Source organism: Ruditapes philippinarum, unplaced genomic scaffold, assembly GCF_026571515.1.
Source record: "Ruditapes philippinarum isolate M1 unplaced genomic scaffold, ASM2657151v2 ctg710_1_1_1_1, whole genome shotgun sequence".
NCBI classification, from domain to species: Eukaryota; Metazoa; Mollusca; class Bivalvia; order Venerida; family Veneridae; genus Ruditapes; species Ruditapes philippinarum.
The window spans coordinates 1-70,149 of NW_026860968.1; the positions used below are offsets into that span (position 1 = coordinate 1).

Genomic DNA, 70,149 nt, shown 5'->3' on the forward strand with positions numbered 1-70,149 from the left:
TTAAAAAAAGCTATTCTGGAATGTTCCTAGTTTATATATATTACGGCATATTTTTCTTTTCTTTTAAACCTTTTTAGTCATCAGTGATCTTTTAAGTCATCAATATATTTGGAGTCAGTATTATTCAACTTGGAATTAAGTGATTTATTGGAGCTTGGATTATTAATTATTCTTGTGGATTTTATTGTGGAATTTTTCTAAAGTGTTCTTGGATTTAACTTGGATTTAACTGTTGCTATTAAAAGGATCATTTCAGGATCAGACTAGACATTTGTAATTTTTCATTTTCATTTGGACTTCAGGTATTTGTTAACATAATTTGTTATTTTATTTTTCTTTAATAATTTTTCTGTAATAAATTTGTTATTGTTACAAGTTTGTTGCTGGCTTTTCTTTCTCGTTACGCCTGGCTCGTAACAAGCGGTAACGAGGCTCTGCCGAGTTTCCGCTTAACAGTTACCCGAGAGCTACATATTCCCGTCTGTACCAATAGCCGGTGTTTGATTCTTTTTCTTGTATATTACGTGTCAATTATTTTTGGAACAGATATTATGCAAACTGATATTCTCATTACGCACTTTTTTCTTATAGTAGCGTATGAACAAACAACTTCATTCATAACGGAAAAATGACGTCATCCTAAGTACGCGATTCATTCATAAAAGGCGCGCGTCAATGACGTCATTTAATGCATGCTACTTGTCTTACATGGGGGTGTAAGACAGAGTTTTCTAGCACCGGTGTAAACGGTAGATAACCCTGTCTGAGATGCAAGAATTGGCTTTCTGCAGCATATCCCATGCATGCTCAATTGGATTTAAATCCGGCGACCTCGCTGGCCAATCCTTTCGGACTAAAGTTACCTCCTCAAGATATCGGTTTGTGATGTGGGCTTTGTGTATATACGGGCGTTGTCATCAATAAAAATGAAATCAGGGCCGACTACGCCAGCGTACGTGCGAACATGGACGTCTAAGACGTACCTTACTGTCGTCAGTGTACCGTTTTCAATGATGTGTAGGTCCGTTTTCCCCTGATCGCTTATTCCCGCCCACACCATGACTGAACCCCTACCAAAACGGTCGTGTTCTGCAACGCATGCTGGAGCTAAGCGTTCATTTTCACTTCTTCAAACCCTAACCCGTCTGTCCATGAAGTCCAAACAAAACATTGACTCATCAGTGAAGAGGACCGGGGTCCAATCATTAACTGTCCATGTGACATGACTCTGCGCCCATTGCAAACGCTCTTGAATATGGCGTTGATTCAAAGGAATGCAAATTGCTGGCCTCCGTGACCTCAACCCAGCATCATTCAACCTGTTTCTAACAGTTTGTGTGCTTATCACGACACCAGTTACATTCTGGAAGTCGTTACGTAGGGTCGTAGCGTTCAGAGAACGGTTTGGCGCCTGGTCTGAAGGACAATAAATCGGTCCTGGGCTTTGAGTCGTTGAACGTTTCCCGACTTCAGCAAGGCCCTGCAAGACATTTTCAGTCCTTTTGGAATCCGTTCCACATCCTGGGATATCTACGCTTTTGGATACCCCAAGGACATGGGCAACGGGCCTTTGGAACGGGCCAGCCTCCAACATTCCAATACCCCTGTCCATCTCATCTTCACGAAGACGACGTTTTAAACCTGTCGATTTGTTAATTTAATTAGTTAGTTTAATTTCGAACACAGTTTTTTACAATAAAACGAGAGAAGTCTTGCAGCTTGTCACAAGGGGTTTAAGTGAAAGCCACATGGTCATAAATTACTAAATGTCCATTGGTATGCTTTTCCACGTGCTTATTCATGCAAGGTGTACATGACAATTCGGTAACTTAAGTACACGATTATAAGGTCCCCGTACAGGTGTATCGTTAGCGGAAATATGATTATAATATGATGATAACAAGACTGAAATATGCAATGTCAAAAAGGTGATCCTTAGCAAATTTTGAGTTGTATATAATTAAACAAATTATATATACGCCGTAAATTGGCATAGTTTGTAACAGAAATTAGAGCCTTTAGGAAGTTTTTTCTCTCTTTCTTTGTTTCTTGTTTACATTCCAGTTGAATAATTGAATGGCTATTTATGTTAATGATAAGAATCGGGCGGGTGATTTAGATTTGCGTCCGCGTTAAAATAGAAGCACTTATAAATATCAAAAGGAAAAATCTCTTTTTTTTTATAATCTTTTTGTTTTTGAATCAAAAATATTGTAACGGGCTACACGCTAATTGACATAAAACAATAGATATTTTGATGTTTTACCGAGAAATATTTACACATCAGTGTAACTGACATGAAGGTTAACAAAATTAGGTAGGGATATTCCTACGACATCAGTTAAAATGGCGGCGGGAATTACCAAATACCTTACGGAAAAAATCAACTTTTTAAATCATGTTGGTTTTTTAACAAAGGACATCTTAAAACACCTTTTTATTGTATTTTTATAATCTACATATGGAAATATATTCAAAACAGGAAAAACATGCCTATTTCTGGCCACAGACCTTTAAAGAAACCGAGATGGCAGTGTGAAGTTATTTATTGGCGAATGTCCAGATATGGGGATACCCGTTTTTCATGACATAATAAATATTGCCCATTTTCATAATAATATTAAAAATGTAGTAACTTTTATTTTCCGGATGCACCACTATGAAGAACCTTTTTCAGATCCAATTGTCAAAACAAAAGGTGGAACGATTCTTTTGATTTTAATTAAATATACTTGCATGAGATTAGCTGATGATTGTTTAGGTAAAGATTTTAACTTGGTGTTTTTTACTTCACAGGCCCGACCCGAAAAAAATTGGCTTGTTTGGGTTATTTTGAAAGACCCAAAATACTTTTTTTAAAATGGGTCAGGAAAATGAAAACTATATGTTAAAAAGTGGCTTTTTGATGCCTTTTTTTGCCATTTTTTAAATTGGGGAAGGGGTCTAAAATATTTTTTTTAAAAAAATTGCAGAATTATGAATTTGGGTTGACATTTTAAAAGGTTTTTTTTTTTTCAAAAGTGGGAGAAAATAGAAATTAATGTTAAAATGATTTGGGAGGGAAAAAAAATCCCCTTTTTTAAAAAAATTTTTTGAGGGGAGGATGCCTTTTTAAAAGGTCCCTTTTTTATTTAAAAGGAAAAAAAGATAATTTTTAAAATAAATCCCAAAAAAGCTTTCCCTTTAGAAATCCCCTTAAATTTTGGGCATTTAAAATTTTTAAAAAAATCACCTTTAAACCATTATTTTTTAAAAATAAAATTAAAAAATTAAAACTAAATTGAAAAAATATAAAAATATCATCATCCAATTTTAAGGGGGCTTTTTTCTAATTGACCACTTAAAAAGTAACAATTTTTGTTCTACTAAGAAATTTTCTTAGGTTAAATTTAACTAAAATGTTAAGTTAAAGTGGCCCTTTTTACACTGACCAAAAAGAAAACTACAAAAAAAAGTTTTGTTGACCCGGAAATATTAGTCTTTTGAAATTAGGTTGACAATTGCCCAAGGGATGCGTTTTTGAACTGGGAAGAATGTTTTTGAAGGAAACCCCTCATTGTTTTTTTTTTTCCTTTTTTTTAAATTTTTTTAGGCCCGGGTTTTTCGGGAGGGGGGTCAGCCCCTTAAGCCCCTCCCAGTGGATCCGGGCCTGTTTAATAAAGCCGCCAGTCAAGCAGTTCAATTGATTATCTATAAATGAAAAAATGTGATTTTGAGAATATATGTGCTTTTGAAATCAATCAATTTATGGGAACAACCCTTTTAAAACAAAAACATTTAAAAATTGGGTGTTTCAAAATTTTAAATGGTGTCATGTTTTATAAAGAATAAAAATTTTGGAAGCAGTTCTTTTTGGAAGGAAAGGACTAATTTAAAAGATATTTTTTTAAAATTTTTCTTTTTGAGGCATTTTTAAAATTTTTTTTAAAGGTTTTTTAAACATTTTTTTAAGGGTGTAGCCCGAACCCCTTTTTTAAACGAAAAGTGGACATGGGTTGGGTTTCTTGATTGTTTTGTGTTGACCAATTTAACGTAAATAAAAGCTTACAAATTTCAAAAAGGGGAAGCCTGGGTTTTTTTTAAAAATGTACTATAATTCTCTTTCATGGTACCAAACGACCTTTTCGTGAAGAAATTTTTTCTATAAAAGTTTTTAGTTTGATAATCGGAAACTTTGATAAGTTGAGTTTCTACTTGCATCATGAAAACATTTATGTCCATTTTTTATGACAGCCACACTTTATCCTTGCATATCGTGCCTTCTTCTTAATTAAGGTAGACCATGGGTAATTTGCACCATAAGGAACTGTAAATGTGACATTTTATGACAGTTATGTGTCTTAAAGGTGATCTGTATACAAAATTTAAATAAAATCTACCATGTGGTTTATGAGTTATATTTCTGAACTAAAACTTTGCTGTTAGAAGGCTTTTTATTTCAGAAATAAGGAATCTCCAAATAATCTATAATATCATTATTATGAAAAATGTTTTCCTATTGCCCATTGTTTAGAAACAATAATAACATTCAGGTTACAAATTACACGAGCAAATGAGGGCTGTTTTCAAAGTTTGCCTAAATTTTCTTAACAGTATATTGGTTGAAAATGCGAAATATAAAATACTTTTACCGTATAATTTTTATCTTATTAAACTTTGAAAATATCTGGTAGCATATTTGCTATTAAATTTGGCATTATTTAGCAAATAATTACCTACAATAATTATATTATTAAAATCAAATACCTTTTTCTTCCATAAGGGATCTGAGAGATACCCGAATAATGTTAAAGAGAGCAAAGGAAAGAAAAAAGTGACCCTTCTGCGCCTTGAACCCACGCCCCTCAATTTCAATGTGAAAACTAAACTCTTCAAAGAGGAGGTAATGCATAACCCATGGTCTACCTTAAGAAAGAATGTTAAAATCGCTAAAAAAGTTGCCTAGACTGGGATTTGAACCCCTGACCTCTCACACCCTAAACGAGCCTGTTACCCCTGGACAATGGTGAAATTATACATAAAGGCCTGAATTAAACCAAATTATTTTAAATTTAGAATTTTCATTTAGGTTGGTAATCCTTATTAATTTCGAGGTATGTTGTTCACAGTAAACTTATTGTTTAACATTGATGTAAATAATTTAGTGAAAATCTTCTCGATTATCGATCGTCGACTGCCCTAAATTCGTCCCTGTCCTAGAGTCAATGAATAACAACTGTTCAGTTAGGGGGCGTTTAATTCCGATCACAATAATCCGAAGCCTTGCGGAAATAGCCGAGCAATTTTCATTGATTAAAAAGCCATTCATCCGCGTAATTTAATTAAGCAGATAAAATTAGATGAATGTTTTTGTTTCATTTAAACGAATTTACTGACAAAAATTCAAACACTAAGGGGTTTTAAAAGTGTACAAAAAAAATAAATATTTTTTTTTAAAAATAGAGTTGGGGCCCTTGTTAATTATAATAAAGGGTTTTGGTAATTTGGGTTGAGAAAATTTTTAAAATAAAAAACTTAATATTTTGATTGAACAGCCAATGGAAACAATCAAATGGGATAACTTTAAAGGGCAATAATGTTTAAATAGAAAAATTAATAATTAAATTTTTTTTTTCCTTGCAAGGAAAAAAAGGGATAAAATTTTAAAAAACCCTGTTAAATGGGAAAATGGTTATTTTGGGAAAAGGATATGCGTGACGGTGTTTTTTCAGCTAATATTTTTCATACCCTTCAACTTGGACGTTAATAAATGCAATTTTAATCCGAAAAGAAAAACAAAACAAAACCAAAATGTGTGTTTTTTCACTACCAAAACAATAATGTTAAATATATAAAATCTCTTACTTTTTTAAAAAGAACATTTCAAACAATAAATTTAAACCTCTTTTCTTAATAAATTTTTTCTACTTTTTAAAACTACATTTTTATAAATTTCTACTTCTTTTCTATGTAATGTGATGCCCTTTTGCTCTACACAGATCGCGCGTGCGCGAAAGAATTCTACATCCGGTCGATTTCTCATAGCAAAAGAAAGCGTCGTAAAAGGTCAATAATATATAATAATCAATAATGTATATTGGTTTAATGTGTGAATGTCCAATAACATCACCGTAATGTATGTGTGTATATACGAGTAGATAGTATAAATCATTGTAAAAGAGGTGTAAAAACGGAGCGTTTCCAGTTAAAGGAATAATAGATGAAGTTTTGAATTATCCTGAACTTCATAATTATGTTTCCCAAAATTTTTGGAAGACATATTGTTTTTGCCTTTGCCGTCTGCTACCCGTCTGTCTGTCCGTCCGGTCGTCCGTCCGCATTAAGCTTGTCCGCTCTTCACAGATCAAACTACTGGTGGGATTTCAACCAAACTTTACAGGATTGATCAGTACTATCTCTAGTTGTACGTTCCACTTCGCTGCACAAAATGGCCACCAGAGCTAAAAATAGAAATATCTTGTCCGGCCTTCACAAGTCAAACTACTGATGGGATTTCAACAAAACTTTACATGATTGATCAGTACCATCCTTAGTTGTGCACATCACCGGCACGGCACGTCCGTTTCGCTGCACAAAATGGCCGCCAAAGCTAAAATAGAAAAATCTTGTCCGGTCTTCACATGTCAAACTACTGGTAGAATTTAAACCAAACTTAACAGGAATGATTAGTACCAACCCTAGTTGTGCACATTACCGGCACATTCCGCTTCGCTGCACAAAATGGCCCCAGAGTTAAAGATAGAAATATCTTGTCCGGCCTTCACATGTCAAGCTACTGTTGGGATTTCAATGAAACTTCTCATGAGTGACCATACACAGTTTTGGGAGACATATGTTATTGTGACAAAAACCCATCTAGATTAAATTTGTTTCTATTTAAACAACAAAGAGCCATTGGTGTTTTAAAACAAAAATTTCAGATATGATTAATAATAACGTTTTGAACACTCTGTATAGAAATAACAAGCAAAATTGTCTTTTGAATGTTATTTGGATAAAATGTAGTGTAGGAAATCAAGAAAAAAATAACCCGTCTAAAAATATCTGAGCATAACTCTAGAATATAATCTGGTAGATATGGTGTAGAAACAGATTTAAACGACATGAGTGCATGCACATGTCAGCTTTGTAATATGCAAGATTTTGAAGACGAACTTCATTTTATATATTATTTTTGTCTGATCGAAATTCGTACAAAATTCATGAAAGAATAGTATTATATAAGATCTAGTACAAGTATACATGAATTGATAGAATTACTTAAGTCATGCGAAAAGTCTGTGTTATTAAATTTATGCATCTTTTTATTTTGCAAATAATAAAAAAGATATGTTAATAGGCATATATTTGAATAAACATGTAATGTTTAAAATGTGATTTAAAGATAGTGTAAAACGTTCAGTCATTAAACAAATAATGGGCTGCTGTTCTGGTTGATGTCCTATAATGTGTTAGCTTTTTGAGGCTACGTTTGGGGGTTGCGTTCATTGAACGCTGCCTTGTTTATCACACAGGTGCTAGTCCAGTCTTGGTGCTGGCTTTCGGACAAGCGATAGCAAGATAATTTCAATATTTTAAGAAATTTTATACAATTGTTAGAAGAAGCAAATTGAAAATCGAATTGAGTGTGAATAGGAGAGGGACAACTAAACAGGTGCTTCAGGTACTTGTAGCAGTGACTTTGGCGCTTGTGACGATGCATATGTTTACTGTTTTGGCCCGAACGAAACATTCAAAACAAAATGATGACCACACAGTCTGCTTAATGAATATTTATTACACAATACAAATGTTCTTTTAAAAATAAATATTTCAGAAAGACAAAAGTCTGGTTTGGCAAACTAGACAATTAGGAAATTACTTTCAGGTTGAAAGGTTTTCTACCACTGAAAACCTCGTTTATGCAATATTATGTCAAGGATAAGATCTGATACTTTTCACGTATGTTCGAATTGAATACATTTAAATAAGTGTTTCATTAACAACTATAAAAGATACATTTTATACATATTTGATTGTAATTAACTCCAACTGAATAAGAATATTAACTTTTGATGAAAGAGTAGCAGGTTTAGAATTTTTGAACAAGAATTTGGTTTAAAAGTCTGAAAGATTCAAGTTAATAATTTGAAATGCAAAGATACACAACATGTATCATTAAAACTATATTTGTTTTCTGTCACCATGTTGGTCTGTAAATATCATGCATACCTACTCCTCGTACCATAACTATTCCAAATCAAAGAAGTACAAGGATCTCGATATTTTATTACCATATGATTCGTTTTGATTATTTTGTCAATAAGGATATCATTGATTCTAATAATTCTGATATTTGAAAAAAAAATGGTTTAATATAAGTGCAAATATATGTTGAGAGCGAATATTAAGATCACTGTCCATGTGCATCCTTTATGTCAGGAAATAAATCCCAGCATGTGATCAACAATCAGATCAGAATTATGCATTTTACACAATTTAAATCTGCATTGAATTTTATCAGAGATATATTGACTGTAACACAGATATGCAAATATATTGTTATACATTTAAGTAAGCTTAACATATATTTAATATAAAACATCAAGATTTCTACATATAAATTAGTACTTACATAATTTAATATTATTTTAAATCAATTATGTATTCCACATATACTTAACCAACACCGTTTATATTTTTTAAAACATATTTCTTGTTGCCCAATATTCCTGTTTCATTAAGCTTAAATCTGATTAAAGTTTCCCGAAACTTAAGTAAAATAACACTATACCAACACAAGTAAAACAAATATCGTTAAGGTATTGCCATCCTTATGTCATACCTCCGCTTTGAAGAGTATTCAAATAGGCTAGAACTACAGTTAACTACATTGAAACTGAGGGCCATGGGTTCAAACCTCAGATGGGTCAACTTTTTGTTTTCTTTCTCTTTTTTCATTTAACATTATTTATGTATCTCTCCATCCATTTTGGGTAGTAAAAAGTGTTTATTTTTATATTATTTAATTTATATGAGTATTTATTGGCAAAATATTGCTAAATCTAGTAATAAATATGGTACCTGATATTTTCAAAGTGTAATAAAATCAAAACTAGACGGTAAAAGTATTTAATATTTTACACGATCAACCAATATACTTCTTTAAAAATGTAGGGAAACTTTGAAAACAGGCACTTATTTGGGTAAATTTTAAGGATCTTTTAAATTAGGCTCCCTAAGTAGGAAAATGGTCAAACACGTGTTAAAAATGGGTGGGGTAGGCTAACATTTTTATACATATTTTTAAATTTTGAGTAGAAACCATAATTTTGTTTATGTTGATTGTTAGCTGAATAATACTTTTTGTTTCTAACCAAAAAATAATGGGAAAACGTTTTTCATTAGAATGTTATTGCAGATTATTTAAAGGTTATTAATTTCTGAAAAAGGGTCCTCATAAACCCTAGCTTCAGTTCATAAAAGTGGCCATAATTCGATTTCCGTACGGTAAAGTTTGTTTAAATGTTGCATACAGGTGTACTTTAAGGTATATATCTGACCTATGATATAAATTCTTCAGTTCCTTATAGTGCCCGTCAGGGTGGTAATACCTTTAATATTATTTGAGTTAATAACATCATCCTCAAAAATTAACAAATATTTTACCTTTACTTCCATTTCTTTAGCATGATTGTCATCTAACAAAAGTTTCGAATTCAAACCAGTGAGAATGAGTGATTGAGTAGAAAATTTCTTTTCTAGAAGTTGAGTTTTATTCCCAAAAGGCATACTTAGTTTTCCTATCTCACCACGGAAACTGGCAATGGCATCTTTTGCATGTCTCTCATTTTCTTGTTTTGACATAACGGTGAGAGCATCGTCTATACATGGAACTGTACCATTTTTTATCGCTTTCACAAAGGCGTTCAATAATTCTAGTAACACTGCAAGAATGAGACAATTACATTCAAGCATTTATTACAATAATAAAACATTATATCATTTATTTTCATGTTAAAACGTGTAAGACTACTTTAAATTTCAATGTTATTCAAAGCTTGTATCATCACACGTTTTAAATAAATGACAATGAATGTACCGTTGTTATAATATGAAACAAGTACAAGTCTTACACGAAATAAATTTGTTTATCTTGTCTAAAATAAAGCTGATATGTCGTGCACAAACGTACTTATATTTAAGAACGATTTAGCGTTAAGGCAAATAAAACTGATTCTATATTTTATTTTTTTCTACTGTTATAAAAAAAACCATGAGGTCCTTGCACATGTATTTCAGAATAAATTTGCTGAAATTGATTCTCTTTTTGCTGTTTACTTTCTTTTCGTGTTACCATAAAATACAGGAACATCATAGTCATCATCGTCATTTATTGATAATCTGCAATAACACATTTTACAATAAACATTTCAAATAATGATGCCGTATCATAATAAATTTTTCATTACTTACTGCGGCCAGTTACAAGTTTTTTATTTTGCAGCATTTTTGCCGGACGTTCATAGACATATGCTATAAACTTTTTCGTCTCATTAACAAAGTCGTCGGAAAGGTTTTCTTCTTTAGCTTGTTCGAGGTTCTTCATTGCCTTTCTTGAGGCTGGTCTATCAAATGTGAACGCTTTCCTTTTTGTAAAATATTTTTTAATGCACAGCCTTGGTCTGTTGTATGCTTCGTCTAATTTGCTATTTTCTGTTTTCTTTCCTTTCAGGCAGTGTTCAAAATAATCGTCTTCACTACACTCTTTTCCGTCTATTTCAAGGTCAAGAGTAAAATCACGGATACACAAGACGAAATCAGGCATTAGTAAATCAAAGTTATTGTCCGTTGTGTCGGTGGCTGAAACTTTCAAGTTTTCTGACATTTTTGTGATAAAACTACACAAGCTAAGGAAGTACGTGTAACATTTCATTTCACGCACACACAAAAGCATGATTTATAATTACTTTTCATATAGACTTTTATAAATTCATTTTAAATTAACATTTTTATGTAAATGTAACAAAAATGCAGCTGTAGAGCACTTGGTTAAGTCATCAGATCAGGGATCTACCAAGATGAGCGACATTCAAGTCCCGATAGAAGTATGTCAACGGGACAATCGTAAATAGGCCCAGAAGGAAAACGAACGAACAAAGAGTAGTAAAGCTTAAGTTTCAAATTCATATTTATCGATTTGACAAAATTATTGCAGATATAAACCGGACAAGTTTAGATTTGTAGCTTAGACATATTCCGATAGTGGTCGATTGCCGTGTCATTTATTATACATGAATGCAAGTTATCTATATCGCTTGAGGCACCTTTGGCGATGGCTGATCGAGAAAATAACCGTATAGAATTTAAGTAATTAAATAAGAATGTTCAGCAAATATAGGTTTAAAAGTTATATCCCAAAATTAACTAAACTTCTCAAAATTAGGGCTATCAATGCAGCTACTTGTCACTTTAAACTTGAAAAGGTACTATTAGAATATTTGGAATGCCCACCTATAAAAGAAGAATAGGGGATAGGGGTCACTTTGGCTACATTTACTTGGCATGCACGTCGGCCATTTTGGATTATAATTTGAATGTCAATTGGTTTGGTTTCATATAATTTACGTGGATACGTAATCAAGTAGTGTGTATTCTATAACTAATCTTATCAGACGCGTTTTATAACAAAGATAATATGAATACGACAAAGATGTATTGTTTGTCAGATTATTTATATTAAACGTGTATAATAATAATAATGAAAAGGAGATTATTAAAAATAAAGATAATCATTGCCCTTGGAGAAAATAAAAAAGAATTGTTGTACTGGAAATTTATATATAAATGTGTAATAATGGTGTCAAATTTGAGTGAAAAATAAGAGTTATAATTCTAGGTCTAATAAAAGAATAAATTTGGATGAAAGTTTGCTCAGATTTGTTTATAAATTCAATATGTGTTAAAATATCAGTTTCTTACGTGAAGGTTTAGATTTTGAAAAATACTTGCTTTCATCCGATTTGAAATTGTAAAAGAAGGGATAATATAGTAGAAAACATCGCTATCATGTAATATATCTGATAAAGCTTATGTAATTGAATGAAAATTTTATACGTATTATCTATTCAAGTTAAGATATGATGTTCAAATTTACTAATGTTAGATTATATGAGTGTAGTGTATAAATGTAACCATCATAAAACAGGCGCGAATAAAGTGAGGTAATAGAATAATTATATCAGTGACATAAACAATGTGTGTGTATCAATTAAAATAAATTAATAAACTTTTCTAGAAATAATGAATGAGTAAAATATAGAAAAGCCCCTAAATGCCGATATGTACATGAAAAAGATATTGATGCGTTTGTAATAAGATGTAACTATATAAATTTGAAAAAAGAAAATTTAAAAAGGAAAACATACACGAATAAACTATAAGACAAAGAAATACATCTGGAAGTATTTCAGTTCGATTAATCATAACAGAAATAGCAAATAAAGTACTATATATGAATCAAGGGCTCATTAAATTATATTTTTTACAAATGTTAATTATAATATATAGAGGATATTTGTTTAGTTCAGTGTAAGATTGGAATATATTTCACCGAGTGAGCACCAAAAGGTATATTTCACGAGTGGCGCGGCCACGAGTGAAATATGAACTTTTGGTGTTCACAAGGTGAAATATATTCTGATCTTACACTGAACTAAATAAATTTTCTTTTTATTATATGCAAAGTAACGTTTTAAAAAGACATTAAACCTAATACTGAATGAAAAGCGCCCCAAATGATAAACAATGTGACGTCATTTTACCCGTCACTCATTTTAAGGGGATCCAAACTTTGCACGCGGTATTTTATGAAACAACGAAGGGGCTTTAAAATTTAAAAAATTTTGAAATTATCAAAGTGGTAATTTCACTGTTTCAAACAGTGAAATTACCAGTTTTATTTCACTGATATATTTCTATAAACCACCGAAAATCATGTAATAAAAGGATATATATTAGGAAAGTACCGATAGAAAACATAATTATGTAAAAAATCAGAAAAAGAGAAAAAAAAGAAAAAAGATAACAGAGAAAAGAAAATATTTCCAGATGTCACTAACAGTATGGATTCATATAAGAAGAATATCGTTCTTACCAAAATCTCTTGCTTTTGCTGATATAATCTTGAACAGCAAGAACACTATTACAGTTAGTATTATCATTCATGTTAAAGTCGCCATATAGTAGTGTTTGCAGCGTTATACTACAATAGTTTGATAAGATGTTCATGAAACTTTCTCTTATTCCATTATTAAGTGGGCAAATGAAAAAGAAATGATGTGTAGTTTCAGTAAGGATTTATATGTATATGCCACGATCCGTCGTTTGAAAAAGTAACACCAAGGTGTTTATGATAGGCTACTGACGATATCGGAGTGTCATTCATAAATAGTTGTGGATGTAACGGTTTGCGAGACTTTCGAGAAATGACCAAATTATGTTCAGATACAACACGCTCAAAAGCCTTTTAATAGGTGGGATATGGGACGATAGTTATTTGGCATAGAAGGGTCGCCTTTATTGTATATAGCATAAACATGGGCTTCCTTCCAAGACAAGAGAACCGTGCTACATTGAAGTGAAAAATTGAAAAGAGAAGTTTTTAGTTCCGATGCTGTTTTCAGAAAATACGGTTACTAATTTAATCGAGACCTGTGGCTTTGTTGATTTTCAAATTCTAAGGCATCTTCTATATCTTGTGGAGTTAGTTTTATAATTTTGGGTTTGTTTTGTGGTGTAAACAGTGTATCAAACACAACAGTCACACACATGTACCTGCTATTCGTATTTTGTTTTCCGAATAATGCATGTATTCACAACAATACATTCTTCTGTTAAACTAATATAGCACCGCAAATATTGAAACGACGCTGATTTTCTGTAAACTTGAAATATGTCCTTATGATACATGTGCCCCCACATTCCACTGTTTTGTCAATATACTGGCTCTGGGTCAAATGTTTTTGGGGCTACATGTGACACAAGTTGAAGACTGAAAAACTTTTACTAAGTCAATGACAAAAACTCTATAAAAAGATTATACATCTACTTGCAAACCCTAAAGTGCATAACTACACATGCTTACCAACATTCTTGTATACTTTTAGGACTACAGGTCAAATACTTTTTGAGCTATGCATGAACAAGCCTATAATTTATACTAAGTCCCCAGCAAACATGCATATATGCGTCCCATATGGGCTATATCTAGGCAAGCCCAATGGACCTATATGGGACCAATATGGGCAAGTCCATTTGGGTACGCCCATATTGGACCCATATGGGTCCCATATATTACAGCACTTTAGGGAAAAACGATTTTTCATTTATTTATTTCTTTAGAATTCGTTTACTTTGAGTTATAGTGTGACCACCTTGGCATAAATTGCTATTATCTTATATAAAAATCGTAGCATTAACATATATACAAGCCATGAGGGACCCATATGGGTCCCATTTGGGCAACCCGATAAATATTAGCATGCCTGAGCAGGTGCGAGAAATTAATTTGTTTAGTTTTTATATTGGTTTTAATTTTTATAATCTAATTATAAAAAAAGTGTTTTTAGACTATAAATTCAGAAATAATTTATAAAAATCAGCATTTGATGAAAAATTTATTTCGAGCATGCGCAACCGTGATTTCCGCTGCCGCTTAAAATCAAATTGTGTATTGTTACGTTAAATTGTAAAATTGTACACCAAAACAATATTTCAATTCGGAACATTTAACCACGATTTCGTATAACGACCTTTCATATTATTATCCTTACACATATATTGTGTGTGTAGGTAAGCTGTAAACCTCATTTATTTTTTGTTTTTGCCTTTGTCATGTAATTTCGCGATAGTGACATAGTCGTTTGTCAGTTTAATTTGCGACATTTTCTTGAATTTACGCCCACTTTATAATAACTTATTAATGTATTTTCATTTTATTGTAAATAGGCCATCAAAAAGGCTGTTTGAATCGGATAGTGGCACTGATGAAAATGAGACAGACACAGAGAGGCCACCACAAGTTTATATTAACCAATCAACAACGCCCAAACAGGCACGAAGCCTACTTTCACCTCCGCCTTGCTTATCTGCACAGGCATTGCGAGAGGTCAGCAGTGATGTGCAAAGTGCTTCTCCAATACAAGGTGCTTCTGATACGCGCTCCCGTGTGCAAATTATTGGGCCCAGTAAGTATAAACTTCAGAGCTGTAAATATATACATAATTACAGTACATACTTGTTAAATGTTCTATCCTCAAAACAAGTCAATAAATGTTATAAGTTAACAAGCTGGTTTGAGTAACACAGCCAAAAATGAAAAGTTTTACCTTGTGACGCCCCTAGTTTAAAAAATAATCAAAAGAAATTGATGATTACTTGTGTTAGTCTTTATCATGATGTGAATTTGTGCGCCTATTCTTGCCTGACCCCACTACTGTTATTTAAAGTTACGGTCCCTGGAAGAGTCAAGAATGTTTATTTTCACCAAATGACATGCCTAGCTCAAAAATATGTTAAGTTTAATTCATGATTTCTTATCATTTTCACATTTTGTGACCTTGCACACTCAACAATCCTTTTGAGATTTTAGCGTTAATTACTGTTAAAGCCAAGGAAAAATTTAAAATACTGGATTTTTTTCATTTGTAATTCACATAGCTCTAAAAGTATATGGCCTACAATTATGAATCCTTTTTATTCAGCTGCTGTTACACAGATTCTCCGAGTCTTGGAGACAATGCGAGGAGAGAAGAATCGTGAAATTAAGAGGATGATGCAGCGATTGTTGTCAAGGTCAGCAGCAGATGACCAACCGCTGCAGCTTCCGAAAGATATCTCATTCCCTATTCGTTCTCCTGAGCAGATGGAAGCATTCGATGAGCTTCTGGGAGATCAAACAATGCTGTCATCTGTGGTAAGCATAGTGTTAGTCATGTATGTTGCTCCATTAGTAACTGAAAAAAGTATACCCCATATCCACTGGCTTAAAAGCGAAATAACATAATGGTCTGTGGTGAGCACTTGATGATAATGTATTATCATTCTGCTATATTTATGTTGGAAAATATTGCACAGTGGACAAACACTTTGCTGCATTAATTTCGGAATTAAAAACTGGCATGTTTCAATTTTTTGATTTATATTGACACAGTTATCTTATTATTTAGATATGCTATAATAGCTATGAGCACAAGACATGGGCAGTTGGCCTCGTTTTCAACATTGATTATTTATTAGGACAAGACAGTCAATTCATTAATCAAAATGCTGGCAGCTTTCAAAATACCAGGAAAGTGACTAGTACCCACAAAATCCAGGAATTGAACTGTTATTATAATATCAAAAATTATTCTGTTGATTTTGTATAAACTCTTGTGTTAAAAAAAACAATGTGTTAAAAAAAACAATGTGTTAAAAAAAACAATGATAATGTGCCCCATAACACTCGGTGGAGGGGACAAACATAAAGGTACAAGTCACTAAGGTGTTGTCCTAGGCTGTAAATATATGAGGAAAGATCTTTTAACTTGTCAATCCAAACAGTTTTCTTGGCAGATCATGTTTTTGAGGTCCAGTTGAAAATTATTTGTCATTTGGTGACTTGCAGCCCATCACTTAGTAGTGTTAAAATTAACATTAAAAAAGTTTATGTTCTACTTTATTTAAGGTGCGGTTCCTCTCAATGTTTGGTGGGGCAGATGTGCGGGAAACTGTTGACCGCTTGATGAAAGAAACCATGTCAAATGAACTGGCAAAAATGTACAATATGAAGTGGCTGAAGGGGAAGAAAAAATGTCGGGGCCTCTAGATACTGAATGTATTGTATAGTAAGTGATATTTTACGAATTTGCAAAGTGGTGTCTTCAAAATAGATATATTATCCAAGATCTTGTTATTGTGTCTTCGGGTATTGCTTTAATGAAGGAAAATGCTTGACTAGCTTTTATGGAAATTAATAAGAGAGAATATTTTACATGCTGTGTGGTTTTGATCCCATGCAATGTGTTGTGATGCATAATATAAGCAGAAATCACCTTCCTGTAAAGCAAAGTATTTGCTTACCTTAGCATTCTTTACTGATACACCGATAAGATGATCTCAGCTTACAACTGACTGCAGAGATATCACAGAAATATTGTTAAAAGCTATTTAAAATCGGGACACAAACATCTATATTTGTTAAAAGTTTATATTCCAATTTATACTGCTCAAAATGCTACAAGGTGACTTATGACCTTTGAATGGTTTCAATACCTACATTTCACTGCATTTCATTTCATTCTTTAAGGATAAGGATGCTTGTTTTGTGGAATGTGTTCAAAGGAACTTGCCGACAAAGACTGCAACGAGGAAGGATGTAGAAATAAAGGTTTCAAAGTGGCTGGCTGGGGTGCGGGACCGCGATGGGGGAAGGAAAGCAAGAAACAAAGTGTCCGGGACCTTACCTGAAGCAAATGAAGGAAGTGACTACTAGACATTATGATGTTTTTATTTTAAAAAATGCAAATCTATAGAGGACATTTGTTTGTTTGCTATGCCACTTGTGAGAATACTGTTTTTTAAAAGTCCCTCAATGATATAAAATTACATCTTACACAACAAACAATAAAGTGTCTTTTTATTTTATGCTAATGAAATTTCCTCAATATTAACTTTAAAGGGACTCCACTGAGGTTTTTTGACATGATGGGACTGAAAATATTTTTTTCCAGATAAATGTATCATTTGATGCAGGTGTAGACCACGAATCTTTGTGCAAACTTTCAGATCATTCGCGCACTTCGTTTTTCCATAATAATTATTCAAATTGTAAAAAAATGACCCAAAATGAAAAGCGTTTAAACGCTTTTCACTCAAATTAGGCTAAGAAAAGCATAAAACTACGATTTTCAATTTATTTTAAAAGTATAGTTCTTAACTATCTTTGCATATATTTCTGTTTAAAGCGCCCAGTTCATTTATGTAAAAAATTCTAATGCTATGTTTTTAGGCTTTATACCTCCGTGGAGTCCCTTTAATATTAAATCTGTTTTCCCCACTGTTAACATCAATTTTAGTTGAATTTAAGTCCAATTTCTCTGAAATACAGGAAGTCTTGGGCTGAAAAAAAAGTTTGACAATCAACGTTGCAATGATTTTATTAATTTTATTCAAAAAATATGAATGATCGCTTGTTTTAATAATAAAAACAACCAATTCTAGAAGAAAAAGTCACACCATCCCACCTTATTTCTGTTACTCAGGCAAATTTATGTAGGACCTGGCTTTGTGAAATGTAAGCGGCGGCCATTTTTAAAAGTTGTGTATTACACAGGAGGAAAATTAATTTTGTTTTATTCAGAGGAATATTATTTGGATACGTCCTAGTCTCGAAACAGTCCTGAGAATAGTCAGGAAAAATGATATTAAGGTACCACATGGGGAAAATCTTTAAAAAGTAGTCTCGTCATTGGAAAATTTGAAATTTGGATCATTTTCACTGTGAAATTTATCAAATATAATTTTCACGGATACATCAGTAATACACTCAAAAGCATAAAATGAATTACTTCTATTTTACATTTTCAAACCTTTTCTTCATCGGCATATAAGTTATTCCAATGATTGAAAGTCAATAGATATCAAAGTATTTTAAATGTGATAAGGGTCAGAACTACAGTAAGCGGCTCATTTGTATATCTTGTTATACTTTTTGTTGCTAATTTTAATGTTTGAGGTCATCAGCATAGCATGTCTTTCTTGTAAATGCACAATTGTTTGCCTTCTAGTCAGTTTATTCTGCTGCTATGTTATGTTTGTTGTTGACATTATATGCTGTTTTTCTGTTGTCTATATGCTGTTGTTGTTTTTTTCATTAAACATTGTTACTATTTAAATCAAGACATTAAATGCTTGGGGATTGTTTTTGATACTGATCAATACAATTATAACATCTTATCCAAACTTAACACTAACAGGGAACACATATATAGATATGGTATTAACCTTTAAAATCAAGTTGAAATACTTTACAATGATGCTTCTTGTAATCTTTATCTTTGTTGAAACTTTGATAATATCAGATAAATTACTGAAACAACTATTTTTACTGACAATTTGTTAAATGCACTTCTTCACAACAAATTTGTTCTTTGAAAATTATTTCGTTAAATCAGTATTATTTCACATTTTTTAAAGGAATATATCCATAATTAATTACTGTTCTGTGATATATAGGATAATTGTTTTTTTAGGAAACTTTTTATCAGGAAGCATCGCAAAGATGAAGTCATTTTAATGACTTGTCGTCATATTTCTTTCCGGCTTTCAGTATACTTCGTCAACTTTTTTATATTTATCCAGTTATCAAATTCGATGATTTTTTTCACAGACTGGCTAGTGAGTCAGGATATAATTCAACGTGTACTTCGATAAACCATTGAAAATTAGATAAAAGATTAACGAAATTCTTACTGAGAATGATATTAGCACACAGAAAACTGATTCCAACAGTAACGTTTCACAAAAGGTTACTATAACAGTATAACTATTGATATTAACAATTGAAATGCATTATATTGTAAATACTATTGTTATTTCTTGCCTTAATTGTTATTGTTGATGAAGATATGTGAAATGAAGCTGGTTATTTTTACAAACTGGTACAAACTATTTGTTACTTTTCATCAGCTGCACATTTTGTTTACACGTCTATAAACAGTATTTCTATGTGCCAAGGTTTTGTGTATAATTTTTGTTACTTTTCATCAGCTGAATATTTTATTTACACGTCTATAAACAGTATTTCTATGTGTCAATGTTTTGTTTTATTATATTTGTACATTTCACGAGCTGCATAATATTTCTTTCTTCAGCACTACCATACCAAAATGTAATATATGGTTGTAATGAACAACTGTTTATATTTATTCATGTAGATCTATTTAATTTGTCCAATACAAAGAAAACTGAAAATTTAAATATCATATAAAGCATAGATACTATTTCATTTGAAAATGAAAGTAATTGGTAGATAGAAATTTGTAATGAATTACAATAAATGTATAATACTTTTCTATGAATTATGTAGAAATTTAAAAAGACATATTGGGGTCATACTGTTGATTCACTGAAATTTAAACATTATACACATATATTTCTTGGAGTTCCAAAGACCTTCTGTAAAGTTTTACCAGTGTCTAGCATAAGTTTCATTTTTCCTTATAGTGATCTGTAAGGTATCTAATGTTATAAAACTGCATGTTTAATTATTTTGTTCACACATTATAAACAGTTTTCCATTACATTTTGCTTATTTAGTGTACCAAAGTAATATTTACTACATAGGACTTTTTGATAATAATTAATATTTCTGTATTTTCGAATTAAAAACTATGTACATGTAGTCAAAATGAAATTCTGTGGATTTACAAATATGTACAGTTTACTCGGATTTTTATATTGTACACTTTTCTAAGTTTATTTACATAAGTAAAGGTTTCTTTGTTGACATCTAAATTCCCACAGAATGTTATTGAGCTACAGGAGTAGGTTTGTAGTTGTGTCTTTGAGAATCTGTATATATATGAGCCATATATCTTACCATAAGTGAGATTACTAAATAAAGTTACATTGTTAAAGCATATACATTGTGTATTGTTTTCTTGCATGATCATATAGGCTTTGTGCCATAATATGTCTGTTCCAGGAAACAGAATGAGTTAAAACATCACTTGAATATTTAATGCAAGTTCAAGAATCATGCCCTGTAGCAAGTGGTTGCTATCTTAACGTCCAGCAAACTTATAATTGAAGTAATTGAAAATAGATCTACCCCGGACTTCAAAATCTACCCATAATGGAAGTATCTGGGATGCCCATTTGAAACCCATATTTAGTACAAGGGCTGCCCATATGGGGCCCATGTTGGGCCCATATTGAGTACATTGGCTGCCCAGATGGGGCCCATGTGAATCACATATTGAGTATAAGGGCTGCCCATATGGGACCCATTTGGAACCCGGTTGCACTTCCCATGTGGTGCCTATATGGGCAGCCCAAATGGGACCCATTTAGGTGCCCATATGGGTCTCATATGGGTCCCATATAGAATGCTATCTGGGTCAATGATGGCAATAATTCTTACAAAACTGAAAAAAAATCCATATGCAAAACACCAGGTGCACAGCTTCACGGTGAAGTTGAATATCATTCCTTTTAAGTTGATTGATTCTGACTCAATCACTCAAGGTACACACAACACAATATTGGAATTGTTTTTACTAAGTCAAGGGCAATTACTCTACAAATACTGAATAAATCCACAATCAAACCCCAGGTGAACAACTACATATGCAAACCAACGTTTCTATAATGTTTCATGACTCTAGGTCAAATACTTTTTGCGATATACACGATACAAATTGAAATTGCAAATTTTTACCAATTTAAAGGCATTAACTCTAGAAATACTGAAAAAATCCACAACTGAAAGCACTGGTGCACAAACGCTGACCAACATTCATATAAAGTCTCATGACTCTATACAAGTTGAAAATGTTAAATTTTCACTTAGTCAAGGGTATTAAGTCTACAAATACTGAATAAATTCACGAACAAACCTTCAGTTGCACAACTACACATTCTGACCAACATTTCTGTTATGTTTTTTGACTCCAGGTCAAATACATTTTGAGATTCGCATGACAAAACTTTACAATTTCAATTTTTTTACTTAGTCAAGGGCATTAGCTCTGACAAAACAAAAACCATTAACAAGCGAAACATCAGATGCACAACTTAACTTCCCGAGCAACATTTATTTTCCTGTAAAGTTTCATGACCCTAGGTCCTATACTTTTTGCGCTACGTGCTACACAAATTGAAAATGGTACACTTTTACTAAGTCAATGGCAAAAACTCTACAAATAGATATACACGCAAACACCAAGGTGCACAACTACAAATGCTGATCAACATTCCTGTAAAGGTTCATGACTATATGCCAAATATTTTTGAGCTACATGCCACACAACGTAAAAATTGCAATCTTTACTAAGTCAAGGGCAATAACTCCACAAATACTGAATAAATTCACACGCAAACACCCAGGTGCACGACTATTCATGCTGACCAATATTCTTATAAAGTTTCATGACCCTAGGTTAAATACTGTTCGAGCTACATGCGACACAAAAGAGAACGGACGGATGGACGGATGGACAGACGGAAAACAATGGTAAATATAAAATGCCTTTATAGTGAGGGGCACAATCAAAGTGCACGGCGTATCGTATATACTCGTATAATTTATATAAATGACGTTAAAAAAAAAAGTACGAAAATAAAACGTTCAAGTTTTATATATAAAAAGTAGTTGTTAATACCGTAACTTAATTTCAAAAATAGTTTCAGTGTTTTAAAGTTCAATGTTTCAAATCTTTTGCAAGACGGACGAAAATTTCAAACTCTGATCAACATCTTAAGCAAGAAATTTAAAAGAAAAGCACTAGTACTTTTTTTAAAAACATTAAATGTTTCTCGCTGTAGTATGGCTTATCAATTACAAATATTGTCGCTATACACAAATAGTTTATCGAGGCTGAGAAGAACGTACAGGTGCGGTTTATCGTGAGGGCCATGGTAGGTCTAACCAATACTGGTATTGTCTGTTTTACAGTTCAGTAGGACGGTCGTCTTGACGCTCCTGGTTATAAATGACGTGAATCCTCATGTGACCATGCCTTTTTCACGGGGTCCGTGTCTTTTATTTGCACAGCGGACAGCACTTATAGGTTGACCTTAGTGAGGTCATCGTTTATATAGATTGAATGATGGTGCAGTTGTTTTGCATGTCGAAAAGATTTAACAATTATTGGCCTTTGTTTGCCTTGTCCGTATTCTCCTAGATTTTGACCGTCAACTTGACAATAACTTTTGTGTGTGTTTTCCAAATTCTAGATAGAAATTGGTCAGTATGTCAAGTAGCGGGCCACTTACGTTGCACATGAGGCCGAATTCCGTGCGTTTTATAAAAGAAATGCTTTATAATAAAGGAATAATTTACGAACTTGTGAATACGACAATCCATCCGGAATTAGACCCACACCCTATAATATTTTGTTACATAATTTGTTATAATAAATTTGTGTTTATTTTAAACATCTACGTACATGTATAAAACACATTTATTTTTTGTATATCTATCCTGTGAAAAACATATATACGAGTATTGTCCATTTTATGATACAATGCTCATAAACTTAATACACGCCGTATTTCATTATTTAAGCATCGCACCATTTAGTACAATGGCGATGTGACTTTGTGTACAAAATATCATGCAATTTTAAGTTTTTGAGTTATCTGCTTTTGAATATGACTTGCACTTTCCAGTACCGTACGTCTATGAACAGGCTCAATCAAACCAAGCCTGCATCAATGTGAATTTTGCCGTTTCGGGATTTTCTAGGGATTCTGTTTTTCTCTTTGTGTTTGCTTAATTCAAGGACAGGCAAACAATTGAAAGTAAACAATATCTTATTTGCTATTAATTTTCATTAGGTTTACTTTATTTTGAGTTATGATGCTAAATATCAAGTGAACGAATCTTCTTACTTTTTACCTGCGCCATTTTTGTCTTTTTTAAAAAGGCATATTTTTAAAAGAACATTAAGTCTCTTTATTCATACTGGAAAATTGTTACAAATGTATAAGGTCTCTGCCACTGAAATGAACTTAGGTAAGTATATAATTCAAATTAAACTACACACAACTGTTAAATCGGTTGACGCCATATTTATTTTTGCTTTAAATATTTCTATTAACATATATAAGTTTATATATCACGGGATTTAAAATAACTTGATACAAATTTTGACAATAATATGACGATGGTTCATTCACAACACCTGGATCCTTATCTCTAAGGTTAAGACCACACTTAAAAGGTAAAAGCTTAAAATGGTCTTTTATAGGGTATTTTTGAAAATACTAGGAACAAATGTTTACAATAACGCGACTATTTGTTATATGCGACAGCCAGACACCTACCTTCAATGTTGAAGTCACATTTGGGTGCCAAAGCTTAACATGGTCTGTTAAAGTACTTATTTTGCATTTTGTATTTATTTTGTACGCAGTCTATAACGTTTTCATCAATCAAAGGATTTGATTTTGAAATAACTTTTCACGAATGTTAACAATAATAAGACAACATATCATGCGCAACAATGAGACCGTACTTCAAAGGTCAAGCTCACACTCGGAGGTCAAAGGCTAAAATAATGATGCAAAGTGTTCAAAAAGAGCAGCAACAGTAATTTAGATATTCACATTGAATTTATATATTTGTATCTGTTTAAGCCCACATAATGCCGAACTAACTAACAACATGAAAATTGATTTGGAATATAAAATATAATACATATAATAATAATGTCCTAATGACAGAATAAAATAGGTTAAATAGGATGGGATCGGATGGGGCTGGGTGTGGCTGGGGATTGGATGGGATAGGGGGGGAGGTTGGGATGGATAGTGGTATAAGGGTATTTAGTGATTTAACGCGATACCAACTGAAACAGTTAGGTGATAAAGGCATTGTTGGCAATTTTAAGAATGGCATTCTGTATTAACGCAAAATGAATCCTTTACGTTCATCACGCAGATACACAATAGGACGGCGACAAAGGCAATCGACCTATGGAGGGCGTACAAACGTCAACTGGAGACGTCTCTTCCGTTGACAATTGGCCTTCTGGCGAGGATGTTGGCTTACCAATAAACATAGGCCCGGTAGACTAGGGATCCGGTCAAGGACCTAAATCTAACTGTAACATCTTGTTCCTGACATAGAACATTGGTGGAAAAAATAACATTATTTAACGTAAAGATATTAAGAGGATATTTTTTCGTTTGAGTAAAATATGGAATATATTATCACGAAACATGATAAAATGCCACATATTTTCACGAGCGAAAATATATACCATATTTCACAAAAAACGAAAAAATAACCTTTTTATTTAATTTCATTATCAAAGAAAAATGGTTATGAACCCCATTGCTTGCTATGCAACTGCAATTTTATAGCGAGCAGTAATATAGTAATACGTCTTGTTTTGCACGCGATATTTTGCGCTACATTGTGACGTCACGTAAACAACTCTTTAAATGTCTGTACAGCGTTAATTACTGAATTAAAGATATTGGTGTTCGGATTTATTTTCTTAGTTAGACAATTTTCTATCATTCTAGATGTTTTCAAAGCAAAATTGAACAAAAAAATAAAATGTCTTGTAATTTCAGATTGTTCAAACAAAATAGCAAAAGAAGTCCCTTAAAATAAATATGAGTTTTGACTCCGCCCACTTTCATATTTATATTTCATATTTATTTTTAAAAAATACGAAATATATTTGACTGATATAGCACCATATTTCACGGGTAAAATTAAATAATATTGAATATTTATCAAATTCTGACATTATACTACGGTTAGAAACTTTGCTATGTGATACGTTGCATATTCCAGATTTATCTCCCTTGTATGTAACACATGATTGTTTTGCTAGAAAATTGTCAAGTCATGGTAGAAACATTGGCGGAGTCACAATTTTCATTACAAATAATTTTTTTAAGGTTTTTCACAGAATAAAAGAAAATTTTAATCATGGAGTTATTTTTAAGTTAAGTCGATCGAAATCCTTTTCAAACTTCCAAGGAGATTCTTTTTTAGCCGTATACATTCCGCCGGAAGGATCACCGGCGCATAATAATGAGCATAATAACGAAATAGATATAATTAAAATATATTGAATGTCTACTAAAGTAATTCAGTTGACCTACTTATAGTCGGTTATCTAAATGCCTGAACTGCATGTTAATAGGAAATATTTAGTGCAAATAAAAATATTCCACTCTTTAGAGAATATGAAAAAAGAATTTAAGACGTTCACTAACCTAAGAAAAAATGTGACACATTAATTGATCGTTTTGGAAACGACTCATTGAGCTATGTAAATGTTTTTCATGGAGGTATATGTGTTGATAGTGATGAGGGTCATTTCACACTTATTAGTCACTAAGGAAACAAGCAATTATCATAGTATTGCAAGCAATCCATAAGTCCCCTACCGGTAAGAGCCCAAGCAACATTCTGAAGGGCCATTCACTTATGTTCCTATTTTAAGTTAATTTGTTGAAAAAGTTCTTTAAAAGTGATCACAGGAAACAGTTTTTATGTACAGACAGACGGACTGAAGGACACTCTAAAGTTATTTTTTAAACATCCCTGTTATCAAAATATATCATTTTTAAAATCCTATCATGATTGAAGAAGTTGGGGTAAAAATTACCAATTTCTCAAAAAAAAGTCTAAGTTCAAAAAGGGGCATAATTCTGGAAATAGTCTTGCTAGAGTATTGAACACTCACAAATGTTGAGTGACAATAAGAAACATTTATATGAAGTTGAAGTAGATACATTTAGAAAAAGAAGTTATTAAAAAAAACAATGTTTTTTTCATGAAAATTTTAAGTTCAAGGGAGGTAATTCTGATAAATTTTGTACTAGAGTTGTAAACCTTGCCACATATGATATGGTTGATGACAAGCAACTTATATTTAAAGTTTGAAGAAAATACCTTAAGAAATAAAGAACTTATAGTGAAAAAACTTAAAAACTAGAATAAGAAATCTTGAAATTCAGTCTATTTGTTGCCATAGCAACCAGAATTTTCAACATAGGAAGATAAGAAAAGGATGTGCATAATTTCCATACTGCCATTTACCCATATGTCAAGTTTCATAAACATATTTTCAGTACTTTTTGTGTTATCACTGGATCCAGGTTATGTGTAAAATTTGCCATATTTTCAGTCTATTTGTTGCCATAGCAACCAGAATTTTCAACATAGGAAGAAAAGAAAAAGACGTGCATAATCTCCATACTGCCATCTATCCATATATCAAGTTTCATAAAAATATTTTCAGTACTTTTTGCGTTATCGCGGGATCCAGTTTATGTGTAAAATTTGTCATATTTTCAGTCTATTTGTTGCCATAGCAACCAGAATTTTCAACATAGGAAGAAAAGAAAAAGACGTGCATAACCTCCATACTGCCATCTATCCATATATCAAGTTTCATTAAAATATTTTCAGTACTTTTTGCGTTATCGCGGGATCCAGTTTTGTGGACGGACGGACTGACGGACGGACAGACGGACTGACGGACGGACGGACGGACAGACGGACAGACGGACGGAGGGTAAACCTAAAGTCCCCTCCGGTAAACCGGTAGGGGACTAAAAAGTGTTATTGATTATGCTATATGCAATTTTTTAGATTTTATTGTTGATGATTTAGCAGAATGTGAACACTTTCCATTCATAGTTAAATTTCAAGGCATAAATAATAACATTACAAGAATAAGTACTGAGAAAAATATATCAGTTAAGCAAGTCTATTGCTTTAATGATGATAAAATTTCACACAACCAGAATATGATTTCATATAAAAAAGAAGAAGGCCATTTTAAAAGTATTGACACAATGACTGGAAATGTTATTAGATCTTCGTATAATAGGAAATAGAAAAGCAATAACGTTTGTTTGATATTGAATGCAAAAAGTTTTAGGCAAGAGTTGGATTTTCTTTAGATTGAGTATATCTTTAAGCGATTTGAACAAAAATACATGGCAATTAAGAAAATATATAAAAATACATGTATATTTAAAGAGATAAATCTATTCGCAAATTGGCGGATATGTCATGTGATTCACGGTTATTCTGGAAGACGCTTAAAAGCATGTCACAGTCAAATGTTGCTTATAATACATAACACATGTCTACTGATCAATTGTTATGTAAAATTTAATGATAATTGTATCAATGTGTCAGATTATACTGATGACATTTGTACAAACAGTGATTCTATCCTTTATATGGTAATAACAGATGATGATATTTTAGATGCATTTAAATCTTTGAATATACATAAGACAAATGCAAGGAATCTAACTGCGAATCACTTGAAACATGGTGCAAAGTATATATTATTTTTTATCCGAAAGCTTTTTAATAGATTTTTTCATCTGGAGAATTTCCAAAGCAGTGGACTACTACCTATTCATAAAAATGGACCTTAAGAATATCCTGATAATTTTAGAAGTATATCTTTAATTAATGTTCTTAGTAAGCTTCATACCTATATTGTTCATAAACGCCTTACATTTTAACAAAATCACAAGTAAATGATTAAATAGTCCAAAACTGATTTCTTACTCTGAGTATAAAACATCTTTTGAGTCTGAATCGTATGTTAATTAAATCATCTACTTATCTGGAAATATAGGAATCTATATAGTTATTTTAGATGTTCTGCTCATAGTTTAGAAATTGAGAGTAGGCGATATCAAAATGTTAATAGAGATTCTTGTATGTTGTCATATTGTAAAGCAACTGTAGAGTCAGAATTTCACTTTTTGTAAATATGTCCTTTATATGATAATTTAATAACTTTGTATATTGATAAAAAGCACTTTAAAATGCCAGATATGAATAAGTTTAATGTGCTTATGTCAAGTAGTAATGAAAATATTGGTAAAAATACAGCAATAATGCTATTCCAAGCTATTAAGAGATATAATTAGAGATACATTTGTAACAAATGAAAATCTTTAATACCACGTAGAACAGATTATTTAAAATCTAATTTATGGAAATACATTAACTGAAATTGCTTGATAATTGTAATTGTTTTTGCTTATATGTTTATTTTAACTAATCTACGCATAGTGAATAAGTTTTATTATCATTTGTTTAATATACCGCTCACATGAAATGTTTATATTGTGAAAAGTACATGTTGGCATGGGCTGGTGGCCTTGAAATCAACAAAATGTTAATGTTTGTTTGTTTCTTTGTTTGTGTGTTTGTTTGGGTGGCTGGATGGATGAGAGAGAGAGAGAGACAGACAGTAAGACAGACAGACAGACAGACAGTATGAGTTGAAATTATATGAAAGGAAAACTATTTACATACGAGTATTTCAATAAATAAGTTGCTCAGAAAGGATACGTCAACTTTTCGATTGCATCCTGATTAAATGCTGTCATCATATTGTAAACAAGCGTACTGCTTAATAATGTAGCTATGATGAAGATCCTGTTGTCATGATCTTGACTGCCCTGTAATATAAATTGTTCATTCATGTGAAATTTTAGTGGGATATTAAATCAATGTTATTACAAAAAAGTATCGACTTAATAATAGTATTTCAATGTTAGTTCATACAAATTTTCTTAAGTTCGATTGTGTTTGAAACTATTAGCTTATTGAAACACTCTCGAATCCGTTCCTGGAGCCAATTAGTACTTAGCAATGAATGTAAAGTTTCTTGCTCAAGGTAACAACGGCTTGCTCCTTAGATTACTAGTCCGACGCGTTAATCGCTCGGCCATGCCACCACACTGTTTCAATTTTGAAGATATTGATTCGATGCAAGATCAATTCATGTCGGTTGATAAATACTCAGTGCAGGAAATTGAGTTTTTTATATGCTAACGTTGATAATTGTGCTCGTATTTTATCATGATGTTAACAGATGTTATCTAAATATTGTCGGTATAGCTGACAGACAGAAAATGAAACAAACAATGGACAATGAAGCTTAAGTAAAACGTCATTTTTGACATTCTTTGCTTTAAATGTTCTTAGTAAAAACTTTAAAAGCGCGGAACAGTGGATGGGTTGGCATTTCGTAAGCAATCAAACTTGATTTTATATCATCATATCATAATTGAATATAACTAAAGTTACACAAACATTAATCCTTTTCTAAGCATCTGTTTAACATAACAATATTATCATAAAATATGGAATCATGTCAATTTTAATCAAATTGACAGATAGTGAAACATTGTTAAACCCAATGTTTCTATTTAGTCTTTAAAGCTAGGAGAAATTATCGGCACAGATTTAGAAAATTCAAATAATTTTGAATTTCTGTCCATGCTCTGCCTTGTGCCCTAGTCTGCTTTTGTTTGGGGTCCTCCTGGGCTCATTGCAGCTTGTTTTCGTCGCTGGGTCGTGTGGGGGTTGCGTTCATTGAACGTCACCTTTACTCTTTGATCTTGTTTATCATATTTTTTACCTTTTCAGCATCCCCTAATCCCTCAGTATCTAAAAGCAGCAAAACTTGGCCTCTCTGCGTCGGATGTGCTCTACACCATGCCCATATTCCTTTCGTTTTCGATTGGATGGAACTTCCAAGTGCAAAACCTTTATTTTAAAATATAAGCTTCTATCACTGTATTATGTGTTAATCATTCACAGTGATTGTTCATAAAACTTAATTAGTATCAATCTGTCAGTACAATAACTTAAATGCATGACATACATTTCAAGCTTAGATGAAAATAACATTAAAATTATTGTTTACCCTTGCATTAAATTACATACATAAAATTACATATACTTGAAAACCCCGTTATGCTTAAAGTGTAAGTCAATGTATTTATACGACTCATATCACATACAAATCAGAGAGAAAATGTTTTTAAATATTTCAGATTGAGTATGCGATACATGCACATTTTGACAGTCCTAAAGCGAGTCATAACTTTCCTATAAAATACACACAATCATGTGTTTCATTTGTGTCAGGAAGTCGATCGTTTAAAACTTTTAAATTGATGTATAACTTTCATTTCATTATATCTAAGGAACAAATTTTATGTGGAAAAAATGCAAATGAAATTGTTTATTTTATTTTACAGATAAGAGAAGAAAGGAAAAAAGTGATTTGATATTCAATAAATCAATAAGACGTATACTGGGTTATAATATAAAACGGCGTCAAATAGGGAGTTACCATAAAATACGGATAAAAATGGTTGTTAAGCGGAACAAACGCAAATATTTTGAATGCGCGATGAAAACATCAGACATAAACATTTAACATTGAAGTTGCTGAAGTGATTTTGGTATTCTCAATTCATCATGTTTCGACTATCGTTTTGTTTTTGTTTTATTTTTGTTTTTCTTTACAGAATGAAACTTATTATTTGATTCCGCAAAAATATATTCAGAAAAATGTATAAATACTATGTCTTGCATTGTCAGTGATTTGTGTTTTGTGTAATATAATATTACGCATATCTGGTTTTTCATAATCTTTGGGATGCACATCATGCCTCAAAAATGCTGTTAGTTTCATTTTTCAAAAACGTTTTTTAAGTTTTAAATTTGGTATCCTGTTACAGTTTCTTAAAAGTGGTACGATCTCATTTTCTATATAGAATAATTTTGAGATTGATATGATTATTGTAAATAAGTATTTCTTGTAGAAGTCAAAATACTACCTAGATTACATTTTGCTACCTTTACGACATTTTCTAAACATTCAGCGATACTTTCCTCATCTGTTAAACATCTTACATTCTCGAAATCTTTGATTAAAACAATAGTGAATACATGTTTGACATGTCTAAACATTTTAATTATTATGGATTTTTGCGACAGATTGTGCCTTTAACTTTTTTAACATTTTGATACTAGCTTTTATCATCCAATAGCTTCCTTTGATACACATCTATTTCTTATTATGTTTATTATATATTGTAATTGATTTTTATTTTTGTGTCTGATTTTCGATAATCATTTTAAAAAATAGATATAAGATCAGAATTCTCCAAAAATAATGCTAGTTATTTGTATCATATTCAATGAATGTTCAGTAACGTCAAATTTGCCTTAATTTTCGTTTGTTGAAGTAAAATAATGCATGAAATTTTATGATAAAAATGAAACTATAAGCCCTTGATATGCATAAACGTTATTGCATGTAAAATGTTTTTTTGTTTTTTTTTTAAAGAAACAACAACAACAATAAAATAAAAAAAGAAAACCAACAGGGGAAAAAAGATCCAAAAGAAACACATCATTGAAAATACTCACGAATATAAATAGTACTCTATAAATTTTGTTATAACAAAGCAACCTCGTTTACCACGGCGGAACATTTTTGAGATACTTTTGTTTTTTTTTTTATGAAAAATAGTTTCATTTTCAGTAATGTATTCACATTGTCTCTTTTGTTTGTATTTATTTAAGTTTAACTGAACTAATAATAGTTATCATAAGGTAGGCAAGGTATATTATATTATACTATTTTTAAAAACGCATTCATTTTTTTAATGAAATGCCTAAAGGTGATGTAGAACTTCTCACAAATTGTATAACTAATCAACACAATGTGTAACTTGTATTATTTCCGCGTTATGTGGTTAGACTATAAGTGCTTCAGTGTATTTATTGACTACTAGCGAAATGATTAATGTGGAATCGACTGTCAGTAAAATGGACATTATTTTACAACTAGAGTTTGTACGATAGCTTTTAAGATTTACTTCTTCTTTGAGGAAAGAAATTTTAGAACATTTAATTGGCACTTTTGGAACATACATGCATAGCAAACAGTTATGTGTTATTTGTACGCATAAACTTGGATATAATTTCAAAAGATTTAGCAGATGAAGATGTGCCAATATATAACCATAAAAATATAACTTTGGTTGAATAAGTTTTGTATTCTCTCTGAACCGGGTTATATAATTAAGCTATTTACTCAGCATTGAAACAATAGATTTTCATGACAGCAATCAATCACACTATTGCATATATAATTGATAATGATATACCGCAGTTTAATTTTACCATTTGATGTTTTTATCACTTTTCAATAACCTTATATTACATCAATGATTTATATATATATTTATTTATTTATTCATATATTTATTTAATTATTTATTATTTATTATTTTTTCATCCCTTTATTTATTTATTTGTTTATCTATCAGTTATTAAAAAAGAAAAGTAAAAGTAAAAGTTTCCTATCATTAAATGCTATACGAGTAAAGTACCTTTTCATTTTGTTAAAGTTAGAAAGCAAAGATGCTTATCTTTCACATATTTGCCACTTCAAACAACTTTCTATGCCCATACTGAAGTAATGGGTAATTTGGGAACACATCCCGGTATATGTAACAGTTATATTATATTGATAAAGCAAAGTTTTTTATCTGATATTTTCATTAAGACTTCTAGGCATATAAGTTTAATGAGAAAAATAGTAAAAATAGTATAATCTTATACTAAAAATAACTGACATTAATTTATTTTTCTCATTTCAATATCACCCTGGCAAATAAACATTGCATATTTTTTAAAAGAAAATGAGAAAAATCAGTTGAAGTCACTTATTAATATATATATATTTATATATGAAAGTGAAGTTCATTATAATTATTATTATTATTATTTCTATTGTTGTTGTTATTAATATTATTCATTTTTCACTATAAATTATATATTTTTGCACTAGTTTTTTCTTTAAAGTTGATTATTAATGTAAATAAATGTAATGATTACATTGTAGGTAATGGATACGTATTTTTTATAGATGGATTAGTTGGCAATAATACGTTACCACTAGCTTATTAATTATTATATTAATATCAGTTGTAGATCACTTTTAAATATTTTTATTTTTGTTGTTTAAGTACATTTTTTTCATTTTAACAACATGATTTATGATGGAAAATGTTAAATAAAGAAACTTATTGTCACAAAAAAACAAGAACAAATGTTTGCGTTATTTTATTACCCTCCATTTTGTCATTGATCATATCATCTTCATATAAACGGGGGTAAAACCATATATCACGAACACATTTTCATCTACACAATAACAATTATCAGCAAAGATCATACTAACGCATGAGAAATATGGAGAAAAAATATCATGTTTATTCATTTCGTAAAACAGTATTACACCATTTGCGATTTCGGAGAATGAACTACAAAAATGACAGCAATATTAAAATATGATAAACAAGATCAACAAGGAAAGGCGGCGTTCAATAAACGCAACCCCCATACGACCCAGCAACAAGACCCATTTTAAAGTATGAACAATATACTTCTATGCATATTTATTAAAAAAACCCAAACAACAGTTTACAAAATTATGCTTAGAAAATAAACCCCTATAAAAAGATAGTGGAATATTATCCGCAGAACGGACAGGTACTATGCGTTTCGTCTGAGGTTTAAAAGATAGGGGAATAATCTCTCTAGTCTCACTATGTATCTCTCTCTGCATGTAAATTTGTTGCTGAAAAAGTGCCTAAAGGTCGACCCCCGGAAAAAGGACATCTGGAATTTCCTTTTTTATTCTGGAACGCATTATGTATATGCTCACACGGTAAACTGCAACTTTTCATATACAAAATAAATCATCACACGTGTAAAAATTAAACGTATGCATTCCTCAGACATGTTCGACATCCTCATAATTTTGCCTCATATGGGTTTTACAGTCCAATGAAAGTTTTCACTTATTGTTTGCTCAATTTCAGTCTTATGTTTGCACTTCACAGTATACATAATTCTATGTCCGATAACTACAATTTTGATTTGCCAATAGATCAATATGTGTTTTTGTTTCAAATAAATTTAATTTCATAAACACATGTACAGGTTTTTGTTCGTTTATTTGCTAAGGTTTACCTCATTCTCTAATTTTTATGTAATACAGTTTTGATCATATCACAGCGATCTGTTAAAATCTGTTAAAAGGTGATACCTCGGAAGCATTAAAGTCAGCAAAATTACATGAAAATTACAGACTTGGTTCGATTGAGTCCTATGAATGAAGGCATAGATAGTTTAATTTGTACATTTGTGCACATAATAATCTGTCGTCTCTTTCTTTCTTTAAATGGCAATTAAATGACGCAGAAAGACCTCAGGTGCAACAACATGTTTTATTTTAGGCACGGGCACCTAAGTAGAACTATAAATTTTCGGTAAGCTAGCCATCATATGAAATATTAAAAAGTCCCAGGCGTGATTTAAAAGTATAAAAGTACCTGCTGTTTCGCCTGCTAAACGGTTCATAAGGTACGACTTTCCAGTTCTGTAAAGACCCGCTATAGCAACCACATTCACGGGCGACGTTATCTGTTCCATTTCCTCCGCGGTTTCCTTTACAATTGTTAAAAATCCATCTTTGTCAGTCTCAAGAAGACACTGTGGCCTTTCAAAAATTTGTAATCTCTTGTATCTGAATACAAAAATAAATTATTTTGCCTTAAGTATTACAGACGTATTTGTTTTTTTTTTTTGTTTGTTTTTTTTCTTCTTTTTTGTTTTGATAAATCACCATGCTATAGAAAATTTTCAATGAGGATTAAAATCAGCAGATAATTTAATGTCATTACCAAAGTATAAACCTGGGCAGTTATGAAGCAGACAGATTAAGATTTATCGAGCCCAAACTACAGTGTTTTTATATTGAAGTCTGTGTAAGAATGTCTGATAGTTAATTTGTATTTATTAAAAAACATAAATCTTACATTTCGGAAACGTCTGACATTGTTGTTTTATTCGCTAGCACTTACAAAGTCTGGAATAAAATAAAAAAAGAATATACTGTCATAAATACAAAGTATATTTTGATATATTGATGGCTATTCTAGAACATGTTTAATGAAAGGCAATAAAACATCATGGAATTATATACACATTAATAACACAATGAAACATATAAAGTCATCACTTTAAAATATGATAAACAAGATCAACAAGGAAAGGCGGTGTTCAATAAAGAAATAAAGACATAATTATAGACAAACGATTTTGTAAGTAAACACGCCCAAAAATAACATTTTAAGGGAACTTTTACTTAAAAGCATTGCTTTAAGATAAAGCTGGCATACTTTCATAAAAGCAAAATAGATAAAAGCGGCATTCCTGAAGTACACAAAAGACTTCAAAATCAAAACTGTTTTATGCACAGTTCGAATGAGGTTGTTAATGAAACGTAGTGGTATAAAGAAGCTGCTGTTTACGTCCCGTAGCAGCGGCTTAAACATTCTATGTTATTTTGGTTTTGGAGTGATATATGTGGATATATTACCTGCTTAGATTTTATATCACCCGAGCCGTTAGGCGAGGGTGATATTTTATCTTGGCAGGCAATATATCCACATATATCACTCCAAAACCAAACTAATAATTTTATTACCATTCCCCTGCTGAGTTTAGACGATTTTTTAAAAAATCATTGCTGTTTCAAATGAAACGTCGAAATAAGATACCCTTTAGGGTACCCCTTCATCACAACATGACGTCACATATATACATGACGTATTTTTTCCCGTACCTAACGAATGTAAACAAGAGAAAAGGAGTAGTCTATTGAACGCACTTTTTTGTAATTAATATCAAGCTTTCACAAGATCATATTTGTTTTCAATACTGATGAGAATATGTATCATTACTCTTTTTTGGTAAATATTTATCATTTGACAGTTAAAAAGTGCTTGTAAATCGGAATTTACACCGCGTAAAATCGAACCGTACGCGCATCACCTCAGCGCATATTGTTAACAACGTTGGGTACCCAACGGGGAAATTTAGTGTGTATATTACCCGTCTGGCTCGGTAATATCAATTTCTTTCGGGTGATCAATATCCAGTCAAAAAGGCGGAAAAAATCTGGAAGGGTAATAAATAAATATATTTCAGTTCAGTCCATAAGATTTTCTGACAGCAAACGCCTCTCTTGCTAAATGTTATAATCTTTAGACGAACTCGCAGCCATTGAATCTTTTTTATAAATAAATAACATGTACATATGTAAAAGAGAGCCATGATGGCCCTAATATCGTTTAACAGAAAATAAACTCTTTATGTAAAAGGACAAGTATTATCGTAAACTATAAACGAAAGCAGATATGAAATATAAATCTTATACTGATAATGTCATAAAGCTTATATTTGTCTCTAAAATAGTGCATGTGTCAAACATTACTTGCTGCTATTGCTAAAAAAAACAATATTTACTGAAGAAGCCACAGGTTAAGATAACATTTCATATATAAAAAAAACTAGGCTTTATCTTTTGAAGTTGAAAAGAAGAAAGTGTTTTTTTTTTAAATTTCCACTGTACGTTTCCCCAGAGCGGGACAATTTTAACATAAGGGCTTTAAATTGAACAACTTTTGTTGTTGGGACGGGGTCAATTTTAAAACAGGTGCTACAAGAGCCATGTTAACCTGGCCATCCCCAGCCGAATGTGTTTGCTCATTGAAAGAATGTATATGTAGTAGAGCAGAATAATTCAATTTTAAGATGTCTTTTGGTAATGAAAACTGATGGCTGAAGTGATTACAGATTTGAAACCTATGTGAATACTGATGGCTGAAAATAACAAATGGCAATAGCTAAAAAAATAATACAGGGTAGGTTATCATTCTTGTGCGCTGCACTTCTTCTTAATGACATATATCCACCTATGAAGTTTCAAGTTGATACCTCTAACACTTTTTGAGATAAGCTCCGGACAAAAAGTATGAAAAATAACAAAAGGCAATAACTCAAAAATTATAAAGGGTAGGGTTATCATTCTTTCGCACAGCATTCCTCCTCAATAAGATAAATTCATCTATGAAGTTTCACGTTGACATCTCAAAGACTTTTTGAGTTATGCTCAACTCGGGTGAAAAATTAATTATGAAAATAACAAAGAATGATAAATCCAAAATTATGAAGGGTAGAGTTATCAAACTTATGCACTGCACACCTCCTGAGTGAGATATATCCACCTATGAAGTTTCATGTTGTTATCTCAAAGGCATTTTGAGTTATGCACTGGACAAAAATTAAGTTTAAAAAATATAAAAAGGCAATATCGGAATAAATTATGCAGGGTATGCATCATTCTTATGCACCACACTCCTGCTTACTACGATTTATCCACCTATGAAGTTTCAAGTTGAAATCTCAAATACATTTTGAGATATGCTCCGCATAAAAAATATCGAACGGAAGGACGGACAGACGGATGGATGGACGGAAGGACAGAGAGACGGGCGGAGAAAAAGTAATATTTTGAGTTTCAAGTGAATACCTTATATAATAAATTCTTAACGAGTTACTGTCTGGACAAAAAATAAGCATGAAAAATAACAAAGGGCAATAACTGAAAAATTATACATGATAGCGTTATCACTCTTGTGCGCTACATTCCTCCTAAATGAGATCTATTCACCTATGAAGTTTCAAGTTGATATCTCAAAGGCATTTTAGTTATGCTCTGGACAAAAATTAAGCACGAAAATAACAAAAAATAAAAAGTGCATACGACAGAGCTAAAATAATCAAATAATATAGAACACTGGAACAAATACAAAACATTAAGAAACAAAACAACTCACCTACTTAGAAATGCAAAAACAGATTATACTAAATATTTATCAGAAAAAAATAAATGGAACAAATTTAAATTCTACAGCTTACTGGAAAGTTCTCAAACAATTCATTAAACCAACATTAAATAGTAACATTAAGATTTTGAATGATAATGGAACCATATTGACTTCTGATACTGAAAAGGCAAATTTACTTTACCAATTTGTCCAAACCTAATCCTCACTTGACGATATAAACAAGTCTTTACCAAACTTGTATGTACATCAAAATGTTAATAAACTTGACAAAATAAATTTAACTTATGATGAAATACGTGATACTCTAAAAACGCTCAATGTTGGTAAAGCATCAGGACCTGATAATATCAACAACAGGATACTGAAGGAATTGTCGGAAGAACTCTCTCTTACCTCTCTGCCACCTTTTCAGAAAATAATTAAGAACTTGTAAAGTCCCTTCGCAATGGACGCTTGCCAAGGTGACCCTTCAATTGTTTTTAATTCCACAACTAACTTGTTTCTAAATATAATACATTTTGCAAAGCCCTTGATGATGGAAAAGAAGTGAGAGCTATCTTTTGCGATATTTCAAAAGCCTTTGATCGTGTCTGGCGTAAAGGTCTCATTTTCAAGCTTCAGTCTGCTGGAATAAATGATGGTCTTTTAAATTGGTTTAGTGACTATCTTAGCGATATAAAACAAATGAACTATGAACGGTGCGCAAATAAATGAAGTGACCTCTCACAAACATCTTGGAGTTACATTTTCTAATGATGGAAATCGGCATTCCCACATACCGAATATTACAAAAAAAACCTGGCAAAGAATTTATATTATGAGATCTCTAAAATTCATTCTTGATCGTTAGTCACTTGAAACTATATATCTCTCTTTCATTCGACCCCTTCTGGAATACTCAGATGTTGTTTGGACAACATAACTGAACAAGATGAACTTGAAAAAATCCAACTTGAAGCCTGCAGAATAATAACCAGTACAACAAAACTAGTTTCTATCGCATATCTGTTTGAAGATACTGTAACCCAACGAATATTCGCGACCAATTAATATTCGCTTTATTCGCGGATGGCCACGAAGCGCGAATATTTGTTTGCGCGAATAAGTCCACACGATTTTGCGAATAAATTGGAGAGAAATTTTTATTTTAGACGTTGTTCATGCAAAGCTACTTGACCGGATATATTAGAATTTTACGGGCACCTGTTAGGAAGTAATGAATTGTTATGAATATTGCCACAAAGCAATAAAAACACAAACTAAGTAAACTACTACAATGTTATGAATATCAAAAGAACTCTCTGTCAATATAGCAATCAAAATAAACATCCACATTTTAATACATATTATGAAATACTAGTAGGCCCATTGTCAATCACGTTCCGTGATCACAATTCACTTACCAATACAATATAAGGCTAGCGTATTGTTAATCCCATTTAAGACACCAATAATGACCTCAATTATTGAAGATTAATAGTCGGCTAATGGATTTTACGGCCCCATCGGACTTTCCAATCCGCGAATATTTTTTTTCGGAAATCAAGAAAACGCGGAAATTAATATTCGCGAATATGTCCGACCTCGGCAAAACGCGAAAATTTGTATTCGCGAATATAATTGGGTTACAGTACTTGCATCCAATCCCTTTAAGTAAGACGCTACAAACAAATTCTTCTTTATAAAATGTTCAATAATCTTTGTCCTCATTACCTCTCTTCATTAGTTCCCGATACAGTAGAAGAATCTTTAGATTATAGTTTACAAAATACAGGCAACACTAGAAATATATTTTGTCACACAAAACTTTATTCTCATTCATTTTTGCCATCATCAATTAAAAAAGAGAAAAAAAGAAGAATCCCTAAAGAAAGCCCAACACGGTAAACATTGAAAATGTTGCAGGCTCGGTTTGATTGAGCCTGTTCATGGACGGTACTGTCAAGTGCAAACTACCGTCCACGCCCCTTAGCACCGGCTTAAGCAGAATTCAACATTTAACATGAACTGGTACAATTTGGAATTTTGAAGACTTAGAACACATTGTAGTTCTCTTCAACAATATTTGTTTTCAAAAAACATAACAGAGAGTCTCCTATGTGAATGTGGCGACATAGAAAACACATCTCATTATTTTTCGCCTGTCGAAGGTACCAAGATGAACGAACAGTCCTCTTTAAGAATTTAAGCGAAATAACAACTGTCACACTTAACGTTTTCCTCTATGGTGATAATTCAATTGCTGACAATTTAAATGAAGCAATAGTCTTACATATACACTCATATTTACACAGAACAAAACGATTGGAATTGTAATAGAATAGTTATTATCTAGACTTATATCAAACACAAGATGCATAATATCTTCTCAAAGGTATATATAAACTCGTTCCATCAACTTCATAGTTTTATAGTGACCATTTTCTGTTGTTGTTGTTTCTTCTTCTTTCTCTCAAATCTGTCTCTTACTTCTTACCTCCTGTTACCCAATAATTTTAACAATTAACTTACATTTCCATATCTTTTTTTTCTGAATTGTTTTTCAAACATGTTTAAAAGTTCTATTATTTTTCTAGATTAGTTAGTTTAAACGTCCTTATTTGTGCATTTATCACGTACGTGTATTTATGCTATGGAGCTATAAGTTTTCCTTCACTCTTTTATGTCTATACTTAAGGTCAGTTCGATAAAGAAAACCAGAGTGTAAATTGCTAACTTTCTTGTACTTGTACAGAAGGAAGTTTATAGTGAAATGTGAAATTGTTATTTATATTCAACACAAAAATGCATATATAATTGTTACCATTTTTACAAACTCTTTGAGATAGTGCTTACGAAGAGAGTTTCTAAAAATGTTTTTCAAGCTTCCTACTCAATCCGTACAATTTATTTTTTGTCAATTATCATGTAAATGTAGTGTTAATAAATAAGATATTGTTTAAATTAAACTAAAAAACACCAAAAAAGCTTAAGCTCTTGTTTTAGAGAAGAATATTTTTTTAAAGTTTAAATAATTACATTAAAGGACAATCTATTTTCTCCGGGGCGGGGCCAATTTTGATCAAAGGTCTAGAATTAGAACAATTTATGCAGAGATTCACCAGTTATTGTTTACATACTTAATATCTAAGTTTAAGCCTCTGAAGTATAATAGAAAAAGGTATTTTGTTTTGTTTACTATATAAATTTAAAGAAATATTCAATTTAACTTAATTGTGAACGAAGTTATCAAAACTTATATTTATCACCATAGAGTATGCTTTTTGAATTAACTACTGCTAGGAAATATAACGAATACCCTACGTAGGGCTCAAACCCACAATCCCAGAGTTAGGAAAAAGTCATCTCAAGCTAAAGTCAAGCGCTTCACTAAGCTTGTTGCCTATTTGAGATGTCAGCCAACAATTTTAATAAGTGTATGATGAAAGAATTTACATTATTATTATATATAAGTTAATTTGCGCATGCAGTTATATTTGAATATGTTTACATTATTCCTTGTTGAGTACTAAAGCAAATTAAAAGCAGTCTTACAGTTTATCTTAATTTGTTTATTTGGGCCAAGTTAAAGCAATATAAAAATCAATCATGTTTTACAATTTTCTAATTTTTATTTTATAAATGTGTAACTGAGGACACTCTCATCTTGCAGAAAAAAGAAAGACACATGGTCACCCATCATCTGTCTTAGATCAAAGGCAAGGGGGATTAAGGTATGTTTTAACCTACCACGAAATCATTAAACACTATGTTTAGATACATGTGACGCTTTGACATTTTTTTTTCAATCAAAATGTATGCTAATATTTTCAAATAATGGCAGTTGTTTGCCATCCTAGATTTGGATAAAATAGAGAAAAATAAAGAATCTCTAACATGTCTAAAGAACGCTTGAAAATGTTGCAGGCTCGGTTTGATTGAGCTTGTCCATGGACGGTAATTGGAAGTGCAAGTTACCGTACAGGCTTCCAGCACCGGCATAAGCAAAATTCAACATTTAAACACGAAAAAATTTGAAGATTTTGAATTTACAAACATCCGCAGATGTGTTCATACGGCGGTCATCATGGGACCTTCAATGTGACACAATAGTGCCATTCAATGAAAAGCCGCGTATGGTACCAAAGTAAAAGAATGCGTTATCCCTAAACGAGAAAACAATGGGCGGAACTAAGCCATCATAAGGTAAGGCCAAAAATGTGAACATAAATTCAGCAATTATCATCACTCGTCTTGACCCTTGATCTACTTATTTACACAAAAGATTTAGACTTCATATAGCTGTCCGTTGTAGAGCACATAGGCTTTTTTTATTGATTTATTTGTGTATATATATATGTCATATTACAAAACAAATTAAGACAATTTATCACAGATATATCTATCACATTGTTTTTAACACAGTCATTAATTGAAAAATAATAACTTTACATTCATAATTAAATCAAAGATCTTGTTGACTTCAAGACAATATATACAACACAGGATAACCCATGAAAGTTCAATATAAAATAGAGAACTTATTTCCAATGGGGTCCTTTGATGGTAAAGAATATATTTTCTTGAGAACTGGCATTCAGGTCCATACTTAGAGATGATATACTGGACTGATGTTAAATTTCTAAGATCAAATAATATTAATTTCTACTGCACATTATGTTAATTACATATATCACATATTTGCAGGAATAATACTATGAATATGACTAGTTAACACACCAATGAAAGATATCTATTTATATATATCACAAAACCAATCACAAGATACATTTATATAAAACATACTATATTGATTAAAACAATTATCTCTAAAACTAATAAAAAATAAAATCAGCTTGTTCAAATTGTTTCATATTTTTGCTTAGTTCAGCTTTTACTTTCTTTTTAAAGTTAAAAAAGTTACTTTCCTTTTTAATATCAAGTGGGAGCATGTTCCAATCCCTAATACCCTGGTAAAAAATGTACTTTTTGTAAAACTATTAACATGGGGTATATGAAAGTTCCCTACACTGTTTCTACTATTATAACAATGAACATCAGACTTTAAAGAAAAGTTATCATACATATAAGATGGACACTTTTTATTAAATATTTTGTGTACATGATTGAGTCTTAACTGTATGACTCTATTTTCTATATTAAGCCACCCAATACTGCTAAAATCAATAACTTTCAATGATTTTCTAGAGGAATAACCATGAATATAACGAACAACTTTGTTTTGTGCTACTTGAAGTTTATTTTTAAGTTGTTTAGTAAGGCCACTATACCAAGATGAGCTGGCATAATCGAAGTGACACTGTATTAAAGAGTTACATAATAGTTTTCTTAGCTCCATATTCAAACTGTTGCCTTGTCTATACAAAAATTTTAATCGAGAGTTTACTTTTTGTACTATATTTTCAACAATAGAAGTGGCTGAGAGGCTACCTCATAACAACAACAGTTATTTTTAGAAATTAAGAGTTTACAATAGTTGTAAACCATTCGAACAACAAAAGTTGTAAACTCTCTGAACAACACCTCACAGCAAAACCCAAAAGGTGTTGCTCTGCATAGGTATTGAACCTACAATATTTAGAACAAACCGGAAACAGTATACGTGGTAGGTTCTATGGACATATAGCAGAAGTAAGATCACAAAACAATGTAAAACTAGTTTCCTGTCACTTTAAAACCGTTAGTTACTCAATCATCGACGTTAACTTCAAAATTATAAAACAAATAGAGCGTAACGTAAACAAATGACTTCATTTACATGAAGTATGGATAAAAAATTAATTCAATAACTCCAATGGGAATCAGAACCTGACACAGGTATATAGTTTGAAGAAGACATTTTATTGCTAAAGAAAAGAAAACCGGGCGAAAATTGTGTAGAATACATCTATGCAGCATAAGCAACCAAACGTTCCTCCACATGAAAAGAAAATAATAAAAAAAAACAAAAAACATGGAGACATCAACAATAATACAAAAACAATCTTAAAATGTTTATGGTGCAGCAAAGTACTAAAAAAATAAAACCATTAGAAACATTCACTATCACTACATGAATTTCCAAAAGACCATTTGAGCGAATTGATATTCAACACCCCCAAAATGTCAATTTTCTAGCTATCAACAATAAACCAACAATACAACTGCGTAAACGTTAATGAAAACACCAACATTTCGAATACTGATGGGTAAAAAGAGAAAAAGTATAAGAGAAACAGAATTTTGTTTTTCTACAAATACAGGATTTATTTTCATCTTGTGGTATGAAAATTACATTACTTCAAATATACCCAGACTTTTATACAGCTGCGATACCCAAAAGTCAACCATGTAAAATATTCTATATGAAGCTTTATATTGACAATCTATATATTAATGAATTTAAAAGTTGTTTTAAAAAGGGTTTCACATGTTTTAATACATCAAATTCACACATTAATCTATCAACTTATTTTAATAAAGTCCTGTGAAATAAAACACCTGTTTCATGATATTGCCAGGTTCTTTGTTAATATCTGTAGCAAATGTACGAGTATTTCATAACTTAAGTAATCAAAAGAAATTTTAATTTCATATCTTCTTTTGAAAATGTACGCGGATATAAATGAGTTTAAAATCTAAAAGGAACTTTAATATAGAAAATGTTTTTCTTTTTTTACAACATTTTGCTCTTGAAAGAATAAATTTAAAGAAATATTGTTCTGCGTACAATTGACTCATTGCATTTTTTATGATATTGGATTTCAAGTAGCTGAACATTTTTCTTAAAACAAAATTTAAAGAATCGACAATTTGCACATTGTAGTATTAAATAATCCATACTTGAATAAAGTATAAGATAGAGAATAGGTGTCCAATCAAGTTAAAACATGTATGTACACTGAACAGGAATTAACAGTTTTGAAATAATGAACATTTGTTAAACTAATAATTTAATAACATGTACAGGTACAACGGTTCCAAGACAAATAAAAATCCAATGCTGTCACATTTATATTATCAAACGTGACCTATTGCATAGAAGAAGGTGAAAGATGACTTTCACGCAATCATAAGATCAGAAGAACGGGCTTTGTATACATACCTTATTCAGAATAACAACATGGCATCCTTTCCTTTTTGAAGTTCCTTTTTGTGTGTATTTTAGTGAATTGCTTAAACTGCCCGCCAATTTCAGAACATAAATAGACTTTGATTTTGTTCTATTACAGTCAAATGTTTAATATTAATAAATATCCTATAAGAATATTTTAGTTTAGACATATTTGCATTAGCTTATCAAGTTTAAATTATTAGATGCCTTATGCAGAATCTCCTTTCTATAGAGTAGTCATATTCAGTGAGGACACTGAGTTTCCATAGGGCGTAGATTCGAACGCATTTATTCAATTTTTTGTCTTTTTCTTCTTTTTGTTTGGCCAGATTTTGATTTTTTTTTCTGATTTTCTATATAAAAATTCTGAAATTAAGAAACATTTTATGCATAATGTTTACTGTGAATTGTGTGAAATTGGATAGTGTAACAACTTAAAATGATTACAATTTGAAATCGGCATGGTATGTATTTTCACATATGTTTATACTTGTATCAAGATAATAATTATTAAATAATATTTTGATGCCCCTATTTTATATGACAAAATCTAACAGTTTTTCTTACCCAACCCTCTTCTTATTTGTGTAAAAAAAACAAGTACTTGTCTCAATAAACCAAATATTTTTTTCATAGACAATTTCCATTGGTTTTATTTGTAGTTATTAAAAAAATCTATGGTTCTTTATTAATACTTTTCAACTGAGAAAAATATGAAACTAGCAAAACTTTGAAAACACATTTTTGTTGTTGTATAAAACTGATAAAAAAGTTATACTTCAATTGTCAATATTTTTCAAACAAGATTGTAAACTTAGGTATTTTTTGTATTTTTGTGCAGAGTAGAGTGCGGTTTATATGTATTAATATAAAGTTTTAAATGCATTTTGAAAAAGTACAGGTGAACCGAGTAGAGCTCAAACCGGACACTTTAAACACAAGGCCAATGCTCAACCCATATTTAAAGCATTTAACATCACAGTTATTAACAAAATTACTATCCAGTAAAAGCATGATAAAGATAGGGAATGAGTAAGCCAAAGCGGCAAACAAATTTTCACAAATAAACTGCTGCATAATTTGTTACCTATGGAGACACATAAAACAACACCAAAGTCATATAATGCATAAGTGACATATTTTAGACCTAGGCTTGACATTTTTATTGTAAATGACTGTATTAAATTAACAATTTAACGGTTTTATATTAAATAGGCTTAGACATTTTGCAATGACAGTAAGCTTATTCTGGAAGGAAATTATATCATAGATGCCTGAAAACAAAAATAAGTCATAATAATTATGTATGCCATAGAAAAAAAAACTAGATGCAATATAGCTACATAAATTTTTTTAACCTTAAATACAAAAAAAACAGTGTTGTCTTTGAAGTATGTAATAGTAATGGATCTTTCTCAGACAAAGTTAAAAGCAAAGCAAAAATACTAGAATAATGGAAAATATCTAATCCATATTTAAGAAAGGACAGAAAAAATCATGGAATTAAGAAGGTGGACTTTCTCCAAACAATGAACCCTAAGTAAATAATGTATGTTTTTTATGCTTGTGTATTATTTACATGTCTTTTTGTAACATAAGCAAGAATAATACAAGAATTTGGTGTACCTTTAAATAAGATAACCGCTCTTGTTTCTAGCGTGTTTACTCTTAAAACATGCATTATATATATATCTTTACTAACCAAAGAACAACTTTTTTTCATATTTGACAGACGTTTGACACAAAACTTGTATAAAAGGAAGTGTCTCGTGCAAAATTTCCTTTAGTAAAGAATACACAGAATGCAGAATTGAATATTAATTATAAATAAGGACCAAGCAGTTTTGAGTAATTTTCCCTTAAAGAGTGATTATAAACATTTTTACTCCAGTAGACATCGTTAAAAAGTACAATATACAAAATGCTACTTTATAAGAAGATTTCTTACATTATTTAACAAAATGTTCTCATAAAACATACAAATAACATGCAAATTCTATGCAAAATCCATCTTACTTTGCATTTAAAAGACATAATGAAACATAAACTATGCTTTTTATGCCATCGCAGCATCTGCGATGAGTTGGCATATAACGAATCTGTGTATGCGTGAGTACGTGCATGCGCGCGCGCGTGCGTGCGTGCGTGTGTGTCATATAGATTATAAAGTGAACTCAAAATATCTTGTTGTAACAAGAGGGCCAAAATGGCCCTAGATCGATCCCCTGACCCATGGACCTTATCCGAGCAATGTCTTAGACAAGCATATTGACCAAGTATGATGACATAAGTAAAAAAATGTGACATCTAGAGTGTTAGCAAGGTTTAACCATATTTGAACAGTGTGTCCTACTTTTTAACCCCAGTTGACCCATATTCGAACATGACCTAGAAGTTATCCAGACAACCTTCATGACAAATTTCAAGAATACTTACAAGATTTTTCTATTTTTAGCTCCTGTGACCTAGTTTTTCACCAAAGACAACCCATTTTCGAACTTGATTTAGAAATCATCAAAACAACCTTCCTGATCAATTTCCAGGACATGTAAGTCAAAAATGCAGTCACGAGAGTGTAAACAATATTTTTCTATTTTTAGCTCCTGTGACCTAGTATTTGACCTGAGATGACTCATACTTGAACTTGGCCTGTATTTCATTAAAACAAACATTCTGACAAAGTTTAATTATGATCCAATCAAAACTGTGACTGCTAGAGTGTTAACAACCCAATTTGTTAATGGCGCACCAGGCATAACGCACGACGACGTACGCCGGACATAGACCCATCACTTTACCTCACCTTGAACACTTCGTGGTCAGGTGAGCTTAAAATCCACTTGTCCAATTTCAACCAAACAGGATTATTTCATAGGTAAAGGGCTTCCAAATTTGTCCCAAGAATTTGATTCTATGTAGAAATCTGGTTACTCAGGCAACCAAAAGGAATTATAAGAATAAATTTAAAAAAAATTCTTGTAAAGACCCATCAGGCATAGAGCTTAGATCCTTTGCATAAGGCATTTTCTGGTAGACCTCTACCAAGATTGTTCAAATTATAGCCCTAGGGTTGAAATTGGCCACGCCCCGGGGTTCATATGTATATGATAAAAACCTAAATATCACTTTCTCTGAATAGAAAAAGGCTAAGGGTTAAATATTTTGCATTAAAACTTTGAGTAGTTGACCTCTACTGAGATTGTTCAAATTTGTCAAAATTGGCCCTGCCCCGAAGGTCATTGATTTTCATTATGTACACATAGTAATAACAGAAACTAAAACAAACTGCATTCTGAATAGCAGACAGTTACAGATGAAAACTTGTCTGGTAGACCTGTATCAAGATTGATTAAATTGAACCATTTGAAATTTGGACCATGTGCAGTATGAGATGTTAAATTGAATTTTATTATCAGCTTACCTCGATTTTGAAAAGTGACCATCTGTATTTTCCTTGAATGTACAGTTATGAAATCATGGATTGCAGGATTTTTATCTAAATGTTTACAGTTATGAGACTGACCTTTTTTACAAAATTTGTGACAAAAATTGGCACTCTTGTTTACCTTATATTTTATTGTAAGAATAAGTATTAATTAGAAATTAATGCTACAATTGTTAAAGGGACTCCAATGAGGTTTTTTGACATGACTGGACTGGAAATATTTTTTTGAGGTTATTACTCTATTTGATGTGGATCTATACTTATAACTTATGTGCAAAATTTCAGATCATTAGCTCGCTCCGTTTTTCCAGTAAAATTATTGTAATAGTAAAAAATGACCCAAAATTGAAAAGCGTTTAAACGTTTTTCACTCAAATTGGACTGAGAATAGCACAAACATATGATTATCAATGTATTTCTTGTGTATTTCCTAGTTATATCTTATTTATATTTCTGTTTAAAGTGCTCATGTTTATCTATGTGAAAATTAAAATGTTATGGTTTAGGCTTATAAACCTCAGTGGAGTTCCTTTAAATATTACATTCATTTAACATACAGTCAGATCAGTTAGGATTAAAATTATATTCTTCAGTTTTGTGGAAGGCTCGTTATTCTGGTAAGGTGCCTGCTTGTTCTTAAACTAAATACAGATATATGTAGGGGTATTTAAGGCCTTGGTTGTAATAGAAAGATAAAGAAAATTCATAACGAGAATTATTAGTTGAGTGTTGGTTAGAATTGTTGATGCTGTTATTTAATATCAATGATTAAGGTAATTAATTATCAGTGTTGTAAGTAAAATGTAGGTCCACTATTAGAAGTAAAGGGTGATCTGTTATCATAACACCCTTGTTTGTGTCGATTTAACTTCATTGTCATTCATTTTTTATTTAAACAGAGTAAAAAGGAACACGTTTTTATGTAGAACATAAAAGTATCAAATGGTCAGTACCAATCCTAATATTAAATTAAGAATGTTCATGAATGTTTTGAAATGTAAAGAAATTTTTATATGAACTTTTGAAATGCTGACGCTCAATACAATTTTTGAAAAAATTCAAGTGACATCATGTACCATTTTTTAAAGCACATGCACAATTTTACAAAAGAAAATATCGGAGCATATCCTCTATATACAGTGACAAAAATCAAAAAGACATATTTAAAAATAACAATTCTGTGTAATTTTCAAATGACGAGGGGTACGCGACCCGGCGCACGCTTACAATACAATAAATAACGTTAATGACGTGTAAAATAAATACAAATGTAACAAGTGTCATTTTTTTCGGATAGTATTCATCCTAGTGCTCGAGGTGTCTGAATTATGACTAGAAAATAATAACTTACAAATGCGTATTTATATATACCACCTTGCAAGATACTTGTACCATCAATTCCAAGACTTGTAAATGACTTTCATGTGTAATGTGTTTATGAGTCAAAACTTGCAATATCTTGAAACAATCAATGTTTACATACATATTGACATTCATTCAAACAACTTGAGCATGTCTTAAAGGCAAGTACAACACTGTTCTTAACTCATTAGCTGATTGTAAATATTAACTTCTATAATATACTTGCCATGTTCAGTAATTTAGATTTGTGCATATTTACTTATCAACAAAAACTGTCGGTAGGACAGACAACGTGCTTTACTATTCTAATTGATAACAAGAGCTCGGGTAATATTTTTTTAGTTAAAAAAGGATCATTATTCTGTGAAAATCTATGTTCGAATTAAGAGTCTTGGAAAGTGACCTCCTGTTAATCTCTCAAAATGTGTTGAAGTTTCAGCTTATACCCTTAAGTATTTTAGGAGACGCAAACACATAACCAAAGTGTGACGCTGACGCCAACATCTGGGTAGGTACAATAGCTCTTCCTATTTTTCGAATATTGGAGCTAGAAAATAAATTGAACAACAAACATCAATAAATCCTGCTCATTTGCTGGACTGGTTATCTCATATTGGCACATGTAATATAAGTAATTATTACAATAGAGAAAACAAGAATCCCTAAAGAATGTCCAAAACGGCAAAATGAAAAATGTTGCAGAATCGGTTTGATTGAGTCTGGTCATGGACGGTACTTTTAAGTGCAAACTACAGTCCACGCTCAAAGCACCGGCTTAATCAGAATTCAACATTTGAACATAAAATAGCAAAATCTGCATTTAGAAACATCCGCAGATGTGTTCATACGGCGGTCATCATGGAATCTTAAATGTGACACTTCAGAGTCATTCAATAGCGGCGTATGGTTCCAAAGTAATAGAAAGTGCCCCCTACGAGAAAAAAATGGGTGGAACTAAACAAAATATAATTTGGAAAGGGGATCAGAGGTAATAAAGTTCAATTATTTGTAATCTACATGCACTGGTTTTAAAATAGCTTGGAAATAGCTTAGATAGTTATAAAAATGCAAAGACGTCATAAGAAAAATGATTATAAAATTGCTAAATATCTTTTTGTATAACTTGTATAACTACATCGTAATTGGATATCTACATTAATATCGAAAATAATTTAATTCATGATAATATAAAAGATGATATTACTTTTTATTATTTTTTATATTAATTACATAAATAATATAAATATTAATCTGATTAATTACATATATATGTGTTTACTGTTAATTATCATACAGTATCCTGCAATGTCATTATGCCATCACTTATATGATTTGATTGTTATGACAATATTGAACTGTATATACAATTTAGGTAAAGTGTGATGGAGATGTACCCTTCAGTCGGAAAATAAACGGGGCTACCCATTCTTTGCCTCAAAATAATTGAATAAGATGATATATTTTTATGTTTGAGAATTGGCCCATGAGATCTTTTTTTCAACGGGTCAAAATTTAATGTTACACTCGACGTTTTGATTTTAAACATTTTGTCTGTTATTCAAGTGATAAAATATTTTATACACAATAAACAGTGCAAATTTAAAAAAAATCTGAAAAAAAAAACCATAGAAATTTGTTAAGGTATTTTTGTAACAACACAACGACTTAACTTTGCAAGAGGAAACAACATGACATAAAGATCAGCAATATTTCGTTTCAAAGTTCTTTAGAATCATTTTATGAAATATTGTACTGTATCTTGTATTTCTAAATGTATATGTATAAATTATTTAAATTTTACCAATCATTTTATACATAATGTTCCTTCATTTTTAGGAAGCTGTAGGCTTATAGAAAATATATCGAAATCCGTTTCTGGAACAAAATAATACTAACAATGAATATAAAGTTTCGAACGGCTTGCACCTGTTGGGCTTGAATAAACGGGATACTCAATTTATTGATTACTAGTTTCATATTATAACCACACGTCCACGTCAGTGATTGCCAATTTTTTATCATTATTAAAATAAGTCGTACCTAAAATTTCAGTCGTGCAAGGAAAAAATTGTGTATATATATACATAAAGTATGAGTAATTTACTTTTGGTATTTCATCAAAATGTCAATGGTTTTTCGTTTTTTTTTCACATGACATCAACTGATAAAAATGGCTTACTCGCCTTTTCCGAACTTCTTACAAGGTATTTATTCCAAATGTGCTAAAACATTTATATCACTTTATATTTAACACTCTTGTGGAAAAGTCTGATGTGTGTTAAGTCAACTTGCGAATGTAACAGTATTTTGCCCTTTATATCACTTAAAAAAATATTCGAAATTTATATCGGTAGTTTAAATCAATCAAACATGAATAAGCATAAATATGACCGTGCATACGAAAACATGTAACAAAATAGAGAAAATAAGAACCCCTAACGAAAGTTCGAAACAACTTAATTAAAAATGTTACAGACTCAGTTTGATTGAACCGCAAATGTGTTAAAAAATTCGGCGGTAATCATTGAACATTCATTGCGACTCTTTCGTGCCAATCCACGAAAAGCGACGTATTGTTCCCAAGTAATAGACAGCGTGTGCCCTAAATGAGCTAACAATGTGCAAAACTAAACAAAATGGAATTTTAAAAGGGGATAAGAGGTTATGGAGCCTGCGAAGAAATAGATATTTACATTATTCATTTAATTGATATTTGACAAATCCTTGTGAAAACAAAATAAGAAGTAAAAGAAATAATTACTCACGACAACCTCTTGGAATCTGATCTACAACTGGTTCTACTTAAGAGGAGCGATCGGCGTATGCGCGTTTTAACACTTTGTTTATATTTGTTTTCTGTCGTCAAGAAACTAATGGCAACTGTTAACCAATCAATATTGTTCATTGAATGTGTACGCTGTGTTTTCTTTGTGATTCAATCGTCTTTGTAAATGAAGTACAGATATGCCTCTTAACGGTTATAATCACAATCATGAATATACTTTTGAATTATAATTTTTGTCATAAGAATATCTAAATGCAAAATATGTGGATCCTGTAAAAAGGTGTCAAAATACGATGTTTACATTTATAAAATAGTTCAATTAGGTATGTAATCATGTATCAAGTAAATATAAAACCACCATACGATGTGAATCGTCATATTTCATTCTACCTCTTTCTTGTATTTATATTTAGACAATGGATTTAAGCTGAATGCTGCGCACTCATTTGTATATGGTTAACATTGAAGTGAAGTACGGGGCAACTTTTTACAGCTGCCACACAGCACGTGACACCTGCTGTTGTGAAGTATAAAAATCTGGAAACAAAGTGATCCCTCGGAAGCATTAATCACAACAAAATTACATAAGAATTGCAGACTCGGCTTGATTGAGTCTGTACATGAGAGATAATGAATAGGTGCAACATCCCTCACGCCCCCTAGCACCGGCTTGAGCGGTACTCAATTAATTCCCAACACTTAATAGTGCTGGCATCGATGATCCCGAAGGACCAGAAAAATATAACAATACTGAAGTGAAGTACGGGGCAATATTTTACAGCTACCACACAGCACTTGACATTTGCTGTTGTAAAGTATAAAAATCTGGAAACAAAGTGATCCCTCGGAAGCATTTTGATGAAGCAATTTTCAGGTCTGTCAATATAGAATTTTCTGCAAAAACAACTTTTGTCAGAATATTGTTCAGTGTCCTTAGTGTCTGAATCATACAGACTGTAGTTAGCACACCTAAAGGGCCTGAGATATCTTAATAAAATATGTCCTTAACAGGAACTTGGAATGTTTTAGATGACTCAATATCTGACTTATAAAGATATTTTGTGGACATTTCTGCTGATATTTCATAATTACATAAATGTGGTTGGTCTAATTTGAAGTCTAATTGTGCATATCGTCGGCATTTTCTGGTTCAATGATTTTTGCCAGAGTTATGGCCCTTTTATGATTTTTATTTTTTAAGTTTGTCTTGACTACTCCTCTTATACCATTTATGTAACTTCAGGAAATAATTCTGCTTAAACCGGTGCTAGGGGCGTGGGCGTAGAATATTTGTTTGACTGCATGGCTAAAATAATTCCTCGTGAAATCTTATCACAACGAAAGTGAAACAAATACAGTGAAACTCAGATCTACATATAAAAAATACTTAAGTCGGTCTGAAATTTAGTCAGATTGGATTTCACCTTCGTGATGTATAAATGAAGTATACGATTTGCATATTCATTCCTATGTCATGTACCGTTCACTAATTGTAATGTATATATATAAGGGCATTTGCTTATTGTCCTTTTAAGTTTAATATACCATATAATTTTAAACACGTCTGCGTCAGGTGTTCTGTAAATTGAGTGATAAAAATGTTTTGTTTTTCTTCATATTTCGCTTAATACTTGTTTACCATCGAAATAACACCAGGGCAAATTGTAAACTTAGCCACTGTAACAATAACTGAGTTAACTAATAATATTAATGTATTTGAATACAATTATAACTTTAAGTGCTTTCATTTCTATTTTTCCTTTAGTCACGGAAATGTATTACATGTATTTTATGAGAAAAACAGAACATTAAAATAACTAGATTATAGCCAGATGTGTAGACTACTATACACACTTGTTCCGGTAAGTCCATGAGAAAAATGTGCATACGAAAAAAAAACTATCCTCAAATTCATATATCATAAAGAGATACTCCCTGTCAGATATGTCGAATAACAATTGGAACGTCCTCGGCTATTATCTTTAATAACCTCGGAAACAATACGGATTGAAAGAGGTTCTACCACGTGGTTTCAGATGTAAACATAAAGAGAGAAAATGTTAAACAAATGAACATAAAATTGACATCTAAAAGAAAATTGTGTTTGTTTCGGTATAATTATAAGTGAAAATATGTTTGACAACCACTTTTAATTTAAATATGCCCACTGATATATAATTTTAAACAAATGCGACTTAATGTTAACAGGTTGGTATTTTGTACTTCCGGTTTCAAAAACCATAATAATAGATATACAAATAATGTATTGTTTGCTTTGGTATCTATGAATTCACTTATTCTAAGTGGACATTTACTTGATTTATTTGAAATAAACTTATCAACAGCTTCCAGCATTAAATTACTAGTTGTTTACATGTTTAGTTTCTTAGCGTAGGTAACAGTTCTGTATATTCTTCGAATTTCCGATTTCAACTTCACGAATTCCCGACTTCAAATTAATGATTTCACGATTTCAACTTTATGAATTCACAATTTCAACTTCATGAAGTTGAAATTGTGAATTCGTGAAGTTGAAATCATGAATTCATAAAGTTGAATTTTTTCGTGAATATCAATAAATTTATAAGTTGTTTTTATCTAAAATGAAAGCACTACAAAGGGTATAAAGTCCTATACAACAACAGATAAAAAGGGTTTCACATGTTTTAATACATCAAATTCACACATTAATCTATCAACTTATTTTAATAAAGTCCTGTGAAATAAAACACCTGTTTCACGACATAATCGGGTTCTTTGTCAATATTTGTAGCAAATGTACGAGTATTTCATAACTAAAGCAATCAAAAGAATTTTTGATTACATATCTCCTTTTGAAAATGTACGCGGATATAAATGACTTTAAAATCTTAAAGGAACTTTAATATAGAAAGTGTTTTTCTTTTTTTACAACATTTTGCTCTTGAAAGAATAAATTTAAAGAAATATTGTTCTGCCTACAATTGACTCATTGCATTTTTTATGATATTGGATTTCAAGTAGCTGAACATTTTTCTTAAAACAAAATTTAAAGAATCGACAATTTGCACATTGTAGTATTAAAAAATCCATAATTAAAGTATAAGACAGAGAAAAGGTGGTCAATCAAGTTAAAACATGTATGTACACTGAACAGGAATTAACAGTTTTGAAATAATGAAAATTTGCTATACTAAACTTATAACTTCTACAGGTACAACAATTCCAAGAAGAAGAAAAAATTCCAATGCTGTCACATTTTATAATCAAATGTGACCTATTGCATAGAAGAAGGTTATAGATGACTTTCAAGCAATCAAAAGATCAAAAGAAAGGGCTTACTATTATACTATGTCTATATCTAACAAAATTATATACATATTTCAACCAAGTTCAGCATCCTTTCTTTTTGGAAGTTCCTTTTTTATGTGTATTTTAGTGATTTGCTTTAACTTCCCGCCAATTTCAGGACATATAAGATGACTTTGCTTTGCCTTATGATAATCAGATTTTGCTATGTATAGTATTAATTAATACCCTATAAAATAATTAAGTTTAAATATATTTATATCAACTTGTAAATTAATTCCTTTAAGTTTAAATTTAATCATTTTTCAGTCCACGTCCTAAACTTATCGTTACAGGTGAATCGAGTAAAACTCAAACCGGACACTTTAAACACTATGCCAATGCTCATTTTATATTCAAAGCATTTAACATCACAGTTATTAACAAACAAACTAATGAGTAAAAACATGATAAAGATAGCAAATGAGTTAACTAAAGCTGCGAGCAATTTCTCACAAATAAAATGCTGCAAAATTTGTTACATTGGAAGACAAAAAGACATCACACCTGTTATAATGTTTTAAACCTAGGCAAGCAATTTCATTGAAAATTATTGTATGAAAGTACAATTTAACGGTATTATATTAAATAGGATAGACATTTTGCAATGTCAATATGCTTATCCTCGAAGGAAATTATATATAATAGATGACTGAAAACAAAAACAGTACATGATAATTATGCATGCAATAGGAAAAAAACAGCAATGTAGCTGCATAAATCAAATTCCAGAGCATGACAGTTCATTGAAAATGTAAGTTATGATAAATATATTATGTCAGATTTAGACGCGCACAAAAAAATCTTTTACCTTAAGTATGAAAAGAAAAGTGTTGCATTTGGAGTATGTAATACTTATGGATCTTTCTCAAAGCAAAACAACAATACTAGAACAATGGAAAAATATTTAATCCGTATTTGCAAAAGGACACAAAACATCATGAAATTAGGCAGATGGACTTTCTTCAAACAAGCAATATCCAGTAAATAATGTTTGTTTATTTGATGCTTATGTATTATTTACATGTCATTTGTTTAAGCAAGAATAATACAAGAGTTTGATGTACATTTAAATTAGATAACCGCTCTTCTTTCTAGCATGTTTATGTTTAATATGCACTATATAACTTGAATAACATAAGAACAAATTTTCTACATATTTAACAGACGTTTTGTCTCAAATCTAGTACAACAGAAAGCGTCTAATGCAAAGTTTCCTTTAGTGAAATATAAACAAAATGCAATTCAAGAAAATAAATAAGGACGAAGCACTTATAAGGAATTTTACCTAGAAGTGTAATTTTCGTTTTTACTCTAGGAGACATCGATAAAAAGTATAATATACATAATGCTACTTTGAATGAAGGTATTCTTCATTATCTATTAAAATGTTCTCGTGAAACAAATAAATTACATGCAAGTTCTATGCAAAATCCATCTTACTTTGCATTTAAAAGACATAATAAAATATGTATAACGTTAGCAATACTAATAATTATAAATATTTATTTATGAGCATATTATAATTATACAAGAAGAGGTTTTGTAGTAACAAAAACACATCAGGAGCAACCCAAAAAATCAAAGAGATGTACATGTATTAAAGTATAAAATGGTGTTTTGATATAGATTAAAATGTATTTGACATCATGCAGTTTTGATAATATTTATATGTTAAAATAGTCTGATAATGCTGTTCGTATGTGGCTTTTGAAATAAAGAATTCTCCTTCTTTATCTTGTTGAAAAGGTGTTACATACTTTTGGATAATAAATATAATTTTGAAACACATCACATTCTATTATGCAAAATAAGTTATTTGGTTTGAGCCAAAATTAATGATAGAAAAGTCTTAATATCATCAAATTAGATATGATGCACGCGAGAAAAACGGTCTTAATGACACCCTAATAAATGTGCACTACAGCGATTTAAATGACGTCACTCTTCTTGCGTAAACATAGGTTAACACGGAAATGTTTTTTATCGTGTGTTATTGAAGGTTTTTAAAGTTTACCTACGTCGGAATTTGGAGAAAAGTTTAAAGATGGATGAGGAGTTTGAAGTAAGTATCTATAAAGTATATTTTTAAAGAATTAATTAAAGAGATATTTAGACAAATGAATGACAAAAATAGTAAATGGTTAAATTTACTTAAATCATGCTAAAATATCATTCTCTAAAGTCCTAGCATGAATTTCCGTATAAATACTATATATTTTGGGTTGAAGCGTAATTATATTTTCATATATTGAACGAAATTAAAACGCCGTAAGAGTCACCGAGTTGTTCTTAAACAAATCATATAACTGGAGAACCCTCTGGAAATTACAATTACAGATATTCAGGATATTGTTAGACTGAAATAAGTAGTCATTCATTTGACATATACTTTAACGTTTTCATAGTTCCCTATAACAACTATTTTAAAGTCTAAATGCTATAACCTGACCCACGTCGGTCGAGTGGAGAAACCAACATTTTATTCTTTATAAAGAGAAAAGTTTTGTTCCTCTGACTGCTTAGTGTTTTCATTTCGAGGACATTTATAGAATATTGAAAGAAAAATTCAAATCGTAGTGACATATGTTACCTATTCAGGTGATATCAGGATTTTTTTTACCATTATCATAAAGATCGTTGCTTTAATAATGTTCAAATACGCTGTTGTTACCTCTATCTTCAAGGTACATTACTCTAAATCTGTCTGGTTGAGTTCATTTGACTATATATTTAAAAAGTTGACTATTATTATGGCCGTTGAACAATAGTTGATTATGAAAATTGCCAAGGATAAAAAATGATAAACTGCCTGAAATATAAAAGGACTGTTCCACTCTTTTTTATCAACGCAGCATTAACGACATATTTCGAAGGATATCTATAGAAATTATTGTAATTCATGTGTGTTATTGATTATTCCCATGGACTAGTATCTATAATTTAAAATTGAAACCTATTATGGAAAAATCTCAATTGTTTTGACTTTGACCTTTTCACCCACTATTTATACTTAGATTAATTTATGTTAAACTATGGATCTCTTTTTTTTTGTTATTTCATAGGTAATGAGGGTAAACGGCGTAGTGTTGCCACGCATGAAACTAAAGAAAAGTTTGTCCCTTCAGTCAGAATGCCAGTTTGCCTCTCTTATTTTCTCACCAGATGGGCCCAATATACTTTTACCCCTGCGTAAAATCCAGACTGGATGACATCCTACAACAACTCAACTTCCTGAGTGACGAATGTCAAACGATAGGTCCAGATGGTAAAGGGACAAACACACCTGACGCTGTGCTGTCGATGATAGACTGGACATTACAGAATCAAGTTAATCAGACTCCTGCCTTGTCGATACACTCGGTATTTTTATAGCAAACTATTTACAATGATATAATGGTCAAACGATTTGTAATTCTACCTATTATTGCTAAACTACCATTTTACACAATCGGAAATACATTAGTACTATGAGAAATTACTATACTACTTAAATACCAGTACCAGTACTTGTCAACTTATGCGGTATTAGTACAGATACAGTATTGTACCAGTACTTTTTTTAGGAGTAATTAAGTACCAGTTTTTTTACATTTCACCATATTTTGCATACAGACTGTTAAATATAAATTTCAACAACATGGCTTTCTTAATATAAAAGTATAAAAACAAATAGGATAATATATTTGATAAATATTTACTCTTTCAATCTTTTTATGAAAACCAAAGTTGTCCTTTATAAATGCAGTACCAGTACCACATTTTGAGTACAAGTACCAGTACAAATATCAGAAAATATTTTATGCGAGTAATTCAGTGACAGTACATTTGTACCAATTCAGTACTTGCAAAATAAATATGCATTACCAGAATCAGTAGTACATATCTGTATGCAATTAAAAATATCAGTCACGTAACTTCTTCTTATTATTTTCTTCAAAATCAAAAACATACTTTGAATATACACCTTAAATTATAGTAAAATGAATAAAACATGGAACTAATTGTACTATATCTTATATTTCAGGTTAGAATAAGAACGGTCGCGATTTTTTTGTGGCACTTCATGAAAAGATCGGGTATCATATGAAAGTACCAGCTACTAATTTAAGAAACCTTCATTATTTCTTTTCTTACTTACTTCTTGGTACTCGGCAATCTAAATTGTTTTTACGGTCTAATCTGATTTCCCCAATGACAAAATATGTATCATGAACACTGTAGTTTTGTTAAAAACACATGTATTTCTTTCTTTTTAATTGTAGCAGTTAAGGCTTTTTCATATTTCAAAATAATTTACAGAGAAATCGTCTACAACAAACAGCGCTGTATGTTACCCTCATGGGTCATGGCAGCAATGGAAACCCTTTCTATATATTTTTCAAGTATAAGGTTAACTATCTTTATCGCATTGAAATGAAAATGTTTAAAAAATAAAAATGTTGTTAACTTTAAAGTCGGAGTTGCTGTACCATAGAAAGAAAAAAAAATATCTTATACATGAAAGTGTTAGGGTTACTTTACTTACATTTTTATAATAACATGAAGTCAATAGTGTCCATACCGTATAATAAGAACGTATTCATGGTCCTTAAAGATTATATTTAAGCCGAAACTAGTAAAAGATTATAACATAAGATAAATTCTATATTATTCCTTCTATAATTAAATTAAATTTATAGGTGAGGATGGTCTTAATGTTTATTATTTTACAAACTGATAGTAACAGTTTGGGAAATTCAGTCACGTGACCATGTTTACGGAGCTGTCCAAGTTGTTCCATTCTTTTAACTAAAACATTTTTAAATGTGCACAGAATAACATTTAATATTGTTGATTTATAGAGGCATATTAGGAAATACGTTTGTAACAGTTGTCATTACGGATATTTATCGATTTCTTTAGATAGAAAATTCCAGCACATTCGGTTCTAGACAGACACACATGGTGCGGTGATGGCCAGAATAACACCCGAAAGCGAGAAACAGTTGTTTCAAGTCTCGAAGTAACGAGGATATTCCGGTCAGTTCAGGTGTCCGGCCATGAGTTATTACGCCTGGGGCAATAGATAGTTGGTGCGAAGCGTGCGAGCGTTTGTTAGTCAAGACAATCAGTCTTATCATCAGTGATCTAGGTGCACTTATATTTCGAAAAATTCCAGTAAAGATGATGAATGTTTTTGTCCAGATTGAGGATATTTAGCATGGAAATGATTCAAATACAAATGATTAGCCGCGTATGACACGCTCGTTCGTGTTGTTATTACGTTGCTAAGCAACGGTTTTAGTAAAGAGACGGACTTTCCGACTAACCTATAGGTTAAATCATTTATCAAATTATATTTTATGACAATTTCAAACTTGTATTTACTAGATTTGTAGTTCAAAATATTTGAGCCGCGTCAAGCAGAAATGCGCACTATCGTCATTTTGTTCCACATATTGATGATGTTCAAAAATTACAACCTCATCTTTGACAAAATAAATGAAAAATTATAGGGTTAGTTACTGACCCGATACGGGGATACACGGTTCTGTAGGAAATCATAACGGGACTCAACCCAAAGAACCGTATATTACGGTATCTAACCCTTTACCGAAAACCTTCCTCATCGTAATTGAGCACAAGAAAAGCATTGATGCAAAGCATCAAAGGGCGTCCAAGCAAGAAATGCAGCAAGTGAAGATGAACTAGTACACATATGATGACAAGATATTCTTATAAACTACCAGAAATGTATACCACTTATGAATAAGTTCTTTAGCGGAAACTCGGCAGAGCCTCGTTACCGCCGTAAACAGTTACCCTCTAGCTAGATATTCCGGTCTGTACCGGCAGCCGGTGTAAGATTCTTATAATATTACTTGTTATTTCTTTATGATCGTGGTTATTAATAGCAACGGATATACATGTATGCAATCATTTATAATCCATATGTGTAACGCATGATCAACACGTACCACACATTTGTCCCTTATTATGTACATGTTATCGCTATTAGCGAAGACCCCCTTAAGGTATCTGTTCACACTTTAAGTTAGTAAAAATATGACACTGGTTATATTACCATGTTGATCATGTTGAGCATAATTGTTTATTATACAATAATTGTAATATCTATTAATTTTAATTAAAAAAAATACAAATTTTATGAATATTGTTTTCTTTTATTCTTTTTTGTGTTTTATGTGCTATTTTAATACTGAGTTTTTACTACTCTTTTTTATTAAAATTGTAAAATAAATTTTAAGAATTCAATTGTCATATTGACCGACGATTATAAGTCAAAGCTTAACTGGAAAAAGTCAGTAAATTATGGTTTATCTTTCAATATATAATATTGTTTATTCTTAAACCATGTACATATACATTGTATTTTTCTTTATCATTTTTTAAATTATCGATCATTGAATAATTCATAAAATCTAATTTGTAACTTTGAATAATTCCTCGGCATCTTTACTAAACACGGATAACAAATTGAATAATTAAATAAAATGTTTTCAAAGTTGATAATGTCATTTTAATACCATAAAAAATGTACCTTTTTCTCAATTATTGTACATATCACGGATTTATATTACATATAAATCCGTGTACATATTTATTGTTTTTATCTCATATAGATAAAATGAAACATGCTATTGTTGTTTTTTTTCTAATTGTAACGATATCAAACATCTACTCCAAAACCGGGAGAGACCGGACAATAAACGTGTGGTACTATTCGCCGGTCACTAGTAAATCCTGGTCAAAATAGACCGGGAGAGACCGGCATTTACCGATAGGAGTGATAAAAAGATATATCTATAAATAGGTTTTTGGAATATTTAGGTCATCAACTGATCATTCTAGGATACATGTACAACAATAACATACCATGACATGATAACCGACTGTGTACTACAAAATGATAAATAAAAAACCCCGAAGAGCGCGATTTATTGACGGAAAAGGTTATTTCATTTGTAAATGTTTGCATTGCGAAAATTCATTGTAACATATCGCGACATTTCATTCTTATTTAATAATCAAGCACCCTCATACCGATCGGAATTTTCGGCTTTTATTATGACCGACTAAAAGGCTCGAGAAGTTGCTGTCGCCCTTTCACAAAATCTGATCTCATTCCATAAGAGCGCCGCGCTTCGGCGCGGACGCCAATAACCAGGGAGACAATACCACGTGACAATATGTTAATACAACAAGTAACAAGAAATATCTTTAAAAAAGATAAACGGCGTTGATGGAAAAGATTTTCATGCATCAGAAAGAAAGAAATTTAGAGCGGCAAGGCGGACGCAGTTTAGTAATTATATTTTACTTGTTATATCTATTGCCAAACCATCACTGCCTTCTTAGCATGGCCTAAGGATTAAGCTACCGAGTCGTGGAAACCCCATAACTTCATTGAAAGTGTCTGTCTAAAAATGTTGAAGCTGTTGTTACAATTTCGTCTGGTGATAATACGTCGATCAAAGAAGCACTGTCTTACATTAAGTCGTAATCTACATTTATTCAATTTCAATGAAATACCTCTAGTAGAATTATAATTCAAGATGAATAATTGTCCTTGAAGTATTTTGTGCACATCAAAACAACTTGTTACAAGTGCAAAATTTACAAAGAGATAAATTACTTATACGTTTAGAAGAAGATAGTAGTTTTTGGTAAGATGCTACTTGCAATCAATCTCTTTGACTAAATAAATGAATTTTTAATAGACTGGCTCGAAGTTAACTATTGGTTGCTTTTAAACCTCAATATGTGGCTTAGCATTTTATATAAAGTCGTTTGACCTTAAAGTATCTTTTAACGACGAACATGTTTGAAGTTTCCTTTATACCGATGATATTGTTTTATTGGCTGAGAGCATTGTCGCTATTTACCAATGTTTTTGAATACATTAAATTATTGGAGCAATGTAGAAATATATGAATGTCAATAGTACAAGAAGCTTAAGTAAGTCATATTAAACATTTCGATCGTTGTCTATTGTTATGTCGAACTCTGTGTTTACTTATGGTAATGAAGTTTTCATGAATGTGTCAAATTACATTGGTATTGTTCTAAACAACACCTAGATTTTCACGTTAAAGCTAAGGCAGTTGCCATAAATGTAAGACACGCCCTTGGTCATGTTATTGCGAACTGGTATTTAATTGGAGGCGTGCTTTGTACGTGATGTGTTAAAATCTGAACGACACTGGCATTAACGCTTTATAAAACAATGATATGTGTTTTTTTTTTTTCTTTATGGTTACGACATGGTTTTGAGATATGAAGATATAAAAGTTTGAAATTAGAGAAACTCATATAAAGAGCATATTGAACATGAAAAGCATGTTATTTAAGATACTGTACTTTTTGAAGATCTTAGACTTTTCTTGGTTGAAAAATCTTCTACGTTTGCTAATTTATCAAAAGTAGAAAATAACTCTAAGTAATACTTACGCATTATTGTTGATTTAAGAAAGTGCCACAACTTGTTTTAACATTTTACAACGGCGTGGTAAAGAAAGCAATGAACATATTGCACTGTTTATGTATGTATTGTATTCTTTGTCCATGGATGAGAAATAAATAAATAAATAAATAGTTCCAGTAATTGTTCGGACTCGAGAATTTTTTTTTATCCAAAACTAAAATTGAAACCGCATCTTAGTCTGGATAAATGTATGTTTCACAAACTAGTTTTCTATTTTACGTAATGTTGACATTATGTTAATAATATGTGTGGAAATGTTCTAATAAAATACTATGCTGTCTTGCAGAGAAAAGTGGTTTTCGAATGCCTAGATTTTGATGTTTGATAAGCTCAAGATAACGAATTCAGCTTTTTGAATTGATGAGTATAATGGAGTATAATTTGGATACACAAGTGAACTTAAAGTGAAATAATTGACATATATACTCTTTATTGCCAGTTTTCAGTGACATATATTTACATGCACAAATTATAATCAAAATTACCTAAATTGACATGAGTACAAAAATGCATTCAATACAATATCTTAAGATATTATTTTTCATATTAACTTACGATGTAAATACAATGCACGTGAAACATGTGGTTAAGGCATTTAACATTTACAGAGTGATCAAGCTAACAATAGTTTCTATTATTATTATTAGTTTACTCATACACATATAAAATAGTTTTTAAATTCGTAGTATGACAATTTTAAAGAAAATAATTATTCTCTTTAACATTTTTTTTCTCAACCCTATTCTTTCAATTTTGACCCGAAATATTTAAGTTATTTTATCACGTAGTTAAATGCCAAACGCACATGAAATTATGTTGGTAAAAAGACACGCCGGCTCGTTCTACACTCGATGAAAAAAATGAATTGGAAAATGACGTGTCCTATATTGTTCTCGTTCTATATTAAGTTAATATAGTAGTTAATAACCAATGTTCAACGAAAACCGGTTATGGTAATGCTGGAGTCGACGGGCGGGCGTTCGTCAACTTTTGGTTTCGACTCAATTACTTGAGTTTGTTTTGGCCTATTGATGCGCGGAGCTGATACCAAGAGGCAGCTTGGGAATCCCAGGTGTCTCTGATCATGGAAAAGGTCACTGTTGCTTAAAGTAGAAATTCAGTTTCTTATCCATAACCTGAGTTTGCTTAGGCATATTGACGTATATGTAGCTTTTATCATGGGACAGCTTGGAATTGCTACCCAGGGGTCTGTAATCAAGGTCATGGTCACTGTTGCTAAAAATAGAAATTCAGTTTCCACTCATTAACTTAAGTTTGCTTTGGCTTATTGACGCCAAACTTAGTGTATGGGTAGCTTTTTTCAAGAGGCAACTTGGGAGAGCTACTAAGATGTATATGATCAAAGTCAATGTTACTGTTGCTAAATATAGAAATTCAGTGTATACGTTCTTACTTTGGTTTGCCGAGACTATTGACACCACCAACCTTAATGTGTAGGTAGCTTGTATCAAGAACCTACTTCAGATTGCTACCCAGTTGTCTATGATCGAGGTCAATGTCAATGTTGTTTAAAATAGAAACGTTGAAACCGCTCAATGGCTTGTGTGTGCTTCGGCCTTTTAACGCTAAACTTGGTGTGACAGTAGCTTATATCAATAGACAGCTTTAGATTGCTACCCAGATGTGTTTGATTAAGGTCAAGGTCACTGTTGCTAAAATTAAAAATTAAGTTTCCGCTCAACTTCAGTTTGCTTTGACTTTTTGACACCAAACTTAGTATGTGCGTAGCTTATATCAAGACGATACATAGGGTTACTACCTAGGTGACTATAATTAAGGTCAAGGTCATTGTTGATAAAAAATCAGTTTCCAAATAATAACTTATGTTAGCTTTGACTTATTGATAGCAAACATCGTGTGTGGGAAGGTGGGTAGCTTGTATCAAGACCCTGGATTGCTGTCCAGATATAGTTTATAAAGAATGTATTTTTAGTTAGATTGTGTAGGAAATTAATAGCTTATAGACACACGTTCGAATCCGTTCCTGGAACCAACCAGTACTGAGCAATTAGTGTAAAGTTTCTTGCTCAAGGAAATATCGACTTGCCCCTGACGGTGTTTGAACTCATAAGGCAAATTCTATTTACTTAAGGAAATATTTTTTTAAAAATGAACACAAAGACATAAACGATACAGGACTAGTTCTCCTTCAAAATACATAAATAAACACCACAATTATCCAAATTATTTGACCTCTGAAACTTGAAATATAGCGCATATAAATATTTTCAAGCTCAAATATTTAATTTGATTTTAGATTTGCTTCTGAATTGTCAATTTTACAAGGCCCGCTCCAAAATATGTTTAACTGAATTACAAATGATTATATTATTAAAGGGGAGACAACTTTGCTTCTTAGATAAAACAAAGCTAAGCGACATGCCGAATAGTACTTTCACCATGACAATATTAATATACATGTACATTAAATATAATGATTTATTGAAAAAGAGACCGTTTGAAGAAAGCAGGCCATTCCATAGAACATTTTTGTTTTCCCTCTTCAAACCGCTAAGCTATCCAAATTCAATTCTTCTTCGATAAATTCTGGAGGTTTACTTCCATGTCCCCCTTTCTTGTTTAATTTCACTTTAATTCTACTTAATTCTGAATGATCGGTTTTGTAGTCCTTTTTTGTTTAATAGTCTGGTCATGTTTGCTCTTGACTTTGATGGAATTCTAAATAACTACATACTTTTAAAATTAACAAAATACACGTAAAATATACGCTTTAAATAAATAAAACAAAGAAAAATATAAATTTATAAACGGGAAAAATACTAACAGAGAAGGTTAATATGGCTAGCTTAAAAAAATAAATTCGATCATATATTCGATTTCTGCGGCAATCAAGCAAAGACACATTATCATTGATACTAATTAAAGATGTACTATGCTCATCTTTGAAAAGAATAATTTTATAGCAGAACTTTATTGACATCTATGATTTTTTCCTGAATGTGCTTAATTTGAATAAAAGAATGTACAAACTATGTATGGGAAGCTACATTCCCTATTATATGACTAGTGAAGTAAATCTAGTCATTTCTAACTTAAAAAAATGCCAGTTTTTTTAAATATATATTCATAACTTGTGGCCTAAAGTGTGTAGAGTTTAAAACATAACATAATTATATTCTGCACGTGAAGTCGAAACATGTGGATTTTATATTAAGAGAAACAGTGTTACAATTTTCAATATTTTCAAACATCAAATTCAAATTTGACCACAAAAAATCTTTAACTAAGAATATACTGGCTGTGGAATGTCAACATCTGATATAAACAAAATAGCATGCCTACTTTTATCGTTCAAAAGCTATACAAATGAAACTGGTTCCAGAAAGTTATGGGCCTTCATAGTGATGTATATTTGTTTCAAAATACCAGAGTATTCCCGGCGGCACAGTCATCTATACCAGCAGTCTCATAGTCAGACCCCTAACTATACAATCATATCAGTTTCTGTGAGTTGAGCCTTCGTCTGACAGGGGCCAGCCGGAAATGGCGAGATGTGAACTAAAGTGAAATTTATACTCCGATTTTCTGCGCATCTTTGTCGGGCACACCAATACCAGCGGCCACACGGTCAAAACCCCTAACCATCACACCATATTGGATTCTGCGGAATATAGCCTGAATCTTACAGGGGCCAGCCAGAAATGCTGGGACACGAGTTGTTATGAACATTTTCAGTCCATAGATGACATTCTTAAATTTTTGGTCAGATTTTTTCTTCATTGGTAGAAACCGCAATTTCCAATTATTCTGGCTAGCCGGTGGTCGAGGTGATAAGTTATTGTATGATACATCATGGAATAAATTAATGATCTTTTACACAGGTTTTACTGTATCATATCAGGCCATTCAGTTCAGTCGGATCCGGATTTCGGCTAGCCGAAGTACCCAGAAGAGTCAGACAAGACCAAAAGGTTTCCCAGATAAGACCATCATTTTTTTTGAAGGCAGTGGTTTCTGGTCGTAGCGTAACCGGCGCGCGGAGTTTGACATGACAGTTGAAACTTTGATAATTTTAAAGTTACTTAACAATCATTTAAATATATTGTGAAATCTAGATGGCTAACATAGGCCATTTCGGGCTACGATTGACTTGCCTAGCGTATGGAATGCCGGTAGGGACATGCCAATTTGCTTATTTGCCAATTGCTGAATTGCTTATTTGCTAATTGCTGTTTTGCTTATTTGCCAATATCTGATAGGCTTAATGACAAATATGCTTATTTGCCAATTGCTGAATTGCTAATTTGCTTATTTTTTAGACGCTGGTTTACGTATTTGCTTTTTTGCCGATTGCTAATTTGCTTTTTGCAGAAGAAATAGTTTACACTGTGCCGGAAGTATATGGAAAATCTGACTACAGACAACCAGTTGAGTCAGATCTGTTAACTTTTACCAACAGTATTCTTGTACATTTAGTGTTTTTCCAAGAATACTGTTGGTCAATGAATTTAGTTGCAGTGATGTCTAAGCAGATATATGTCTACAACTGATGGCTGACATGTCCTTGAGAACACAGACGCTTGGGGGTCAGATCCTGTACCCCAACGTGATACATGCCCCTGTAAACACTCTATTAAAATATTTTAATATTTAAACACGAATTTGACATCGTTAAAAATGATTTTCAAACAATCTTTACATATACCGGTATGAAAAAATACCATATACCACCAAGTCTCAATAAAGTACTTAATGGTTTATCGTTGTAACAGATGTCCAATTAGTATTTAAATAAATATTAAAATAGTTTTGATATAGTGTTTACAGAGGTGTATCACGTTTGGGGCAGGATCTTACCCCCAGCGTCTGTGCTTGAGAATGGTTTATACGTATTGTGTTGCAGCTATAGATCTGTTTGTGCAGCTTAAGTCAGAGATTGATGGCATAATAAACACTTGATTGGTCATATATAATTGGAAATTATTGGATAAAGATTGAAAATAAAAGAACTTGAAAACAAAACTATTTCTTATTTTATGGCATATAAAATGTCGTTATTCTCAGGAGATTTGTCACGGAGGGCTTCATTTTAGTGGTAGGAACACATAGTATCACGAATGATACACTTGGTGCATGCTAAACACGGGTGTTTGTCTTTGCACTTAAGCAATAGGCTTCGTTTTTAGCTCTGTAAGATTTTGAGATCACTTATGTCTGTGTGTCCATCAACATTTTGCTTTTGTTCAATGTTTTTGAAATTTGGTCACACTTTTCCATTTCTTCATGTTGAACATTTTACATGCTATCAGGTGACCATGACCATGATCATGACCTAGGGTATAATG

At 31.5% G+C, this 70,149-nt stretch overlaps 3 protein-coding genes across 3 annotated transcripts; 1 reads left to right on the forward strand and 2 right to left on the reverse strand.

Annotated features, from left to right (window-relative positions):
• Nucleotides 1-1,135: 1,135 nt before the first annotated feature.
• LOC132714050 (guanylate-binding protein 2-like) lies at nucleotides 1,136-10,874 on the reverse strand (the record flags this gene model as incomplete). Its single annotated transcript, XM_060696781.1, has 3 exons — nucleotides 10,456-10,874; nucleotides 9,594-9,926; nucleotides 1,136-1,641 (listed from the first exon to the last, which is right to left on the reverse strand). Coding segments are annotated over exons 1-3 (1,251 nt in total), but the record flags the coding sequence as incomplete, so codon positions are not given.
• A 4,515-nt stretch (nucleotides 10,875-15,389) lies between these two features.
• Nucleotides 15,390-17,498, forward strand: LOC132714045 (uncharacterized). Its single transcript, XM_060696777.1, has 3 exons — nucleotides 15,390-15,955; nucleotides 16,709-16,868; nucleotides 17,330-17,498. The coding sequence occupies exons 1-2, from the start codon at nucleotides 15,725-15,727 to the stop codon at nucleotides 16,847-16,849; spliced, it is 372 nt and encodes a 123-aa protein (XP_060552760.1). The 5' UTR covers nucleotides 15,390-15,724; the 3' UTR covers nucleotides 16,850-16,868; nucleotides 17,330-17,498.
• Nucleotides 17,499-29,080: 11,582 nt separating this feature from the next.
• Nucleotides 29,081-35,465, reverse strand: LOC132714044 (guanylate-binding protein 3-like). The gene is made up of 4 exons (XM_060696776.1): nucleotides 35,446-35,465; nucleotides 34,960-35,153; nucleotides 30,177-30,304; nucleotides 29,081-29,211 (listed from the first exon to the last, which is right to left on the reverse strand). Exons 1-4 carry the CDS (start codon nucleotides 35,463-35,465, stop codon nucleotides 29,089-29,091), a joined length of 465 nt encoding a protein of 154 aa, XP_060552759.1. The 3' UTR covers nucleotides 29,081-29,088.
• Between the last annotated feature and the right edge of the window lie 34,684 nt (nucleotides 35,466-70,149).

Excerpts from the sequence above, each read along its gene's own strand:
- LOC132714044 (XM_060696776.1), bottom strand. The coding sequence starts at position 35,465 with ATGTCAGACGTTTCCGAAAT. Across the intron at positions 35,154-35,445 it reads ATGTCAGACGTTTCCGAAAT|ATACAAGAGATTACAAATTT; the intron begins GTAAGATTTATG and ends TTTTGTATTCAG. Across the intron at positions 29,212-30,176 it reads GATTAGGGGATGCTGAAAAG|GGCAGTCAAGATCATGACAA; the intron begins GTAAAAAATATG and ends TTTATATTACAG.
- LOC132714045 (XM_060696777.1), top strand. The coding sequence starts at position 15,725 with ATGAATCCTTTTTATTCAGCTGCTGTTACACAGATTCTCCGAGTCTTG. Across the intron at positions 15,956-16,708 it reads AAACAATGCTGTCATCTGTG|GTGCGGTTCCTCTCAATGTT; the intron begins GTAAGCATAGTG and ends ACTTTATTTAAG.